The sequence below is a fragment of the Cynocephalus volans genome, chromosome 11 (genome assembly GCF_027409185.1).
Source record: "Cynocephalus volans isolate mCynVol1 chromosome 11, mCynVol1.pri, whole genome shotgun sequence".
Lineage (NCBI taxonomy): Eukaryota > Metazoa > Chordata > Mammalia > Dermoptera > Cynocephalidae > Cynocephalus > Cynocephalus volans.
Window position 1 is genome coordinate 57,032,887 of NC_084470.1, and position 72,089 is coordinate 57,104,975.

General features: G+C 42.2%; 2 protein-coding genes across 2 annotated transcripts; one reads left to right on the forward strand and one right to left on the reverse strand.

The window, feature by feature from the left end:
- Positions 1-2,157: 2,157 nt before the first annotated feature.
- Positions 2,158-47,996, reverse strand: LRRC2 (leucine rich repeat containing 2). Its single transcript, XM_063113710.1, has 9 exons — positions 47,837-47,996; positions 34,711-34,854; positions 28,835-29,042; positions 26,093-26,249; positions 20,323-20,459; positions 14,452-14,597; positions 12,916-13,071; positions 6,143-6,279; positions 2,158-2,515 (listed from the first exon to the last, which is right to left on the reverse strand). Exons 2-9 carry the CDS (start codon positions 34,833-34,835, stop codon positions 2,466-2,468), a joined length of 1,116 nt encoding a protein of 371 aa, XP_062969780.1. The 5' UTR covers positions 34,836-34,854; positions 47,837-47,996; the 3' UTR covers positions 2,158-2,465.
- A 14,477-nt stretch (positions 47,997-62,473) lies between these two features.
- CRIPTO (cripto, EGF-CFC family member) lies at positions 62,474-65,605 on the forward strand. The gene is made up of 6 exons (XM_063115397.1): positions 62,474-62,508; positions 63,309-63,361; positions 63,447-63,581; positions 64,008-64,122; positions 64,207-64,316; positions 65,490-65,605. Exons 1-6 carry the CDS (start codon positions 62,474-62,476, stop codon positions 65,603-65,605), a joined length of 564 nt encoding a protein of 187 aa, XP_062971467.1.
- Positions 65,606-72,089: the final 6,484 nt, after the last annotated feature.

The following is a 72,089-nucleotide window of genomic DNA, read 5'->3' on the forward strand; positions in this document are numbered from 1 at the left end:
ATGTATCAGTCCATGTACATCATGTAAAATTTTTAAATCTCTATGACATTTCCACTAAGATGCATATTCTAGTTTAGAAACTTTCTGCATTTTTACATTTATATCAATAAATTAAATACTATCTCTACAAATGTATTCAAATAGTACATTTGTTTTGGGGTGTTATATAACATGAAATAATTATCCACTTGACTATATATAACATATACCCTGGCATGAAATAAAATTCTAAAATCGTTCAAGTCGTACAACTAACAAATTTGAATTATATTTTTTAAATGTTAAAAAGAAAAATATAATTGTTTAAGTTTCAATTACAGTGATTTCTCATTTTCCTACTCTTTTTATCTCTCAACCTACTTCTCAGAGTTTGTTTTTAAGTTGAAGCCACCCTCTACTGAAGCATTCCCATGTGGTTTTAGAATGTTCTGCCTATTTTACATCTGTCAAGGATAAAATGTTTGGACTTATGATTAGGCCCATCAAGACAAAATATTGGGGTGTCAATAATAACCCTTTTTAAATGCATGCCTCTGAGAACAGACTGGTTCTTCAGATAAGAGAAAATACAAGTCATCCTTCATTTCTATCCCAGATTAACTTCCAAAAAACCCAACTGGCTAGACCTGTGCTCTCCAGTATAGTGACCACATGTGTGAGGGACCCCTGGTTTCCCCCACTTTTTTCTGTCCTGACGGAGAAACAGAGTGCCTTGACCACCGTGTGACTTGGCCAGCTTCATGTTTTCCCCAGCAGGCTTGAACCCATGAGGACTTGAACATTCCCAGGCACTGATAAGCTTGTTTAGATTGTTGCTCAAAATACTGAAACATCAACCACATTGCTAAACACATAGAAGCTAGCCAAATTCCTTAAACCCTCATTTAAACTCCATAACCCGACCCCCTTGCTGGGGACATACCTAAGTAGAACATCCCTGGTCTCGCTGTCTGCCATGAGGATAAGCTGCAGCTCCCTCTATAGGTAAGTTTTCCTAATAAATGTTTTGCACTGATCACCCTGCATTTACTGCTTCTTTCTTTGGAATCCCAACCAACCACCTCTTAGGACAGTTAGGGGCAATCCCTTGTGGGAATTCCCCTGCTGCCTCTTTTGGGGTGACTCAAGCCTTGGGTTTGGCTGGGATGGAACAATGTGGCTATTTAAATTAAATTTAAAATGTAGTTCTTCAGTCACACCAGTCACTTTCAAGTGCTCAGGAGCCACATGTGTCTGGTGGTTACTACATTGTACAACACAGATGGAGATTTACATCACTGCAGAAAGCTCTATTGGACAGCACTGGGTTGGACCAGAGAGGAGTCCATTCATATATAAATATGTGAATATATGCATATTTTCCTTCTGAATCACAAAGGCTACTAAACAAGTAGTCTTTGAAGCTTATCTTCAAGACAATCAGCCACAATCCTATGTCGCCCAAGACAGTGGTATAAAAATAGAGATTGTGTACAATTTCTCCAAATCATGTGACATCACAAAAGAGCCCAAAGCCCCATAATGAATCTCACCCTTGCCAAGGTCAAACACAGTCCCGTGGGCTCCCTCTGGAGAGCAGCATCTTGGCTATGGGCAAAGCTATCCTGTGGTACCCATAAGGAAATCTTGCTAGGGCTGCTTATCAGTGTGGCCTTATCATCTCCATTACTCTAGATGGCCACAGTGGAGGAAGGGGTCCTGAGGGCACTGCCTCCACTCTTTACCCTGAGGTGGGTCCTGGAACCCCCAAGGTGGCCACTCAGGACAGGATGGCCATCCATACAGGCCATTCAAGGCTTCCCATGACCAACCAGGCCCACACTTCCTCAACGAGGGCTACCTGCACATCTGAGCATCCTATGCCCAATGCATGGGCAGACATTCCAGCCCTTCTTCCTACCTTCAAGGCCCAGATTATACCTAAAGTCTCTCCTGAGACTTTAAATTAGTGAATTCAAAATATAATTTAAAACATATAGAAATAGCAGTCTGTATAAACCCAAGGAAAATTATTTGCCGTAAAAGAAATAATGCTATAAAACTCTTTCAAAATAATAAAATAAACTCTCATCCAACTAGTCCAATTTACATCTTCTCAACCCCTTTTCACAATCCCTTTATCCTTGATTCCTGAAAACAATGCACTCAACTTCAGGATTTGGTCTTTAAGTTATAATTTTTAAAATAATAAATTTTCTAAAATATTAAACATGCATTACTTGGAAACAAGTATATGCAAATGAAGCTGTAAATATCAAAATATAAACTAACATTACTTCTCTAGCCCATGGAGGGAGGTATTCATAGCTTTGAAATTTGAAAATCATTTTTCTTAACAACTGTGACAGTGGTTTCTAGACTGTGTCCTTAAGTACAAGCCATTAATCCTATATGACATGATCCATAGCACAAAGATTTAAAGCTCCACAAGATAATGAGATTTTGCAGTCTTCTGATGGATGACATCAAAGTTGAAGGCTAAATGATACCTTGGTGGTATAGCTGGGAACGGATTCTGTAACAAAAGGAAAAAATATACTCAACCATCCACAATTTTATTATCAAGTGTAACTACATGCCACGGCCTATGTCAACACACAAATTATCGCTAATTCATGTTTTAAATATAGAGAAAATGTATAGGTGTAAACAATCATTTATCACCATTAAGTCAGCCATCACAAATGTGTAGTGAAGCTTTGGAAATATTTAGATCTAAGATAGAATCATTAACTCTTATTTTTTTGCAATCTTTCCAACCAACTCACAGAGTTACCTCAAGATCTTGGAAACTGTAGGACCCTATAGCACTAAAAGTTCACAAAATAGAAATAGAAGGTCAAAGACTTGGGCTGTGGGTACCAGGTGGAAGGGAAGGCATTTTATAAGAAAAGTTTCGGCTGTTCCTAAACCAAGCACAATCTTACTAAATAAACCCCTCAACCTTGCCCTTCCCACTAGTTACTGCCCCACCCTTCTCCCTTCAGAGCCAAATTTTGTCAAAGGATGGTCTATACCAACGGTTCCCAAAGTGTGGTTCTGTCAAGCTAGGGCTAAAGCTCACAGAACCCTCGAGCCCGTTGTACAGACTGGGTCACAAACCCTTCACACACAGGTCCACGAGCTAGGTAATAGGAAAAGATCCTGGTAGCTGTGGGTAAAAATTAACAGGCTTTATTCAGAGCTAGGAGCAGCCACCCTAGTGGCCTCCCAGAGCATCCCAAGAAGCATCATTGTTGGGAAAACAGAATAATTTAATCAGGCCCTCTTGCCTTAGGTCCAGTTGGTGGTGGTGCTGCACATTCTTTGTAAACGAGTTGTGTGTGAGTGGACTTAGGGCACATGCGTGGTGCTGCTACCTTGGCTGGTGTTGACTGCCTTGGGCGTCTGCTCCACACTCTCGAACCTACAGCTCCAAGGACATTTTTGCTGGTTACCTAGCTCATAGACCTGCGTGTGAGGGGTCTGGGGACCCAGCCTGGCATGTGGCAGGTAAAAGAGTTCAACAGTCATGTATCAGAGCCGTTAGTTCTTTATACTTAGGTCCATAACCCAGGACACCTGTGTGCCCATATGCAACTACATTAGATAGTAACCAAGGACACCTGGGCACACGTGCATATTCACATCAAATGCTCAGCAAGATTCTGAACATTTGAGGGGCCCTGACCATTTTCCCACCTTTTCCCTATAGGTTCTCAGACCAACGGCATCAACATCACCTGGGAACTTGTTAGAAATGCACTCATCTTGATGAGTCAAAAACCCTAATGGTGAGGCCCCAGGTGATTCTTGTTTACTAAAGTCTGGGGACCAGTGAGGGCTTCTCCTCTTCGCCACTCTTGAATCACATGAGGTTGTAGGCCCACGTGGACTGACTAACTCTACCTTTCCTTCCTGATAGTCATGAACTCTATGATTGACTCAGACACTGGTCTGATGGGGAAGGAGAAAAAGAGGGAAGACACCCTGATAAAGAAAAGAAAACAGAGATTTTTAAAAAGTCAGAGCAAATGCCTGATCATATGTAGGTTGAACCAAACTAAATTGCCATTTTTGTAGGTCAAAACCAGCCGAATATTAGCAATATCATGTAGTTCAACCTAATATGAATATGTGAAAGATAAAATTATTACAATTATTTAGAAATAAATGAATGAATTCAAAATCTATCATCACTAAAGTTAATTTTTAAAAGCAAATTATTTTATAAACATTTAATAATTTAATAAGTTATTTAAATAAATTTATTTATAAATAATAATGAATGAATTTATTTTGTTTAGATTAATTCTAAAAGCAAATTATTCATGCTGGCCACATAGATCCAAAACTTAAAGCCTATTTTCTCCAATTCTTCCTTGTATGTTTACATAACAGCACTAAAATGTAATTATGAATAAATAAATGAGTAAAATAAAACAATAAAGTTTTTCACAAGAGGAAAATTATACAACCCAAAGATAAATTATGATTAAATGGTTCTGTTATTCCAGTTTCACATTTAACATAAATTTCTAATTTATTTCATAATAGTTCTTTTGGGAAAACATAGAAAAATGGTCAGGGCCCTTCAGATGTTCAGAATCTTGCCAAGCCTTTGATGTAAACAGGCACATGCACCCAGGTATTCCTTGGTTCTCGTCTGACATAATTGCACATGTGCACCCAGGCGTCCTGGCTTATGAACTTAAGTATAAAGGATGAGTGGCTCTGACCCACGGTGCCCTCCACCCCCGGGATGCCCCCGGGGGTGCCCTGGGGAGGCCACTACTGCTGCTGCTGCTAGTGCCCACCAGACCCTCTGCAAGGCCACTGCCACTGCCGGACCTGTAAGCTACTGGACCTGTGAGCTGCCGCCGCTGAGGAAGCTAAGGACTGAGCTCCTGTCATCTGCAAACAGATCCCAGAATCTTTCCCAATTACACAGCCTGACATGTGAGAGATCTGGTGACCCAGTCTGTTCAATGGGTTTGAAGGGTCTGAGCCCTAGCTCTGACAATATAAATGGAAACTTAGTATAACTAAAATAATGAAACATTTTGGCTTTAGTTATGATTTGCCTTACTTTACAGTTCAGCATTCGAGATTAGGGATAGCCAAGTAGATTAGAGGTAACGGTATAGAAATTTTCTTAATTTAGTCGAAACATTTTCTTAATTTGCCAAATAAATAGCATTTTTCATTAATGCCATCAAAATCTCTGAATATGTTAACGTGACTAATCATCGTCATACATCTACTACCGGGGGAGGAGTATGCTCATGCACCTGATATTTTCTGAGGGTGACTGAGGGAACCTGCCCACAGACACTCATTGTCAAAGGCACAGGGGCCAGTGCTACCTCCTCCCTAAATCCACAAAGACATCTCATTTTGTCAGGTCCGCACTTAGCTTACGAAAGAACTGAAAAATTAAGTGATAACTCTCAGGCATCCACAACCAGAGAGGAGGTGGTGGATAGAAGACCAAAGACCAATTTATGCCTTTTTCCTGTGTATGTCTGCTTATGATGGGCAGAAAGGGGCTCTAAGCCTTCCAGAACACCACTGGGATCTCTGACTCCTTTGTAAACAGCCACCAGAATCTGGCTCTGGGAAAAACCCTTCCCACCCTTTCCTGAGGAACTTGACCTCTCGTGTTCTCTGTATTATCTTCATCCTATGAAAAACCAAAACTAAATGCATCTATTCACTAATCTGCCCTCTTATGGTTTTTTTCTTTTGTGATTTTCATACAGGTGTTCCTTGATTTATATGATACAACTTTTTCAAAAGTTGAATTTAAATGGATTTCTGAAATGGAATCTTATTTTTCCATTAACTTAGAATACTATTTTATCAATATTAATTAGTTAAAAACTTGGGTGTGGTTAGTAACGCAACCCTAACATTTTAAGTGTATGTTTCCCAGCCTCTCTGTCAAATAGTTATTGATGTATCAAGCACTCAAGTACACTAGGAAAATCTGATATTTCAAGAAAATCATTTTGGTTTGTGGGGGTGGTAAATGGTGGTAAATAACCTGCCTCCTAACCAATTAACTTTTTTTTTCAATTTGACTTATGTCAATAAATGTGTTGCATGGGTTAGTGGCATTCTGTATATTCATTTTCAATAATTTTACATATGAGTAACCCACCTCTTTCTTTGAGATCTTCAATATAGGCTTTCATAACTTCTTTATCAAAATGTTGGCGATCCCGTTCATTTTCCATCATTTCGTCAGCATCTTGACATTGAGTATTATCAATAGGATTGTCCATAAGGTTTACAAATCTATTCAAGAAAGTATGGAAAATATCACAATTTCACCTGTGCATTTTTAACTGCAAAATTCCTCACATAAGAAGATAACCTCTGTGGCATTAAATCCCAAGTCCTCACTTATTCTTGAAAGTCACAGTTAACCAAATGATACTAGTGTCATGAGTGGAATTCCACTGTGGAATAATCCAACAAGACTATGGAGGCCATCTTAAGGCAGAGATGGTTCAGAGGTCGGATAGGGAAGTGAGAGTTACTTAGTCATAGGCAGAGGAGAGAGGGTATGAGGCCGTGAAGGGGCAATAACACTTTCTGTCAGTCAGATCCTTAAAACTATGTGTCATCTTGCAATGTGTCATATTACTCTCAATTAGTGATATCAAGCTTTAAAATGATGCACTCAGAGAAAATCCCCACAGAAGAGGTATTTAAAAGATGGACTCCTGCTACAAAAAAAGAAGCTAAAGAAGAGACACTAAAATGGCATTTGTTCTTCTATCTTCACAATTTTTAAGGATGATTTGATGTGAAAGATGATATAATTATTTCAATTCAAAATAGGAAATCTCTTGAAGAGCCTTCGGTGGTAATCATAGGCCCTGCTGTCAAGGGTGTTAGCGCGCTCTCATCGGTTTGTAGAGGACTGCTGTACATATGGAAGATATGAGCCACATATTTGTCGTATGTTAGTATAAATATTTCCAGTTCATTTTCCTTTCAAATTTATTTAATGTCTTCATATGAAGAAAGTAAAAAAGTTTTAATTTTTAATGTACATAGGACCACTCAACTTCTCCTTCATAATCTCTTTTACTGAATTCACTTTTATGATCCTTCTCTATCCAAAAATAGGAAAAACGCCTATATTTTATCATTCTTCAGATTTTTTATTGAAGCAATCGCTGTACATATCTAAAATTTTGCAGAGTGTAACGGTACTGTTTTTAGAAGCAGTAGTGTCTCACCCTCCTCTTTGTCACACTCGGATCCCAGGGGTGATCTCTTTTATGGTCAATCGCTATTTTCACTTAATCTATTTAAAATATCTTTTGCCTTAGGACAAATACTTTCATATCATTCAACCAAGTGAAGGTATGTCTCCCCTACTCTTTAGTTCCCCAACTTTCCCACCCCGCCACCCAGTTTTTGTTGTTTATGCTTTTACTTTTCAACATTTTATTGTGAAAATTTTCAAATATTCAGAAAAGTAGAGAAAAAAACTTATAGGGCTGGCTGGTTAGCTCAGTTAGTTAGAGCACAGTGTTTTAACGCCAAGGTCAAGGGTTTGGATCCCCCTACCAGCTGCCAGCCACAAAAATAAATAAATAAATAAATAAAATCTTAAAAAAAAAATTACAATGAACACTTCTGTACACACCCCGTAGATTCCACATTTAACATTTTACTGTACTTGCTTAACCACATATCCAACGTCTATCCATACAACCAGCCATACATCCAGCCATCTTATTTTTTGATGCATCTGAAAGCATATCACAGACATTGCATACTTTTACTTTTACATTTTTAAGGTCATGGTTACATTTTTACCATCTACAGGGCTTCTGGTCAAGATGGTGCTGTAGACGGTCACCAGTGTCACTCGCTCCCACAAATCAACCAATTTACAACTATAAAAAAGCAACAACAGTCAAGCTGGGGCCACTAGAGATCAGGGGAAGAGGAGAGACCTACAGAGGGCATGAAGGCAGGAGAAGCCATGGTGAGAGAAAGAAAGAACTGCTCCGACCATTTTGAGCCCCAGCTGCTTCAAGGCTGCAGCTGTTGAGCACATGGAGCAGGAGCTGGCAAAAGCTTCTGCTGTTCCCTTGGGATGAAGTTGCTTGGAGGCGGCAGGGGAGAAGAGGGCCTTGGTGGCCTCCCGGCCAGCAAGACCATTAATAGGGTTCCCATGGACCCACATAGGAGCGAGGAGCCAGAACAGCTGAAAAAAAGGAGCCATTCAGAGGCTGGTGAGTCATCGCAAGGGACTAGCACATGGCCCACACCATGGGAAGTGTTTGGAGTGCAGGCAGTGGGGGAGATGGGCCCACAGGGAGAACACTGGGGCACAGCAAGGACAGCTGATCTGCTCCCAATCAGCACAGGACCACTCAGTGGAGACTGGTCAGGAATATAGAACTGCAGGGGGTGCAGTTTGCTGAAAAGACTCAGGCCCAGATCAGAGTTTCTACACAACCCAGCTGTACTAGATCCCATTAGAGCCAGAAGTACCTATAAAGTCAACCATTAAAACCTGAGCTGCATAAAAAGCCTTCCCCAGGGAATCAGCAGCAAAGCAACAATTTAACTCAACCACAGAGCTCGAGTGCTGGTACCCACAGGAAATTCCCCCATTTTAGAAGTAAGCAAAGACAACAAAGTAGTTCCAGTGCAGAGTTTAAGTGGTAGGAACAGCAAATAATCCAACACAGAACTGGAAGAAAAAATACCCACAGACCAGAGACAAAGTTTAATATTAACTAGTAGAGGTCTCACATCACCATAAACACATAAAAATCCTAGGAGGATAGGAATTCTTCTAGGCTACCAAGCCAGGGAGGAGGGAGGGCTGGGGCCTTAGCCATACCCCCAGACACCCTGCAATGACCACCGAGCCACTGCAGACAGTGCCCAGGCTCCCCCAAGCCAGGGTGGTAGGGAGCTGAGGGCCTCAGCCACAACCCCGACACCCACAACCAGCCCAGTGACGACCACTGAGCTGCTGCAGGAAGTGCCCAGGCTCCCTCGAGCCAGAGCTGTGGGAGGCCAAGGGCCTTGGCCACACACCCTCGACACCCTCAACCACCCCAGCAATGACCACTGAGCCTCTGCAAAAAGCACCTGGGCTTTCCCAAGCCGGGGTGGTGGGATGCCTCAGCCACACCCTCTCCCGATATCCACAACCAGTGCATGAAGTGCCTGGGCTCTCCTGAGCTGGGGTGGTGGGGGACCGAGGGCCTCAGCCATGCGCCCCCCCCAATACCCATAACCAGCCCGGTGTTGACCACCGAGCCACCACAGGAAACGTCCCAGGTTCTCCCAAGCCTGGGCAGTGGGGGGCTAAGGGCCTCAGCCACACCCCCAACACCCACAACCAGCCCAGCAACAACAACCAAGTTGCTGCAAGAAGCACCCCAGGCTCCTGAGCTGAGGCGGTGGGGAAGCGAGGGCTTTAGCCACGCCTCCCTGATATCTACACCCAACCCAGCAATGACCAAGATACCACTGGAAGCCTGGTCTCCCCTGCAGGAATGAGGGGCATGCCACAGGCCTCAACCCTGCCCCTCCTCCTCCCTCCTTCTCCCGTTCTATTTCCTTCCCCCTTCCCCTCTCCTGTTCCCCCCAACTGCTCCACAACAATATCATAGAATGTAAAAAAATAATATTAATAAATAAACTTTAAAAAAATTACCATCTACATTCTGATCTTAACCATATCCAACTTTCCTATCTTGCCCACAGTTCAATTGTAAAATTGAAAATCAATAAGTAACATCTCCATTTTTGTGACAATTATCTGGTAAGGCTTGGTGATGCCTTCATGTTTGAAAATGAGACAACAAAACATTGGCTGGGCACCCTGTATAAGTGGCAGTGCTTGCCAAGGGACCGGCTTCACTGTGGGTGATCACTCAGGCAAGGAGCTGGCAGGTCCCTATGGAATCTCCAAACACAAAACTCTGCAGCCTTTTCTGCATGCCCACCCTAGAGGAAATCTCCAGCTTTTGGTCTAGGGGTGGGACTACTGGTGCCAAGTGGTCTGCCCACTGGAATCAAGGAAGAGATTGGGGGAGGAGGGTGCCTTGTTAATACGAAATATTTCCAGTTTTCCTTCTGTTTTTAGTACTGTGTTTCTGTTTGCACCTACTTGGAATTTCTGACCACCAAGCTTCAGAGTTCTTCAGGGCAGACTGGGTATCTCCTTGGCTGTTCAGTAGGTGCTATGGATTGATGTTCCCCCAAAACTTAGTCCCCACTGTGACAGTGTAATGAGGATGGGAAATCCTATTATGGTAATTGAAAGGTGGGGCCTTGAAGAGGTGACTAGATTGTAAGAGCATGCCACAGTGAATGGATTAATAATGGTAGTGAGGGGCGTGGTTCTGAGGGCTTAAAAAGGAGAGTGAATGAAGAACTATCTGTCTCTCTGCTCTGCCATTTTCTGCCATGTGAGACCCCTGAACTGCTGTAAAGCCACCACCAAAGAAGAACCTCACCAGATGGGTTCCCTGGACTTTGGATTTCCCAGCCTCTGAAACTATAAGCAGCAAATTTCATTTTCTTATAAATTATCTAGTTACAGGTATTTGTTACAAGCAATGGAAACAGACTCACACACTGGGTTTTGGCTTGTTTCGTCTTATTTCATCAGTCACCGCTGTTCTGTCTGCTTTATGTCTCCCATAAGTGTGGTGAGATCTCTCGTCCTTTTATTTTTTATACATATTTATGGGGTACAGAGTAGACTATCAGTATTTGTGTACAGAATGTGATGATCAAATCAATATTATTAGCATGTTCATCGTTACAAATCATAATGACTTTTTGTGCCCTTTACCCAATTACTCCATATTCGTCCTCCGAGATCTCTCACTCTGTGAAAGCCTTCTCCTGCTCCCTCCATCACTGTAGGTTTCCACACTTTTAACTTTTTTCCTCTCACTTTAATGGGCTCTCAAGAGGGAGAGGTGTTACACATGTGGTCAATCGACCATCGTAAACATGGCATTCCTAATTCCTTTTATACGTTCCTTTTTATATTTAACTGAGGCTTGATCTAGATTTCTTTCTATAAGCTATATTTGCCATATATTTATGACATTATCTATATATGGCACATATAGCTATGTGCTTACAAAGCTATCTTATGCTATAAAGTATACAACAGGCTTTACCTGTTTTTCTGACTAGCCAATTTCCTCAATACTGTATTAAATCATTCACACCTGCCCCACTGGCTTATGAAAATTCCTGGATCATGCATCAGGGTCAATTTCAGGACTACCTATCCTGCTCCAATAATTTATCTACAAATCACTTCCCAGCAACACATCGTTTTGATCATTACCCTTTTTAAACACATTATAATTCTCAGTAAATCAAGTTCTTTCACATTACTCTTGCTTTCCAAAATTATTACTGTCCTTAGCCTTTTTCCCTCCAGATATACTTTCAGATCTGTTTTTCAAATTCCAAAAGAGAAATTCCATTGGAATTACAATTGAAATTATATTACACTTAAGTATAATTTATAGAAGAAATTATATCTCTACCATCTTTTCATCCAGAAAAGATGCAGCATATCTTTTCCAAATATTCAAGAAATCTTTGAAATCCTTTGGGAAGACTTTTTAGTCCCTTCATATAACAGAACTATTTTCCTAGATATTTTGTATTTTTAATTATTACCATTAATGCCATCATTTATTATTTTTCTACAGGTTATTTCTAAGAAAGCAGTAAGCTGTTAAATTTTTTATGCAAACTTATATCTAGTCTTTTTACTGTACTTTCATTAATTCAAAGAGCTTTTATCTGAGTCTCTTCGATTTCTAAGTCCTACAATTACATCATTTGAAATTACTTTAATGAGGCGACAGTTTTGCTCTGATTGTTCCAAGTTGCCTGAATCTGGAAGGGGCTCTAGGGAGGGGTCCTGCTCTCCCTCTCACCAGTGGCTTCTTATCCAGACAACATTCCTAACAGCCAGGGACAATGAAAACCCATTCCGATGAAAGAAGTGGGGTGGGGTAGGGGGTAGATGTCTTACACCACTGTTAATCTTGTGCTTACAGAGGCATGAACTTGGTCTCTCTCTTTCCAATAGTTAACCTCTTTCTTTATTTGCCACACATTTTATTGCAAGTGCAGGAAGATAATGATTGAACTCTGTGCTTATAGAGAGCATTTACCACTCAGAGAACTTGAAGTTCCAGGAAAATATTCCCTCCAACAGTGGTTTTAACAAGCAACTGGTGTTCAAGGCAGATGGATCTCTGGACAACAGAGAGAAAGTGGCTCTTACTAGAGCAGCCTCGTGTGAAGATTCCAGGGAGGCTCCAAGCTGCTGGGGATGGGCCAAAATGACCTCAGGGTAGAGGTGATGTGCTACCAGGGAACCATGAGCTGCCTCAGAGTCATTTTAGTGGAGGGTGCAGCTGGGGCTTATCAATTCTACTTCCAAGGTAAGAAAGACTATTCAGTTTCTCGCCCAGATTGGAGTCTGTTTGTATCACATTTGCATGGATGATTTTTCTTAGTTCTGGGTGTTTTGTGGGTTCCTTTAAGGCAACTGAAAGAAGAGTGAGGCAACCAAGGATTCATTCAACAGCTGCTGACCCCTGCAGGCCAGCAGCAGAGTGAGCACTGAACGGCAGCTCAGGGGCCTGGGCATATGGCCTGCTGTGCCTTCAACCAGCAAGTAGTATTTGTCCAGAAGACCTCTGAGCTCCACCTCCTCGTGCCATTGGCCAACCACTTCAAAATCCTGTAAAAAGTCATCAGAATTTCTGCAATCTGGGAGCAGATTCTCAGAGCAAAAGAACCATCTAATCTGTTTCCTGAGACAGGTACATGGGCTCCGGCTGCTTCTCACTCCTTACCTGTGTCTGAACGTGTCTCTACTAGGACCTCTGGTCTACTCACTTTAAAGGTGTGGATGAGTCACAGAGGGCAGTTGGGAGCTCCACCAAATGGTCCCCACTGACGACTAACAAGGTGAGCTTCTTTAGGTTAAGCAAGGCGTAAGGAAGGTAGGTCAGCTTGTTTTTATACAAGAGAAAGCTCTGCAGTTCTTCTAGCCTAAGAAGTAAAAAGATTCAGAACATGAGGACTTTGTTCCACAGCTAAAAAAACTAACGTGAATTCAAATAAATTACTTAGTAGGAAATCCCTATTTAATTTATTAATATGTGTGACCTTTATGAGAAGAAACTTACTTTAAATTTTAAACAAATTTATGCCAGGTGACACAATTTTTTTTAGTTTTTATTCACTTAATCACCAGTTGAAGACACAGAGACAGCAGCAGGATAATACAATTGCACAGTACTCAGTAGGCGATGACGGGGCCTCAAAAATCAGTACAAACCTTCTTCTAAGTGTCTCCTGCATTTTTAAGGGTTAACAGAGCACAGGAAAGAAATCATACTAGAGTTGAAGTGAGAATAAACAGATTTTGGCAACATATTTCCTTGTGTAAATCTTTAAAGCACAGTTATTCTTCTCCCATCATGTTTTCTAACTTTAAAATATAAAGAAAACTGCAGTGTGAAAAGGAAATGAGCCGAATGCTTCAAAATATGTTTTACTCTGGTTTATAGTTTATTCTAACTCAGTGACCACCCTCCAGACTTTTCCTTTCATTCATTTGCAAAATCTTAAATAGTCCCACAAATATTTCACAAAGTTCCCCTTGTGTTTCAAACTAAAACAATTCCCTTAGTCTCATAAACCCAGAAAGCATCAATACACATCATATGTACCAGGAGTAGAGAAAGGTCATATGAGGCAGCATTCAGGCCTACGCCACTGTTGGCCTCTGTGTCATGATAGCTCACGTATGCTTCTTTATAAAGAAGATTGTAGATTCCAGGAGGCCAGAGACTGTGTTTCATTCACCACTTTAAACCCAGCCCACTCTCCAGGCCTGCCATACAGGAGCCTAAGAATAGTGGTGGAATGAATGAATCAATCAATCAATCTTACATTACTCTGTGTAATAATTATTTTTTAATCATGAAATATATACAAGGATATAATTTGAAAACCTTATTAAGTATACCACTTTTGTTTGAAAAATTATGTATAATAAACCAATAAATGAAACTAATAAAAATTGTCCTTACTGATATTCTAAACATAGAGTGATATATTTCTATTCTATACATAATAAATTTACTTTCCTATTTCTGCGGAGGAAAGTTAGGGTGCCATTCTACAGAAGACTGAAGCAAATCAAAGCTCGCCAAGACAATAAAGATGTATTCAACTGCACACACACATATACGTGTGTGATGCAGACTGTAACTTGTCTTACTCTATAACTTCCTGGAAACAATAAACTCTGGAAAATTAGTTGATTTTGAAGAACACTTGTGTTACGCACGTTTAAAATGTTAACAGTGTTTAAGGCGTTAGTAACTAATTCATATACCTCACCTTCAGAATGCAAGTAGCTACCTGTCTATATCTTGTGGCAGGTCATTCAGGTTATTGTTGCTGATATCCAACCACTGCAAATTAGACATCCGCAGGACACAGATCGGGACACTGGCAAACTTGTTTGCTGAGATATCTACGAATGTAACTTGCTTCAAATTACTTAACTAGAAAATAACAAAATATTCTAATTACTTTTATAAGAGTGAGAAATAAATTCAACTAATAACTTTTCAACTGATGTTTCTTCTCCAAAGGCATTTCTATGAATATATGCAAAACAGATAAATATAGTATTATTTTGCAGCATTTCGCTGTGCTATATACACTGAGGATGCTGAGATAAATACACTGTGGCTGCCCTCAAGGAGTTTATACTTTCATAAATAATCTATGCAATTTTATGAAATAAGAACTAAGATGAAGAAGTTTTCAACTTGCAATGTTTGGTAACAGAGAAATAAATGGCTAATCTGCCCAGCAGTGGGCTAAGGGTCAAAAATCAGAAAAGATTTCACAGAGAATGGAGTATTTGAACTGGGTCCTGAGGTTTCTGGACAGGTGGCAAGTTTGGGAAGAAAACTGAGGTGGGGGAACAGCATGTGAAAAGTTACAGAAGACAGAAAGTGCAAGTCTTAAAGAGTAGAATGACCTACGGGAGACCGCAATAACAAGTTTTGAAAATCTTAGGAAGACCCACATTTGGGTTGATGACACAACAATTGATCATAAATCTCTATTGTTTATGTTTTATATTCATGATTTTTGTTTTTAACATGGTGACTAAAATATGTGTAGAAATATGTTTTTATTTCAAATGCAAATCTATGACTATTGAATAAAGTAGAAAAAGTGTCCCATGTTTGGTAGTACTATGAAACATACAAGAAGCTCACTTTTATTGATTTATTTCAAAAATCCATGAATAAAATCTGGGTTGCCTTTCAAAACACATTTTCAAAATTATTATGCAATATGGAGCCAGTTGGAACACTAGGAAGTATAACTGAAATGTAAAGAAAAAAGAAGCAGTAGATTTATGCCTCTCTTTAGGTTAATATAAAACCCAATTCCATAGTCCCAAATTTGTGTTAGTGAGACACAGGCCAACTTCATCCTAGTGAGTGGGGACATTCTAATTTTGCTATTGTTTTGAATTTAGAAAATAAGTGTGAAGACAGTAAAGTAATGGTGAATAATCAGTCAACAAAGAAATTTTGGATGCCCATAATTCAGCCTAAAGTTCCTGACTGTGTTGCCAGTATTATCAGATCAGCAGAAAAATCGGGACTTCTTTTCATAATAAATGTAGAAAATGCGTTCTTAGGGTGTACAATATTTTATTGAGGATACTTAAAGGAAATAATTTAAGACTTTTATAAAAGCTAGAATAAGGAAATTCACAGTGGCATTAAACTAACAAAGAGAGAAATTACTTGGATATAAAAGTCATTTTCCCACTACCTACTTTCATCAAGGGCAAAGTGGAACATTCATAAACTCTTGAAACATAATTATGCTTGTCTGGAATTTTCAGTGTATACACATTAAAATCTGACATTCGGTCAGAGTAAACTTTCCCAAGAACGTTCATGTAGCTGGGAATTTTATTATCGTTACCTTTATCTCAGAATTCCTGATTGCTCCTCCATTTATCCTCCTACAGATCATTCATTCTTCTTGCTATTTATTTGAATTTTAAATTAGGATTGTGTCAATCATTTTACATATTTTTGTAAAAAAAAAAAACCTCATGAAGACAAGCAAATTTTAGCAAATGCAGAGTCACATGAAGATAGTGGAGTGTTGGGGAAGCCCTTATTTGCTGGGACAGTCTGACTAAATCAGAAGATTCATAATGAACAGAGGCTCTGAAGCTGGCAAGAAGAAAATTTGAGATCCATAAGTATAGTGCTAGATTTTAAAGGTTAGATTAGGGCTGGCTGGTTAGCTCAGTTGGTTAGAGTGCGGTGCCATAACACCACAGTCAAGGGTTCAGATCCCCTGTACCAGCCAGCCACCAAAAATAAATAAATAAATAATGGTTAATTAGAAATGCTAGGTAATAAGGAATCAAAGTGGACTTGTAAATGGGAAGAAGATGTGATACAAGTTGTTTGAATTTTTAAAAATCCATGTAATGTTTATCCATTCGTTCACTCATTTAACCAATATTTAATAAGTACCTACTATGTGCCAAGCACTGTCCTGAGCACTGGTGAGGAATAAGGCAAAGGCTTGTTCTCACATAGGACCACATACAAATTAACTCAGAACGGATCTACGTGTAAGAGCTAAAACTATAAAACTTCTAGAAGAAAACAAAGATTTTTCTAGAGAAAATCTTTGTGACCTTAAGTTGGGCAAAAAGTTCTTAGATATAACACCAAAAACAGGTACCATAAAAGAAAAAAAGTGATAAACTGGACTTCATCCAATTGCAAAACATTTGGGCTTCAAAGGACAATTGTCTGAGTCCATTCAGCTTCCACAGACTCCTGTGCTTTCTTCTTGGAGGGCTTCACAGTGCCTGTGATTACCATAGAGACCGGAACCCTGGTGGGCTATGAGGGGCCATCATGTTTACACGACGATTGTCCAGCAAACTTTCATCAGTCACTCAGTTTTACAAGTCAATGTCGTGGTTTAGCTGTGATGCGGGGTTTACTTTGCAGCTGAATGTTGTTGGTTTCCTAACATGCAAGTGAATTTTCTACACACTGTGCACCCCTGAGTTTTAAAACGCAATAAATGGCATTTGTACCCGAACCCAGGCACGCTGATTCAGCGTCTGCTGGGTCAGGAGCTGCAACAAGCCAGTGCTATAGTCCCCACCACTGTCCAGTGCCCTCTTGATGTACATCTGATAGCTGTATTGTGGCATATCTGTTCACTGAAGTGCTTTTGGGAGAAACAGATCCATGTAATCCAAACTTTAATTTTTTAAAGAGTGCTTTCAACCTTCAAAAACAAAAATCCTCTTGTTTCGTACATGAGAACTGTTTTTTAATATGAATAAATCAAGGGCTACCCATTGGGGACAAAAAATTAGTCATTAGGGAGATACAAAGTAAAATCACACACACACACACACACACACTCACACACACACAAAAGTAAAATCACAATGAAATGCCAGGACATATGCACTAGAGTGGTTATAATTTTTTTAAAAAACTGACAATACCAAGAGTTGCTAACAATGTAGAGAAAATGGAACTCTCATGCATTGCCATTGTGAAGGTAAAATCTTGCAGCTGCTTTGGAAAACTGATAATTCCTCAAAACGTTAAACCTAAAGTTATTGTATGACCCAGCTATTTTACTCCTGGGTATACATCAAAGAGAACTGAAAATATATGTTCACACCATAACTTGCACATGAATGTCCATAGCAGCATTATTCATAATAGCCAAAAAGTAGAAATAATCCAAATGTCTGTCGATGCATAAACAAAAAGTGGTATTTTTGTACAAGGAAATATTATTTAGCAAGTAAAAAAAATAAACTACTGATACATGCTATGACATCAATGAAGAACCTCAAAAACATTATGCCGAGTGAAAGAAGCCACTTTCAGAGGACTATCGTATGATTGCGTTTATATGAAATTCCCAGAAAAGGAAAACTTATAGAGACATAAAATAGGTTCATGGTTGCCTGGTGCTGAGAGTAGGAACAGGGATTAACAGCAAGCAGGCAAGAGAGAATTTCGAGGTGGGCGCATGGACAGAGGTGATGACAATAGTCTAAATTTTAATTATGGTGAATTTTATTATGGGTGAATTTTATGGTACATCAATAATACCTCAATAAACAGGGAAAGGGTAGAAAAGGGGACAGAGAACCCAGCCTAGGAGGCTGTTGCCCCAGTCCAAGTGACAGACAATATTGGCTTGACTAGGGTCTTTGTGGAAAGGTGAAGAACAGTGGTCAGATACAGAATATGTTCTGAAGGGCATGCTCAACAGGATTTGTTTGCAGATACTTATGGGGCGTGAGAGCAGGAGAGGTCGAGGATGACTTAACTTACTTCCAGCCTAAACATTTGAGTGAACACAGCAAAAGAAACAATAAACAGAGCAAAGAGACAACCTACAGAGTGAAAGTTCAGCATATTATTGAAGAAGAGAAAATATTTGCAAACTATGCATCCAACTATGGATTAATATCCAGAATATTCAAGGAACTCAATTTAACAGTAAAAAATCAAGTAACCCAATTTAAAAGTGGGCAAAGGAGATGAATAGGCATTTCACAAAAAAAAGATATGCAAATGGCCAACAGACACAGGAAAAAATGCTCAACATCAGCCTCAGGGAAATGCAAATCAAAACCACATTGAGATATTATCTTACCACAATTAGACTGGTGATTATCAAAAAGAGAGAGAAAAACAAATGCTGGAGAGGATGTGGAGAAAGGGGAACTCTTCTACACTGTTGGTGGGACTGTAAATTAGTGCAGCCTTTATGGAAAACAGTGTGGAGGTTCCTCAAACAACTGCAGATAGAACTGCCATACGATCCAGAATCCCACGGCTGGGTATATACTCAAAGGAATGGAAACTGTCATGTTGATGGGAAACCTGCATTCCCATGTTCATGCAGCTCTATTTACAATAGCCAAGATGTGGAACCAACCTAAAAGTCCATCGATGGATGACTGGATAAAGAAAATGTGGTATATACAGACAATGGAATACTACTCTGCCATAAAAAACAATGGTATTCCGCCATTCACAGCAACATGGATGAAATGAGAGAAACTTATGTTAAATGAAATAAGGCAGGTACAGAAAGAGATACCACTTGTTCTCACTCATAAGTGGGAGTGAAAAAAAAAAACCAAATATAGAAAGAAAGAAAGAAAGAAAGAGAAAAACAACAATCACAATAATATGTTGAACTTTCAAAAGCAGAGAACAGAACTGAGGCCACAGAGGTAGGAAAGGGGGAGGGCGAGGGGGTGCTTGTGAGAAACTAGTAAAGGGCCACAAAAATAATTGCATTGTATAATGTTGACTATACTAATTATCCTGATTTGAGCATGACATTTTGCACACAGGTATTGGGAAAGACTGGAAGCAGAGCAGACCTGTGCAGGGAACCACGACCCCGACTACATCCCCTCACCAGGACCGCTGCCAGCATCTCCTGGAGTGAGATAGGTGTCAACAGCAGAAGCCATGTTCAGGAAAGGAAAATGACACACTTCTAGGACTGTAATCAGTGGTCAGTGCCTTTTCAGAACCTCACCAGCAATAACCATTTCTAGACGATTTATTACCAGTAGAACTGTGAGATCCTTATCTCCCTTCAGCACAAGAAGCTTGTTGAGTTTTATTTGGCAATAAAAATTGTTCACTATCATCTGTTCCATTTTATCAGAAAATGATTTAAAATCATTTCTCCATGAATACAGACCAAAAGATACTAATGAATACTTTTAAATTCATGGATTTCTTAAATTCTATCTGTAGGGACTACTTTAATCATCTACAAGTTCTGCTATAAAGAAATTTTCCACCTTTATTTATTTATTTCCTACTTCACTATTTTGGATAAGTAAATCAGGATCTGCATTATAGACAACAGGCAGCATAAATTACAGGCATCAACAAGCGTTAAATAAAAATGTCTGTGTGAAAATAGGATGTTTTGCCTGGTTTTCCTTTGAGAGCATTTCTGAACTTAAAGTCAGGTCCTGGTCTTCTACAAGAACATTTTTAAAGACCTTATAATAGTTGGGATAAGATGGTTGAAAAGTCAGGAAAAGGTGATACAAGAAAGACAGATTTTATCTTTTAAAACTTTTCTCCATATCATAGACCATTCCATGTCATAAATCAAATAAAAATAAATCATAGCACAGAAACGTTTATTTCTTACTTCAAAGGGGAGCTCAGTTAATTCCAGATTTCCAGAACAATCCAGTCTCTCTAGATTTTCACAATCTCCAAGTTCTGGAGGAATGCTCTTCAGATGGTTGAAACTCACATTGAGTTCCTTCAGGTTCTTCAAACAACCTGTCATCAAAAAGAGGTAAAACATTTGTATAAATAATGATGGGGAAGGTACTAAACATAATTTTATATTTTTTAAGCACTATTTACTAAATATCTGTTCATCTTTTATACAAGATTATAGCTTTTCTCTTTTCTTACTCTTCAACTGTTTAATCCTTTGTGAAACTTTAGGCAAGGTGAGTGCAGGGGATCTGTCCTCCATGTAGCTTGGGTCAGGCCCTTGAAATTACATGATGAATTAAGCAGCGGGCAATGGCTTTGAAGAGTGATGCAGCTCCTAGGAAGTACAGTGACCAGCTGTGGTGTGGGGGTAGGCTCTGATGAGACGTGAGCCAGATACATGCACAAAACTCTACGTATGTGGTAAATGATTCAAACAAGTAGATTGTTTACAGGTTGCATAGAGATTGTTTACAGGTTGCATGGTAGATTGTTTACAGGTTGCATTTATCTTTGGTTTCAAATTTGCATTGATTTAATTATGACATATCATGCTTCCTAAAGAATATGCTATAAGTACCTTTCACAGGCTGGATATGAACACACTAAGAATAACAGGCAATAATGGGATTGATTGGGAAATATTGTATTCCCAATTCTGATTCTTGATTGAATAAATACATAACCAGTCCCAAACCAGAAACTAGTACAAGAACAAACGTATTTAATACTCCAAAAATCATGTCATGTATGTTCTAAGGCACTGAATACTTCACTATTCTTAAACTGATTTTAAATTAGAAAACCAAAATTACTGCTTACTTTTGCTGAATAGGTACTCAAAATATAAATTTCTTGCCATTTTATCAATGAGAAAATAAAACATACAAAGACAGTATGTTAGAGGCAGGGCCATTTCTGATCAATTTGGTTGGTTCTCAAAGTTTGTTAGAAGATAATATTAATGATGAGGAAATCAGTAGTCCCTCTAACTTACCCACCAGATATACACTGCAAGCCTTGTAGTCAGTTACTGTAGTCAAAGTAGCAGAGTAGATAAAGGGGATAATATAAAATAAGGAAAGACTGTTTCTCTTCTGCAGACTGGGGAGCACGTGATCAGACTAACCATTTCCACAGCTTCAGCTTGTATAAGTCCGTGTATTGTAGAATCTTTCTTTAGTTTAAATAAGGAAAGTAGAAGTATGGCCGTTAGGTAGAACAGAACACATACTGAAAAAAATCTGCCTTCGCAAAAATAATTGTCCTGATGAGAAAACGAAAACCCTGTCTGGCAATCACTGCTCCGCTCCATCATCTCTCAGTAGTTCTACAAGACAACACAGCAAGAGGTCATACACCACCTCCTTTACAAAATGCAGCCGCTCACCATAAAAAAGCTCAAAACCTTTTGTCCAATTCCACATTCCTCATTCTTGCTTGACTATCAGATCCCATAGCTGAATTTTTCTTCCATTTACCTCTAGTTTGTAAGAAGCTTTGCTTGCTCCTCCAGTTTCCTGAACATGCCCTGAATTAATATATTTTATTTTTATTTCTTTTCATTTTGCAGCGCATACAGAATGACTCATTCTAGATGTTTAGAATACTTATGTCTGGAAAGAAAGATGTACTCAAAATGAGATAGGAGATACTCAGTCCCCCTGGGATCGGGTTTCAGGCCACTTCTCTGAGTTTCAGGCCACTCCCCAGGGCTCAAACTCCTCCCCTAGGACTCAAGCCCCACCTCCAAGTCCTAAACTAAGGTGGCCTGTTTGACACCATCACTTAGAGATGGAGACTGCAGGGGGCAGACTTGTGTAATCTCAGTGACTGAGCATGCTCAGTAAAAAAGGAGTTCATTCTTTAAATGACCTTCCACCGGAGGTGCTAGAGAGCACCTAGAATATTCTAAGTGTATTTGGTGCATGTGATGGAATTTGACCAATGAACATGCTCCAAAGAGACCAACCGAGCATATGCAAGACTAGGTTACACAACTTGGAACCACCCCCTTAGTTGACTATTTATTAGATAGCATGAGTATGTATAGATAGCCAAACTATGCAAGTCAAATGCAGGAAGAAGGCAGGGCTGTTGCTCACTCTCCTGAAGCAAGCCCGCACTTCACCGGAGGTGAGTATTTTTTACTTTTTGTATCGAACTTGCCTTAGCAGGCTGTGCTCACTCTTGAGCCAGCCTGAACTTTGTCTGTGAAGCATGTACTTCTTACTGTTGTATTAAACTTGCGGCTGCCGCCCAGTCTGTGGAGCTAGGCTGCACTTTCCCTGTGAAGTCTGTATTTCTTATTCTCTGTATCAAACCTGTTTTCACTTTCTGCTGTGACTCTGCTCTTGAGTTATTTCCTGTGGCAGAGTCAAGAACCTGGTAGAGGATGGGGTGGGCTGAGGCAGGTTATAGGCCTCCCCAGACCCTCTCCTCCGGTATCAAAAATACTCCAAGTTAATAACTCAAAGTATCCAAGAAGTAAGCACTGAAAAAAATCACTCACTAGAAGAAAATAATGGTTACAACATCACACAAATGATTCTAAAAACATCTCTCTTCCTTATGAATGACTTATGTAATGATGAAAAATTTGATACTCATATGACATAGGAATCTCCAAACTGGGGATATGATCTATTTCTCAGCCACGTGAGAAGAGGAGAATGATCTGTCTTTGCCTAAGTTATGAATGTATTTGGATGAATTATATTCAGTTGACTTAAAATAGACTCAAAAGTTTAAGTTGGACAAAATATATATGTATGACTTAAATCCAATTTAGAGAGTGTTTAAAGCTTCTGAAATTTCTTATCCCCTCCCCTCCCCAAAGGTTGACATACAACAACAAAAAAAATTCTTCTGGAGAATTTTAGAGGTGGAAAATGTTCTAAAGATCATTCTGACTCCTTCTCCTACAAATGAGGACACTAAGGTCCAAAACAATTTTAAATTTGTCCAACTTACTCAAAGTTGGACTAGAATCTTTGTCTTCAAAATTTTAGAACAGTGTTTAATTCACTAGATTTAATTTTAAAATATTTGAAGAACAAGTTCAATCATGCCATAATCACCACCTGGCCATTAGGGAGAATGAGGAAGGTTTGGATATTCTGATATTGAAAAATAGCATTAACATAATAATGACAATGATAATAATAATGACTAGCAAATGTCAGGGGGTTACCTGTTCTAATGCTATCTTTGCATTATCAATTTAATCCTCACAACAAACCTATGAAGTAGGTATTATTACTATTCCCATTTTACAGATGAGGAAACTGAAAACCAGCAAGTGACCTGCTCAAGAAGATGACCCAGGTGGCCTGACACTAGAGTCCACCTCCATCGTCACTGTATGATCCAGGGAAATGGGCAAGGCACACACTGGAGAACACAGTGTAAGTCCATTTGTATAAATATATTTAATATGTTTGTTTATATACCTTCATAAATAGACATAGCTACAATTAGATCTACAGAAGTACTTGGGTATGTGTACAATTCTGACACCCAAGAAACTGTTAACAGTGCTTACTGAAAGGGACATGACTGTACGTCACATTCCTTCCTAGAATGTTTAATGTTTTGCACTGCACGTGAATGAGGTACGTGGGGATGATAGCATGTCTCCAAAATGACTTGAGTGTCTTCGGATAATGGTAACAACTACATGCCCAATACTTTGGTGCTTATAATCTCATCTAATCCTCAAAACTAAATAAATCAAGTACATTATTGTCCCCACCTTACAGATGAGGAAGCTAAAGCAGCAGAGAGATTAGGTACAGTGCCCCAAAGCACACGCTGGTCTCCCACGGATGCCCCTCACTCATCGCTCTCCTCTCCTGCCCCAGGTACTCAAGGACAACATCCTCACTCCCAGTGGGTCTCAGCCCTGGCTATCCGTAGAAATTATACAAGGAGTTTTTAAATTCTAATGCTTGAGGCCTGGGCCCAGAGATTCCAGTGGAATTGGTCTGCAGTGGGTCCTGGGCATTTAGATTTTTAAGGCTCTTCAGGGGATTTTAAGGTGTAGCCAAGGTGAGAACCATTGCCCAAATCAAACTGGCTCTCAAGAAAAGAATGGACCTTAATCCAGCTCACAATAATTTCAAGAAAGACATTTTAAGGACTAATAAAAACATAAGTGGAGCACCTGTGATGAGATTTCAGAGAGCTGTGAGCATGGTCTCACCTCCTGTGATGCCCTGACCCCCTCTTTGATGGCTCCATGCTGACCACCATGTGTGGCTGCTGACCACTGGATTTCCAAGCCTGGGTTGACAGGATGGCAAAGATCCCTGAGTCTAGTTCAATCACTGTGGCTTCTCAGATGTGTAAGGACAGAACCTTCTACCTAAAAAAGGTTTTTAAAAGTAATTCAGTCCTCAGAAACTCTATCCAGTTATTTATATTTACTGTGATCTTACCCCAGAATGATATGGAAATAGTGAAATCTGGCTTCTAGCCCAGGCTCTCCAGAAGTCCCTAAGTCTAACACCTGAATGATAATGGCTAAGTCAGCTAATGTCACTGAGACCTGGTCTCTCCAACCTGTAAAATGAAGGGGCGGGAGGTAAATGACCTCTAACATTGTCAAAAATGGTACTTTTCAGTAATAATAATTCTAAGATCCTTTCTACCTTCCTGGAAACTGAGCAAGGAAACGGAAGTACTTATCCTTGTCGATCTAGAATTTGATTTTACCCTACTTACAAGCAAATACATTTCCTGTTACTATTTCATGGATGCCGGCAGAGGATATGAGACTCCTGGTCAGGACAGCACATTTACATCAGTTCCCCACAACCAAGTCCACTAAGGTGACCCAGATGGCCCAGATAGTCACTGCCCACATAGTGCATCGCAGCTGAAGAACACTGAGCTCAGGAACCCGCCACTTCCACAGCAAGTGCAAAGCACATCTGCTCTTTGTCTGGGGGAGACATCATCTTATCCCTCAAGGTTAGCTGCATAAACAACCCTGAGATCGGACTGGGTAAAAGGGTGGTCAGGGCCCTGTGGTCTTGACACACTGGCAAGAAGTGTATTAATGCCAGAGGCCCAGCCAGCAGCCCTCCATCCCTCACTGTCTTTCTTGGCTTCTGGAAAATTTTCACATGAGTGTGCAACTCCACTGATCCTAGGGCTGAGAGTGAAGCTCTGCACAGCCCCCAGACCTCCACTCCTCACACCCCAAGAGAAAGAGCAGTAATAATCACTTCAGTCTCCACTATAAGATGAGGCAACTGAACGACAATGACTGAGAACTTGATCAATCAAAAAGACATAATAATATGCTAAACTAATCAATGGACTAATATTTAGGAATAATATATTTTATTTTGTTTACAATAATTATATTACTGTATGTTTTTATTTCTCAAATTAAAAGGAAATAAACAAAAAGTTCCTAAACAAAGTATTGCTCACTTGTCAGATTTCTAGTTTCTAAGCAATTGACAAATGTCTGAATGTGCTGAGTTATGCAGGTGAGATCATGGCGTTGCCACCCAAAGGGGACGCTGTGAACAAGCAGCTCTGGGAACACTCAAAATGGCCCTGCCCAGTGACCTTCTGGGGCAGATGGAGGAGTAAACAAGGTGTCTGCCCAGGGTCACCTGCCCACCAGCTGCCTGCTTACCACAGACAAGAGGCCTGAAGACTCCTGCTAAGGAACGTACCAATTTCAGCGGGAAGACTCAAGATTTGGTTTTTTGGCAGATCCAGAATTCTCATGGCTTGAAAGAGCTGAATATATGTAGGAATGATTTGAATCAGGGTGTTGCTTATGTGCCACTCTTTCAGGTGGGTCTGCTCCTTCAGCGTCTCTGGGAGCTCCTGAAACAATAAATGACATCAGTTAGAACTAGTTCCTCAGTGTGCACCAAGCCATGTAAAAACAAGTATTTATTTAAAAAACAAGTGAGAGGGCATACACGAGAGCATTAGGCTTTTAGAAATTTGCTGTACCAGATTTCCAGGTGTTTCTGTGAATCTGTAATGGAAAAGAGCACCAGAAAGACAGTCAGGAGGAGACCCGAGTTCCAGGCCAGGCATGCTACCTCCCTGGGCTTTTACCTCTGAAGTGATCCTGAGGACCTCAGAGGTATGCACGCCCTCCCAGCTCAAGAGTTCTGGGAATAAAATTGTAAAGGTGTTGAGAAGTGCTTAAAGACATCAGTTGAAGAAATCCAATTCACAAGTGTTTACTGAGCCCCCACTACAGGTGAGGTAAGCTCAGCACTGAAGGGGGCAAAGAGGAGGGTGGCATGCAGGTCCCCTGGCCTCACGAAGCTGACCACAGCGCATCATCAGCAAAGTGGCCACAGCGCAGAGGGGAGGGTGGGGAACTTCACGGCGGGTGGAGCAATCAGAAATTCACGGGGACACTTTTGTATCGTGTTCGGTACTTGTAACATGCTTCATGATGATTGCTATTGTGTGGGGGGTTAAGCTTTGAACTTACAATAGTAATTTCATTCTAGGACTGTTTCATACAACAGTACCATAAGATAGGCAAAGTGGGCATTATTAAGGCCCACTGAAAGAGGAAAACTGAAACCCACTTACAGTAAGGACCAGCTACACAGTTTGCAGGGCCTAATACAAAATAAAAATGCAAGCCCCTTGTTAAAAACTAGGAAGTTCAAGATGGTGACAGCTGAGTACTAAAGCAAGCACAGGCCCTGTGCGGCCGCCTCTTCAGCTGACTGCCTCTCCAGCTGACCACCTAGTTACTACCTGCCCCGTCACTCAGCCCTGACAAACCATCTCGGCCTTGCTGATCTGAGTGCAAGCTACATGGCTTGCTTCCTGGAGCAGTTCTCTCTCCACCCAGTCCCCAAGGCATCAGGAGCTCCACTGCCCCATCCACCCTCAGTGACCTCTTGCAGGGGTCAGGCATGCTGCCTGATGTGACCTTAGAGGCCAGAACTCCCCCACAGCTGTGGAGCACTTTAAGAGGTTGAAAATGCCTTAATAAAGCATTTCACTCCTTCATTGGAGGTAAGGCTGAAGCATAAGTCTCTCTGGGGAAGGAAAACAGTAACCAAAGTTCACACTAATGAATGCCTGGAGCTGCAGAGTAGATTCCAATCAGAACAGAGCACCAGCTTAGGGAACTGAGCATGGGGACAGAGGCTGCAAGTGATGAAGACATCCACGTAGTTCACAGTGGGGCGCCTGAGCCTGCTGAGTCAGTACCAATTGCTATCCCCTCCCATACTAAGCACTCATTAAATGCTCTTTAAAATGCTTTTCAAAAGGTAGTTTATGAGCCACAAGGGCTTTCTGCGGGTTCTCCAGTTGGGGCAGTGATCCCCTCCAGGGAAAGTGCGTAGCCCAGGACCATGTTTGATGCTGGTACACGAGAATGATTTATCAAGGCCACTTAACTAGAAATCCAGACATACCCAATAGGTAGTATCTGTGTACCTACTCATCTCAGGGACGGGGTGCAAGAGGAAGAATATCTAAGGTTTTACAGTAATAATCTGGAGGATCATAAACCTCACAGAATATTCACTCATCTAATCATCACAATAGCCTTCAAAGTGGTCAGGGCAAGCATTTGCATTGTTTTACTGATGAGGTTGATAAAACACAAAAGTAAACTGCCTCAGGTCACATGGTTCATAAAGAACAACCCCAGGACCATCCCAAATATTTAGTCTCCCCATCCAGTCCTTGCAGCTACAAAGCGGCAGTGTAAAACAGGATGAAGAGCAGGTCCTAGAGAGCCCTGTCCCACTGAAACCCTTGCCCGTGGCAGTCTCCCCAACATGCCGACTTATCCCACACACCCGGGTGCCGCTTCAACCAGAAAATGTCAGGTCATAGGCAGCCTCTGGAGATGCCTCCCCAAGCTAAGCTGCAAGTTGGGGAAGTGGGAACTGGGATGTCACCTGTAAACACCTGAGGAAAGAAAGAGGGGCATCACTGTGGTGGCCTCCGACTCTCAGGACAGGAAAATAGGATAAAGGTTCTGCTGAAATCCCTTTGCTGCTCCACAGCACTGTGACACTCAATAAGTCATTGCCCACTGAGAGACATTAGATAAACGAAAGGCTCAGACATTTAAATCAAGTGGGGTTTTTTTTGTTTTGTTTTGTTTTGTTTTTTTAAAGGCAGAGTCATTTTAAACATCTGGGGGAAAAACAGCAGAATTAAGCATCCTTAAAGACTGTGCCATCCTGGGGAGGGCCACAGGGCCCCTTGCTGCTCGACCTCGGACTGCTCTTTCCAGGACTACACTGCATTTCAGAGCAGATCATCAGCTCCTCCACACCCACTGGAAAGCTCCACAAAGGCAAGAGCATTCTTTCAGCCAAGGCCAGTGCCTTGGGCTCAGGTTAGCAGAGGACGTCAGCCACAGTGCTGCATTGACAACCACCTGCTGCAGATAAAGAAGCTCATCAGCTCACCTTCCAGTGTTCCCCCGAAAGTTCAAACACAAATGGACTGCTCCGTTTGTCTCTGTCCTTGGAAAGTGAAGTCTGCCTCGTGAGAGAGTTCCTTTCGATCTTTTCCAGAAGCCGCACACTGGTGTCTACGAAGCCATTCTTGCAGTACACGGCCTGGGGGATGCCTTTCCTTCTGCACTCAGCCACGAAGTTCCACTCTTCCTTTATCCTGAGATGGGCAGCAGAACCTACAGTTACCCTCCTGGCGAATGGCCATCACCTGCCTAGAGAAGCGAGCCGGGCCACCCGAGCACAGGCTCAGTCCTTCCCATTACTGGACCTGATTTCCCAACTGCAGGCCACTTAAGCCCTTCCCTCCACTCTCCTCCTTGCCCTGGGGGACACAGAGGAAGCTTTAAACCCTTTTGTGAATTGTTGGTAACTTTGACTAAAAAAATGGAGAGGGTGACTTAGATAGAATTTTTGTCTAAAATTTGTACCAAAACCACCTATGCACTTGTTTAATCATAATTTCCTTTGAAATTATATTGTGCCAGTCTCAGTTTTTAAAAAACACAGGGCCACAGAAATTTGCTGACGTTTCAAGGGCATCTGAATAAAAATACAGAGGCAGCCCCAGTGTATAAAACACCTGACTTTAGAATGTCGTCCATCAGCCACCTTGGGAAAGTTCCCTCCCGTAGATGAACCCGAGGTCCAGTCAGACACTGGAGCTGCTTCAGGACTCTCAGCCTCCTCACCACCCTTCAGTACCTGCTTGTTGGTAATTTTCTGGCCTATCATTTTATAGCTTTCCACATTTTCTCCCTTTCGATCAGACCTCCATCACCACCCACCCCAGTCTCACTCACGACCTTACTTCCTGAGTCACGGAGGAAAAAGAAAAAGAACCGAACTTCCACAAGCTCCCAGCACATCCACAGCACCTACTTGCATCTGTTCCTGTAGACTCTGCCTTCCCTTCTGTTCCTCTGGAAGAACACCCCAAGATCCTACCAAGGGCCAGCCCCTCCCCATGGTCGCTGGACCCAGCCTCTCACTGATTCAAGGACATTGCTACAGCAGTCCTCCCTCGCCAGTGCTCCCTCTAGTGGATCCCTCTCTGCCACGCACAGCAGGCACCTGTGTCTCCCATCTTAAAGAGATCCCACCTCAACCTCATGGCTCCCATCAGTCTGTTTCTCTGCTCTGCTTTACAGCAAAACTCCACAAGAGAGCTGTCCTCGCTCCTATCTATGACTCTCCTCCCCTCCACTCTCTGTTAAGCCCACTTTGGTCACCCTCACCTTTTGAAGCTGTTCTCATCAAGGTCATCCAGGACCTCCACTTCACCAAATCCCATGGTCAAGGCCCAGTCCTCATCTCATCTGACCCTCTGCAGCTTTGGCACAGCCCATCCCTTCCCCTCCCTGCAGCTTGAGGACACCTCCCTCGGCTGGTTACCCGCCTACCTCTCCAGACACTGTGCAGCCTCCTCCGCACCCTCTCAACCACTGAATTTCCAAGTGCCCCAATACCTGCCCTTGCCTTGGGCCACTCCTCTGTCTACATTCATTCTTTTGATGCCTTCCAGTCTCATGGCTTTAGATACATCTTTATGCTGATGATGCCCAAATTTATATCTCCTGCCAAGATTTCCTCATGGATCCAGCCTCCTATATCAAATTACCTCCCCAACTTCTCCACCTGGATGTCTACAACACAGTTCAAGTTGATATGTTCCAACACAAACTCCTGATAGGCAGCCCCAAAACTTGCTTCTTCCCCCATCTCAGTAAAAAGGCCTCCAGTTGCTCTGGCCAGATACCTCAGGGTCATCTTTGACTCCACGCTTTCTTTCATACCCTATATCAAATCCATCAACAAATGTGGTCAGTTCTACCGGAATCCAGCCACTCCTCATCACCTTCACGGCTTCTGTCCTGGTCCACACCACCATCGTCTACTTGCTGACACCAGCCTGCCTCCCTGTGGTCTAAACTCATCCAGCAGTTTGAGTGAGCTGTCACACTGATTGCATCACATGACACCTCTGCCCACACCTCTTTTGGCTTCTCATCTCACACACAGTCGACCTAACGGCCCTACAGATCTGTGCCCCTCCCCTGCCAGTGTGACCTCACCTGCCTACACACTCACTTGCTTTTCTGGCCCAGGCACTCTGACCTCTTTGCTCTTCCTTGAACATCCAGGAACACTTCTGCCTCATGGTATTTGCATTTGCTGTTGTGTCTGCCTGGAACCCCGGTTCCCAGACTTCTGCAGAGCTGGATCCCCAGGTCTATGTGTAAATGTCACCTTCTTAATCAGACTTTTTGCTCTTAAGAAACCACTTTGGATATTGCTGGAGTTTCATGCTGCCATTAAGCTGGGGAAGCAGGAACATTCGAAAAACAATATTTTGTTGATGGCACTGGCTGGCACAGCTACAGAGGTCTTCAATCACAGCAATGTGAGCTGGGAAAAGCACCCAGTGATCACTGGGTTAGGGCTTCAATCTACATGTGAGGTCTATAAGTAATGGTAAAAAAAGTACTAAATTTTAAAATAGCAGAACATGAGGGAATATGAATTTAATACCAGAAGAAAATACTAAAAGAGCTAGAAGTGGGCTCTTCAGGGAAATGTTGCAGGGCTTGGAATTGTTGCTTTTCTGTATGATTTAAATATTTTTATAACTATATGATAAAAATAAAATTTAAATATCCACCTTAGATTTAGATCTGACTGTAGCAGTCAAGGATAGGTGCAGACCCCAGGTCTGAGACATATTGCTTGAACTTATATTAGAGGCAATCTCTTCAAAATTTAACAACCAAGAGCACAGCCACCGCAAGTTCTTGTAGCAGTTCTGAGCACTCGTGCTGAACACTTTTCAGATTAATGCCTCTAACTTTTCTTTCCTCCTTTCTTAGACTGAACCTGAAGGTGGATCCTGGTGACGTAATGAAATGATATCAAGGGGTGGCTGGTTAGCTCAGTGGGCTTGAGCACGGTGTTATAACACCAAGGTCAAGGGTTCAGATCCCTGTACAGGCCAGCCACCAAAAAAAAAAAAAAAGAAAAGAAATAGAAAAGAAATGATTAATCCCTACAGAATACATATTTCCTATATCACAAATTACAAATTGGTATAAATATTTTACATATCTTGGTACAGCCAACATAAAATGGAGGAAAAAAGGAAATCAGACATATCCCATTAAAAATAATTATATGCCAAATCTATTCTGTATTTCTTTTTTAAATGTTCTGTGTCTTATTCTCTCTGAAACCTAATGCTAGAAAAGTCAAGATGAAAATATAATTGTTTTTTACAATTCATTCTCTTCCTTGAGAGCAATTGAGGTAACTAAAAGGTCATTGTCTTTGTGTTTTATCACCCATATAAGTGACTATAATATCTTCCCCTTGAATCAAAACAATGCCATTTGAATTCTATTAATAAAATTCCATAATGTGCAAATAAAATACCTTTTCCTTAGGAAATGAACCCACAACCCTAGCCCAGATAGCAAATAGGCTCATTGGATAAGAAATCCCTCACTTAGAGCTTAACAACAGCTCTTCTATTTCTCCCTCTAAATGATCATGTTTCATTCAGAGAGATATTCTGTATTTTATCTCTACTTATAACTTTTAAATGTTGGTATATGAGGGCACTTCAAAACATTCATGGAAAAATAGAATTAGAAGATAATACAAATTTTCCATGAACTTTTTGAAGACTCCTTGTATACTTCATGGAACAAATACAGCATTACAAGATGAAACACCACGAAGTGAGGTAACAAAACAAATGGGAGGGTTTTACTTGTTTTAGTAAATTTAAATTAACCAGATAATTGCCTTTAATGATGAGGCAGTCATCAGTTTTTCAGACAGTCCCCGACTTACAATGCTGATACTTAATATTTTTCGACTTTACGATGGGTTTATCGGGGTATTAAATGCATTTTCAACTTACGATATTTTTTACTTTATTGGGACGTAACCCCTCATAGGTAGAAGAGCATCTGTATTAATTTCTGCCCAGAAAACAGATCCTGAGAAACTAAAAGTTAACCTTCAAAGAGCACTGATAATCACAGTATGAATTATATTTTAGAACTTCAAAAACACCTGTGAAGAAGGCACATTTACTATCCTCATTTCTGAAGGTCCTGAGAAACTAAAAGTTTCTTTCTTAAACACCCACATTCTTCCTTACCTGCCCAGCCCAACTTGGTGGCTGTTTTTCTTACCTTGAGCTGGAAAAGCCTAACAAATTCCCAAGAAGTTTTCCAGCTTAGGGTAGGATGAGACACAGCACAAGCCCAATGGCACTGAGCCTAATTCAGGGTCATTCTCATATACGTGAGATGTGTGAAGCTGTTTAACACCACAATGAAAGACAGAGTTTAAGGGGCAGGTACCACTCCAAAGCAGGTGAGAGAACACACCTTGCAGACCCTGATTTCTTTAGGTTCCCCAGAACCCTCAGGAGGTTACCTCAGTGACAGACACTTTCCTAAAACCCCCAAGGCCTTGGGTCCGCGTGCAGCTAAGCTTGTTCTACCCTAGAGTAATCCCAGATGCTAGGAGTGGTGAGGAAGTTGGAGCAGAGCTGAGAGCCACTTTGGACTCACAAGGCCCTGGGACCTTGTGTGATTCGTGCTAGTGTAGATTACTCAGACCCATTGCCATGAAAGTTGCCCAGTTTGAGGGTTCTAATTCTTAAATTCAAAATTCACATCATATTGCATAATCTGATTAGTAGCAAGTGAAAAGATGTTCCAACTACCTGTGACCACAGCATTGTGTAGGAGAAAGGGCTTGGCCAAATCATCTACTTACCAGCTGTCTAAATTAGGCAAGTTATATATGTCCCAACTTGCTTGTCTGCAAATTTGGGAAGGAAGATAACAACCTAGGACTGCTCTGATGCGTGCAGCGACAGCTTAATCATCAAGTATGATCAGAATACGTATTCACTTAAGCCAAAAAGCTCATAAAAGTGGAGAACCAAGAATATAGAAACATTCACACCTTACACATTTTGTTTTTAACTTAAAGCATACAAATATACCACCATTTGCCAACTTGATGTAGGGTCAGGGACGTCCTTTGGAAATAGGTCTGCCAATCAGAATCCCAGTGTGCCTTTTTTTGTATAAATGACACCCATAATGCACCATCTAAGAGTTCCAGTTTTGGTTTCTTCACAAAAAATAAAAATCACAGCTATATTCAAGGCCACCTTAATGTACAACCTTTCTGCTTGTCATACTTTTATCAGTCTTATATGGTGCTCATCCAATTGTGTCATTTGTATTTCTCATAAAAGTAGTTTTTCCAGAGCACTCAACTTGGTTTTTGTATACCTTCTTTTACTGATAACCCTCTTTTACTCATATTTCATGAATTTATATGATAGACAAATTACATCATTTCAATCCAAATAAACACAATACCAACACAATGAATCTTATCTAAAATTCAGCTCCAGGGGTGAGGGCTGAAGTGTATGTCAGAAAGTGGCCCAGCCTGCCCTGGGAGCCTTCATGGCTGACACAGGTGTGGAGAGCATCCGGCAGCCAGTGAGTTAGTTCAGTGAGGCCGGCTAAGCGGTCTCCTACAGCATTGACTGCAGAGGGATTCAGCGTGTCACACCTAGCATGGTGCATGGATTGAAGGTCCTTATGACTGTGAGTGTTCCTGTTTTACAGATCATGTGTGATTGGGCAACAGTGTGAGGGCTCTGAAGTTCAATGAGGAAAATGTCACCAACAGTGAGAAATCCCAAAAGAAAATCCTCGTCCTCCACAACACAACTGTTACCTGTCCAAATCTCTATTATTAAGCAAGCTACAAGACTTTGTACAGAAGACACGTACTTTTCCAATGCGCTTTTCTCCAGCCTTTCTTCTTCCTGCTTCTGCCGAGTTTTGTGCTTCTTGACACGAGTTTCCCACAAGGCTCTGATGACAGAAACGTCAAATACGACTACTTTATGTCCCATTTTGGGAGCATGAAATTACCTATTTAAAAAAATATATATATGTCAGCTTCATATACACAGAGAAGAAAATTGTTTTAACATGAACTACGAAATGAAATATGAATGAACCGCCTATCTTGAGTAATGATGATGTGCAGTTTGCCAACGTTCCTAAGGTCTGACAGTGCCCTGTGTAAGTAAGTCACAGTTCCACACTCACCTTGGGGCCATCTTCTCTAGAACATCACCTTTGTCTCCCTACCCCTCAGCTGGACTCTGGGTTCCGAAAGCCCCCAGCATATCCCTCAAGCCTCCTGGTTCCACATTCTATCGAACTGACTAGTGTATGCGTCTCATCTTCCCAGTCAGTTATAACATACTCAAGGGCAAGTTGTATGAATTAATCACTGTCCACATGTAACCGTATGTTCTCTCTCCCTCTCTCATATAGAACAGTTCAGCAGTTCACATAGGCAATCTTATCATTACTTTTCTACGTAGTTGAGAATGATCCAGAAAAGCCCCCTTTTATTTGATAGAAATTTCTTCCAAACTTACTTAAGTGCTCTTTCCTTCCCTCAAGTACAGGACATGAGGAACATAACTATGTTTCCTTCAGGAAGTCATCAGCTCAAGACTTCCCCTCAGGGATGCATTTTCCATCCTCTTCCTGCCATCTCCTCTCAGTCAAGCCGACCCCATTCACTCCTCTGCTCCAGGGTAGTCTCTGCAACCTCCAGCCCCTCTCTCTCTCCCCCATCTTACCCACTCCCCATTATCTGAGGTTACACACCAGCCACAAAAGTAACAAGCCAAACATCGCACCGAGTGAGCCCCACTGAGCATCCTCCCACCAAGGACTGACCACAGTCTAGAGACGTGTCCCTGAGGTTTCCCTGCAGCATAAACCTTCACCAGCTGCTGGGCTCTGTTTAGTTGGTTTTCCCAGTGCAAGGTAAGTCACACTCAGGTACATCTTGCCCATCACATCTTAGTGGGACTTTAGAGAAGATTGAGTCCCTACTCTGTTTCACCAGATGAAACACGGCAGGCCCAGGAAAGTTTACGTCTCTATCCCTGGCACTTAGCACAGTCCCTGGCACATAGTAGGCCCTCCATAAATATTTGCTGAATGGATGAGTGAGTGAATGAATGAATAGTAAATGAAAGATTTGCATCCAGATGGCTTCACTCTCAGGCCACTCAGTAAGACTTCTCTGCGGTTTCTTTTTTTCCCCACTTCATGGTTACTGTTTAAGTGATTATTCACTCGTTGCAAAATATGTATATATATCGGGACACAAAAATGTATTTCAATGTTCATTTCACTAAGTTATACTTATGTCTTTTATCAAAGTAAAGTAATTTTCTAGATATTGTTTTGAATTTCCCCTGCCTGCAGCATCAAAATCTGACTAAATCCATTTCCTAATTTGCACAAACACAGAGTGTCTGTTGGTAAATAGTAGGGCTGGTGAATATTTTCGTCTCCAATTTCAGACACTTCTAAATAGCAGTCAGCAGGGATACAAAACCAAATACTTAACCTATTTAACCTTCTGACTCAAGTGTGTCCTCTCTATAAAGGGCTTTCCAGTATGCGTTGGAGAACTGGCCAAGGCTGTGCAGTGAGCAGTTGAAAACCATGATTGTGTTCTGAAGAGCTGACAATGCTGACTCCAATTTATTCCCCTCTCTCTAATTTCTGATGTCTGGGACTGTCTTTTGTCTCCCTTAAAAACTCTTTTACCTATAGGAAATTTTTTGACAAAGGTGGAAATGGTGCACAAGTCTTTGTGTGGACATTCGTTTTCAGCTCTCTTGGGTAAACACAGCGGAGTAGAACTTTGTGTTTAACATCTTCAGGAACCACCAGAGTGTTTTCCAAAGCAGCTGCATCATTTTACATTTCCACCAGCAGTGTATGAGGGTCCCAGTTCCTCCACATCCTCATCCACACTTATTATCTGTCTTTTTTATTATAGCTGTCCTAGTGGGTGTGAAGTGGTATCTCGTTGCTTTGGTTTGCATTTTCCTGATGGCTAATGATGTTGAGTATCTTTTCACATGCTTTTGGGGTATCCGTATATCTTCTTTGGAGAAACGTCTATTCAGATTCTTTGCCCATTTTTAATTGGGTTAATTTGTCTTCTTATTGTTGAGTTGTAATAGTACTTTATACATTTTAGATACAACTCCCTTATCAGATATATCATTTGCAAAAATTTTCTCCCATTTTGTGAGTTGTCTTTTCACTTTCTTGATTTTCCATTCTTTCACTTTTAACCTAAATATGTGGTTATATTTGAATGTGAGATTTTGTAAACAGAACATTGTTGGATCATTTATTTAACCCATTCTGACAGTCTCTGTCTTTTAACTGGTGTATGGGTAGGCCACTTGTATTTAATATAATTACTGATAGGTTTGGATTGAGGTCTGCCATTTTATTATTTGCTTTCTGTTTGATCCTTCTTTTGTTTTTCTTTTACACGTTTCTGCCTTCTTTTGTGTTATCTGAACATTTTTTGGTGTTCCATTTTATTTTCTCTAGTGCTTTTTTGACTATGTCTTTGTGTGGTTTTTTTCTTTATTTTTTTTTTCTTTATGGTAGCTCTAGGAATTAAAAGATATATACTTACCTTTTCACAGTCTACTTAGAAACAATATTTTACCACTTCAAGCAAGATGTAGAAAACTTACTACCATATAAATCCCCCTATGCCCCCTTTATGTGGTTGCTGTGGTTGTCTTGTATTATATCAGTCAATGTTATATTTTTGGCTTCCAATTATCAAGCTTATTTTAAAGAATTCACGAGGAGAAAACAAGCCCATTATATTTTCCCTGATATTTACCATATCTATTGCTCTTCCTTCCTTCTTGTTCAAGTTTCCTTTTGGTATCATTTCCTTTCTATCTATAAAACTTTCCTTAACAACTATTTTAAAGGAGGTGTGCTGACAAATTCTGTTCTCCTTCATCTGAGGTTGTCTTTTTCTTTCCTCCATTCCTGAAGATTATTTTTGCTGGATATAGAATTCTGAATTGACCATTATTTTCTTTCAGCACTTTAAAAATGTTGTGCCACTTTCTACTGGCATCCATGATTCGTGATGCGAAATCTGCAGTAATTTGAATCATAGTCTCCATATGTATTATTTTTTGCTACTTTCAAGATTTTTACTTTGTCTTCAGTTTTCTCAGGGTAATTATGATGTGCCTGGGCATGGATTTCTTTGGGTTTATCCTGTTTGGGGCTTGCTTAGCTTCTTTAATCAGTCGGTTTACATATTTTGCCAAATTTGGGAATTCTTCAGTAATTTCTTCAAGTATTTTTTTTCTGAACTACACTCTTTCTCCCCTTCATCTGGAACTCTGATGACACAAATATTAGACCTTTCAGTATTATGTCATAGATTCCTGAGGCCCTATTCATTTGGGGGTTTTTGTTTTGTTTTGTTTTGTTTTTGGCAGCTGGCTGGTATGGGGATCCAAACTCTTGACCTTGGTGTTATAACACTGCACTCTAACCAAATGAGCTAACCATCCAGCCCACTTTGTTGGTTTTTTGTGTTTTTGTTTTTGTTTTTTCATAGCTGGCCAACCTGTTCATTTTTTATAAATCTTTTCTTCTCTTTTTTTTTTTCATATTGTTAATATTCAGTAATCTATCTCCCAGTTTCCTAACTCTTCCCTATGTCATCTCCCTTAGGTTTATGAGTGTATTCAGTGACTATTTTATTTCCATGATTGTATGGTTTATTTATAAAATTTCCATTTGGTTCTTTATATCTTCTATTTCTTTGCTGATACTTTCTATCTTTCCATTTATACCCCAGGGTTGAGGTTAGAATACCCAGAGAAGGACAAACTTAGAAGGGACTTAGACTTCATTTTAGAAGTTGTGGTTCAACCCACTAGATAGTAGATAATTCCTTTGGTCAGGCTGGTCTGGAATTGCTGGGTGACCAGTAGGTCACCCCCCAGAGTGCAGGTGGGGGAACAGCTGATCAGCAACTGGTGGCATGGGCATGTAGTGGGAGTCCAGGTGCTAGAAGAGGCAGAAGGCCTTCAGAATATGTGGAACACACAGGGGCTTGCAGAAGGAGTGGCAGCTTTGTATGTAACAGGGCCACAGGCAGGTCACATGGAGGCTTGCAGAGATAGTCTGGATACAAGCATGGGCAGGAGGCCTTCAGAGAACATGGGCTGCAGAAGGGCTGTTTTCTGGGTCAAGAGAGCTGCAGAATGGTTATAGCCAGGCCAAGGCTGCAAGGTTGCAAAGGGACCATGTTCTGATTTTATCACTAGGGCACATTCCAATAGATGTTCTCCCATTCACACTGCTGACCTCCAGCACACATCAGAAAAGGCAGGAAGAAGCCTCTTAGTACATTGTCCCTCCAGTGCCCTCTACTGAGAAAGCTTAATATCATATTCACTTTAAAGAATGAGTAAAGGAATTTAAAGGAATTCCATTGTATATCACAGAGTATACATATATATATAACAGTGCATTCAGAGCTGAGAGGCAGTAAGTTGATAACTGACATAGTAGGTAATCAATGCGGTTGAGTTCAGACCTCAAATTCCAACCTGCCTTCTGGCAGGGGTTGTGATTCCCTGTCAGTTTTCAGTTGTTGCAGTACTATTCAGCGATGTTCCACGTGCACCCTCCAGTGGCCAGTCTGGGACGTGGATAGTGGTCTATCCCTGAGTTCGGTTCTCAGTCACTGGCATGCATACGGGCTGAGGTCATATCCATACACGCGTGGCTCATCCTGGGGGTGAGCCCAGGAGTTCATAAACGTTATGAAGTTACTTTCCCAAGCTCTTGCCTCTCATGATCTCCCTGGTGCTTTCCAGATTCCTGGGGCTACCTTTTCAATCCTCTGACCAGAAACGTGGGGCTGTAGTTACTCTGCTCTGCTGTGCACAACCTACAACTGCACCCACATTCCAGACCAAGCAGCAGCAGGACTATGAGAGGACAAAAGCAATGAGGGTTTGCTACACAGTCTTGGGACTACAGCTCCTCTAATCAGAAAGGAGGTTCCTCACGTGATCTCACTTGTATGTGGAATCTTAAAAAGTTGAACTCACAGAAGTAGAGAGTAGAAAGAGGGTTGGGGTGCAGAGGGAGGGAATGGGGAATTCTCTTTGTCAAAGGCTGCAAAGTTCCAGACAGACAGGAGGAATAAGTTTTAGATCTACTGCATAGCAGGGTGACTAAAGTCAATAATATTCTATATTTCAAAATAATTAAGAATAAATTTCAATGTCTCACCAGAAAAATGATAGGCAAAGGAAGTAATGGATATGTTAATTAGCTTGATTTAACTATTCCACATTGTACACATATATAAAAACATCACATTGTATCCCATAAATGTATACAATTATAATTTGTCAATTAAAAACTATATTAATTTTAAAAATAAAATATAGATAATTATTTTTATTTTTTATTTTTGGTGGCTGGCCAGTACAGGGATCTAAACCTGTGACCTTGGTGCTACCAGCACCACACTCTAACCAAGTGAGCTAGCCAACCAGCCTAAAAAACTTTTAAATAAAAATTTAAAAAGAAAGGAAGTTTCCCCTCCCTTGAAGTTTTAGATGCCTGATGTCCTGCCCCCCTCCATATCACTGCTACTACCACAGAGTTCTGTGAGACTAAAGCATGAGAAAATGGAGAAAAGAAAAAGAAAAAAGAAAGCCAAGAGTTGGAACCAGCCCAAATGTCCATCATCAGATGAGTGGATAAGGAAAATGTGGTATATTGACACAATGGAATACTACTCTGCTATAAAAAAGAATGAAATACTGCCATTCACAGCAACATGGATGGACTTAGAGAAAATGATATTAAGTGAAATAAGCTAGGCATAGAAAGAGAAATACCGCATGTTCTCACTTATTTGTGGGCGCTAATAAAAATAAATAAGTAAATATCCAAACAAATGCGGGGAGGAGGGAAAAAGACACACCAATCACAATTCCTTGATTTTGTTAAGACGAATGAACAGATATGATGTTAATGGGGGGAGGGGGGAGAGGGAGGGAGAAAAAGTAGGAATTGGTAAAGGGACACGAGAGTCAACTATATTGTATACTGAAAATTAAAATTTTTTTAAAAGCAGGCAAAAAAACAATAAAAATTTTAAAAAGGAAAAATTTAAACAAACAAACAAAAAGTTCATGGAAAGATTTCCATTATCTTTCAATTATATTTTTCCATAAACTTTTTGAAGTGCCCTTGTGTTTATATTCTGTTTTGATTTTTTTTATGTAATATATGTTGCTAAACATAGATATTTATTTTCTGTCCTTGATTTCTTTTTATTAAGTGGACTTGTTGATTGGCCTTTGAAAAGTTTATTCATCTTCCTCTGTTGAAATTAATTTGATATTTGCATGTTTGGGAAGACATCAGAGAGCTATTTCAAATAATTGTAGAGATTATAAAATACATAATTTTTAATAAGTTATACATCTCCAGTTTTTGTGAAAATTTGAAGCCCTACTTTCTACAGAGTATTTTGTTATTCATCTGTTATTCAGTTTATGTATTTGTTATTTGAAAAAATAAATGTGCATATCCTTGTTTAAAAAAAAAAAAGGAATGCCAAGCATCAGTCTGAAAACAAAAGATCAAAGTTCATAGTCAGTAGTCGAGAAAAACTAAAAAGAGAGAAAGAATCAGTCTAATTTCTTTGAGGAAGTCTCTGCACAGAACCCAAGTCTACACATAAAAGTAAATGAAAAAGACAAAGTAAAGTTAATTGCATTTGAGCAGTGTGGACAGCCCAGCCAGCCAGAGTAACTAAAGCTGAAGAATCGCTCACCACACACAGGGTATATGTGCTCTAGATCAACCAGGCATAGCTCAGATTCTGTTGTGGAGGTTCTTGAATTTCCTTAGGCCAGTTAACCCTTGAGAAATAACCAGATCTGTACATTAGCTACCCCTGAATTAAAAATATCATTGCTTATTAATTTCTACACATTCATTTGGAGAAATATAATTCAAGTTCCCATCCTAGGAGAATGGCCTTTTCTTGATGCCTTTATGTTCTAAATATTCGATCATGTCAACAAAAAGTGACTTAATCATCTTTGATAAATTCCAGAAGTACAATTTATGAAATTTAATTACCAAAAGCCCTTTATTGTTTTTTTGGTTGCTGCCTAGTGCAGGGATATGAAACCTTGAACTTGGTGTTATAATATTATGCCATATTTTTAAATAATTACAATCCATTATTACTCTCCATATTTTGGTGGGACAGAGTATACCCTGACTGTCATCTAACCATGTTCACCATTTTCCCTGTGTTTTGCAAAGCAGAAAAGGAGGTTCTGTTCTTCGATTAAGGAGGCTTTGAATATGCCAGGATTTAAATCAGGGTCTTGCCTGTAAGATGATGTTCTGTTTGCAAACATGTGTAACAAAAACTGGAGACTCTAAGAACAGTAGGCAATGACCACATTTGCTAGAGATGTACACGTATTGTCCAGAGGTGCTGGGAAGCTAAGTAATACAAGCTCCTAAGTGCCAGGTCCAGCCTAGTCCCTGACATCCTCCATAGCACAGAACTGAGTCCAGGCATCTCTAGACAACTGGACAAGTTTGACCTTAACCCAGGAGGTAGTAGCTCCATGGGTGGGTGCTGAGATTGGGAAAGTGGTTTTACAATGACAGCCTATGAGTCAGTCCAAGGCAGAGAGGAGACCCTCCATTCGGGGGTGAAGCCACATTGAGGAGCAGAGGAGGTAGATGTCAGGGACGAATGCAGGTGTCAGTCACTCACCAGCTTGGGAGAGAGAAAGTCTTGTGGAAAATTTACAAAGCTAATCTCTTCTTTGTAGATTGAACTCCAGTCAACACAATCTTTCAGGCAAATGCATAAAATGTAATTTCCTAAGCATTAACTTTCTCCAGGATCACAGAAATGTCACCATAATATACTACACAAAAGCAGAAAAGAGAAAAATTAACCTCCACAGGATCCAGTATAGGGGACCCTCAATACAAATAAAGCAATAGCCTCTTAGAGGAAACTTCACAACCAAGTGATTCTCCTGAGCAGCCTATGTGCAAAGCTTTAGGCTGAGCCCTCATTGAATTTGACAGCAAAGTCATGTTTCCATGGTGGCATCTGATTCAGTTCCCTGCTGTGGATCTTGTTTTGCATGGCTATACCAGCACTGTGACAACCAGCCTTCCTAGATTTGAACTATACATTCCACAGTCACAGAGCATCTTCCAGAGAAGAAAACACCTGGGACTATGAGACAGAAGAACAACAGTGTCACTCACTGCAAAGGAAAGGACAATTAAGCACAGGGTGTTGTCAGGCACATTCCTCTTCAGTCCAGGGACACGCAGGTGCTTACAGTACCAGCTCCTGAGTGAAAATGTTAGCCATTAGCAGACTCGCAAAGGCTGGATTCTCAGTGGAAAGGAAAATGCCTCCTGGAAAAACCTTTGCTTTAGTGCAGGGGTCAGCAAACTTTTTCAGTAAAAGGTAAGATAGTAAATATTTTACCCTTCACAGGCCAATAGGCAAAATCGAATACATTATGTATGCATTTACATAACAAAAGAAAAAACTCCTGGAAGCCTCTTGGAGACATTCTCAGGACAGCAGCAACTGGCCCAAGAGGGAGGGCTCAGCTGGGGTGGGGGCAGTGGGGATGCTGCTGCAGTCAGTTTCACTCTCTGACCCAGTGACACCCAGATAGATGCCTGTGTGTCCTTCTCTCCTCCAGTCATCTTAAGTTGGACAGCTAGCTAGAAGCAAGGTCACTTGCTAAGTCCTGGTGTGCTGATTCCTAAGCTGAGATTCCACTGCTTGGTGCCTGGCAGTTGACAACAATAGAGTCTCTGATGTGCAGATGGTAACCAGCAGGAGCCTTGGGCTGCAACAAGGTACAGCTGGCCAGGTAGACAGGTGCTGAGAGTAGAGGGAAATAGAAACAGAGGGGATACTCCAGCTTAGTCTCCAGCCTGCTCCAGCAGTGCCCACATGCCATGCAAAAAGCGGTGCCAGGCCTATGGGCTATAATTTGCTGATCCTAGTTTTAGTGGACAATAAAATACAAAATGTTTTGCTTTGGTAGATGTGATAATTTTAAACTATTCCTACAAATTCTTTTATATTTGTTCCTTTAGAAAGATAAAGTTTAATTCCTCTCCCTTTGATTGCGGGCTGGACTTTGTGACTCACTTGTAATGAATAGGAAGTGGTGAAAGTGACGGTGTATGACTTCTGAGGTCCTAAGTGGTACTGCTCACTCTCTCTCAGATCACTCACTATGGAGCAGTCACCGCCATGTCATGAGGATGCTCAAGCAGCCCTGTGGAGAAGCTTCATGAGGAGAGGAACTGAGGCCTCCTGCCAACAGTCATGTGAGTGAGCTGTTCTAAAAGCAGATCTCCAGCACCAGCCAAGCCTTCAGATGAGTGCAGCCCCACCCAATGTCTTGATTGCAACTTCGTGAGACACCGTGAGCCAGACCCACTCAGATAAGCCACCCCAAACTTCTGACTCTTAGTAACTGTGAGACAGTAAATGTTTGTTGTTTTAAGCTGTTATATTTGGGGGTAATTTGTTATGCAGCAATAAATAACTAAGTGGATAGTAAAATAAGAGGTACTTATAAAAATCAGTGTTAACTTATAGTGACATCTGGTGTCTATACCCAGCTGCTTCCTTAACATAACCACTTGGATGTCTCACACATATCTCAAAGAAACATGACAGCCTCTAAACTTATTCCTCTAGAATCTATCCATCCCCCAGGCTGCTTAATTGCCCACCTCAAGAACTCCATCATTATCTGGAGGTCACTCCTTTACGCCTTCTGTTTCCTCATTCTGCCCACCTGCCATGTGAACACACACGTGTGCACACACACACTCATTCACACATCTAGTTATCACCTCAGTCTTAGAGGGCATGCAATTCTCACCACTAACTAGTGTCACATCTTGACTCAGTTATACAAAATCTCCTAACTAGTCTCCTGGCTTCCCACTCATCCATGTCCAATCTGTTTTCACTCAATAGTGAGATTCATTTTCTAACGAGAACTAGATCACACCCCCTGGTTCACATCCTCCCGAGACTTCCCTGTGGAATGAGAGAGAGATCCCAGATCCTCACAGAGGCAACAAGACCCTGGCATGACCTGCCCTTCACCAGCCCCTCCTGCCTCACCCCGCCACCCTCGTCCTCAGTGCTGTCCACCCCACGCCCCCTCCCCACTCAGACCTCAGCGCACACTGCTCCCTCGGCCTATAACTCTCTTCCCCCATTCACAGGGCTTCCTCCCCATACCCCCGAACTCAGCTTCAATGCTTTCTCCTCAGCCTGGCCTTCCCAGCCTCCTCACCTCAAGTAGATCATCCTGTTATTTTCTCTCTCAGCCTATTGCTTATTTGCTTCACAGCACTTAATGCAAGTTAAATTATCCAATTGTTTGTTAAATTACATTTTATCTGTCCATGGACCGAGCCATAGAAGAGCCATGGTTTACGGACAGGAGCAGCCACCCAGAAGTCCCCAGACTTGGGCTCAAGGTCTGGCCCCTGTCTATTCAGCTGCCCCACACTGAGCAGGTCACACTACAGCAGGCAGTAAGAACTGAGGAGGACTCTCTATCACTTCATTCAAGCCCCCGCACAGAGAGGTGTGCTACAGCCATCAGATGAGAAGGCTCTGAGTCCTCAAGGGCTACAGCTGCCGGGCTCCTGCTTGTGACCTCAACACAGAAACCATGGTCACTAAGTCTGTTCACCCGGTGCATATTTCTGTTCTTCAATTCCTGGGAACTCTAGTATCTGACACTTATTAGATGCACTCTGCACTCATTAGATGCAGAAAGACAAGTGAGGTCCTGCCCATGCCTCCAAGTGCCCAGGCTACAGGGGAGAATGCATGCCTAAAGGGATATATTTAAGTGCAGCATGTTGATTAGACAACAGAGTCCAAACCAACTGCATAGGAGCAGGAAGAGGAGGAACGCCAAAGGGCCATCAGTGCAAGTTTGGTTGAATAACTTTCCATGACCCCCTCCCCAACCAGTTAAATCAGAATTACCTTAGAGAACCATCTGCTCTCCTGAGTCAGAGGGCATGAATGGAAAAACATATCTCCTGGCACCAGAGCACCAGTCTCCACTCAGAAGTCATATGCCAGGAGGAGGGGACTTTCTGGTCACTTAGTCCTTTCCCTTCTTGTCAAATGACAGACTGGGCTGGGGGGGGTGAATGGGTGCAGGGCTAACACCTCAGAACATCATAGGAAGGACGTGGGGGAGTCCACGAGGAGACCCAACAGAGTCCACCCTACAGGTGCCAAGCTGTTCTTGATGCTCCCTCTGTGAGGCTGGGAGAGGGACAGGAACAAGGGAAGGTGGTGGGGACAGAGGAGGGAAAGGGGGTGGGGCTGGTGCCAGGGGTCACCTGAACCAGCCATGGGGAGAGAGGCCTGGCTCCCCTCCTTCCCACCTGCCCTTCAGAGACCCCAGACCCTCCTTCCTTTGGGCTCCCAGCTCCAGGTCTTACACAGTATCCTTCCGGTACATCCTCAGTGTGAAGAAGACCCCTCTCATCAGCCTGGCTGGATCCAAAAGAATGACTATAACCAAAGGGAATTTCTGGGGACACCAAGGTACAGTGTGGGCAACAATACAGCAGCTAAGGAACTTTAGCGAATCACAAATTCCATTCTATCCTCACAGAAAGCCACTGCCTGGACCACAGAGCTGGAATACAGAGTGAGTTTTCTGATAGAAACACTGGAGTAAATAGGGGCTAAATATTCAAGTAAGGTCAGTACAGTCAAAATTCAGCCAAATTCTGGATTAAATTACATTTCATGCCACATGATCAGAATTTCCCTGGGGACACCTGATTATTTTTATGGTAATGTGTTAAGCTCGAAAATCCAGCCAGGGGAGGCAGAGGGTACAGACAGGATTAAGAGGACAGTGTCAGGGTCTGTCTGGCTGGAGTCCTGCCTTCCCGCTGACCGTCCACACGCCGGCGAGATCGTGGCCTAACCTCTCTGAGCCTCGGTGTTCTCCGGCGGGCACGATGCAACAACAACGCCCAGGTCACGGGGCTGGAGGGAAGGTCACCGTGATCATTTGTGTCAAGTGCTTGAGACAGTATCTGGCACCGAGTAAGGCTCAAAACAGGTCAGTTATTTAAAGAAAACTTAGAGAAATTAAGACAGACTCATTACCACCAATTAAACTTAAGATCAAAACGAAGGTACGTGAGTACCCGGGGTTTTGCTCCAGGGCGTGGTTACCAGCGGTTCTTAGAATGACTGGAGAGGAGACCGAGCTGCGCGAGGACCCGGGCGGGCAGGAGGCCCGCAGCCGGTGCGCGGCGCGCCACGCCAGACACCTCTCCTCGGTCCCCCGTCGTCGGTCCACGCTCGCCCCGCCCCTACCCCACCCCCACCCCCACGCCAGGGGGCGCGAGACTCTCTCCGGGAGGAAAGGTTCCCCCGCCCCCGGTCAGGTGTCAATCATTCCTTATTCAGAGCACCGAAGACGACACAAACAAAGTTGATTTATCTCTCCTGGCTAGCTGTTCAGACCAGAAAGTTCTGAGCTCAGCCTTGGGCACCAGGGCAGTGCGCTCGGAGTAACCCCCTAACCAGGAGCAGGATCCGTGGGGACCCTGCTACCGCCGCAGCCCGGCTGCGGGCCGCCTGCGCGTCCCGCGTTCTCTCCTTCCTCCCCATTCCATTCCAATTATCGGCCTAAAATACAGATCGGCGCCTGATCCTCAGCCCCTGTGCCCTTAGCGATGTTTAGCTCTGTGCGTCGGGCGGGGTCGAGGTCCCCAGGGCTCCGGGGGAGATCAGCCGCAGCGCACGGAGGCACGAACCACCGCCCGCACGCTCCTGGCAGGTGGCCCCCGCCCGCACCGCCCCCCTCGCCGCAGTCACCGCACACCCCTGCACGCCGGCCGCCTGAGACGACCCGCCGCTTACCTGCCCCGTGCGGGCGCTGGCAGTCCCGGGCCTGCGGCTGCGGCAGTAATCCGCGGAGAGGCTGTTTACACCGCAGAACAACACACAGAGCCGAGCCGGAAGGGCCCGCGCTGCCCGGAGCCTCCCGTGCCTGTGCGCTAACGGGCTATATTTGTAAGCGGATAATATGATCTGCGGGACATGTGCTGATAAACTATCTATTCAGTGTGACTCAGCCCGGCGTGAGACAAAACAGATTTCGGAGGGGAGGGCTTGGCACAGAGCGAACCACGAGCTGGCCAGCTCGAGCCCTAGAACCGGCATGATCTGACCGCGCGTCCTCTGCCCACGGCTGGACCTTGTTACCTTGGAAATCCTCAAGTGCACTAACTAAAACGGGGCCGAGAAGGGAACGGGCAAGGCCGTCCTCACACTCTGCGCTAGGAACCAAACTAGCAGCAGGATCAGGAACCGTGTGACCAATGGAATGTAAAAGTTTGTTCACTCTTTGAAGCAACGGGTGTCCAAGGTCTTGATTTCATCCTTATATATATTTTTCTTCTCAATGTCCTAAAACGTATGTGAGTTTAGGCTCTCTTTAGAGAGTTTACTAATTGGGTAAATGTTTTGCTGATAGCCAACACTGTGAAGATGTGACAGTTGATAATCAGTAATCCATACCCTTGCTGCGCCCAGGAGTCCCCGCACCCGCTTTATGCCCCTTAAGGGCAATGGCTCCTCATATACCTTCGCCCTAACGCTGACAAATGCCTTGTGTCTAGTATACACATCATAATTCTACTTTCAAAAATTATTTTCTTTTGAAAGGATTATTTTCCATGCGAAACTTTTTTTTTTTTTTTTTTTTTCTTTTTTTGGCCGCTGGTGGGTAAAGGAATCCAAACCATATGGAAAATTTTCTATTTGCTGACATTTATCATTGTTGACATTTATTAATTATCATATAATTAAATTATCATTTTAAATAGTATACTAGGTTGTATATTTCTGGCTATATTAAATCATACCGCTAGTGTTGGATGTGCTTTGTTATTACTTAGAATACAATTTTAAAATTATTTTCCTCTTTTGATAAATAATGTATCTACTTAGAAATTAGTGTTTAGTTTGGTTTTTGTTTTCTTTTGTTTTTTCCTGGTATTCTGGACCAAAGAATATAAATTGAAAAGGCAGTTTCAGTTCAGACACTACTTAAATACTATTTCAATTTATGAGAGAACTAAATATTCAAAATCTTAACCATATTTAAGTGAAAAGAAGGGCTTTTTCTTTTTCCCACAAATGCATTTAAAACACAATGGGATGCCTTTATGATGCTAGGGTTGGAGGGGCGGGCCATATGTATAGCCAGGCCCTCAGACTATACCATGCACCCAAATAGGGTTGAGAAATTTAGCAAATAAAAATACAGGACACCCAGTTAGATCTGGATTTCAGATAAACAACAAATACTTTTTTAATGTAAGTATGGCCCTTCAATATTTGAGAATTTTTTGTATAAGTATGTCAAATATTGCAAGGGACATATTTACATTTTAAAAATTATTTGTTGTTTATCTGAAATTTAAATCTAACTGGATGTCCTGTATTTTATCTGGCAACCCTGCACCCAAACCAGTCAGGATCTTACTAAAATGCAGTGTGGTACAGGAGGCAAGAGACGGGCTGAGAGTCTATCTCTAACAAGCTCCAGGCAAGGCTGTTGCTGCTGGCCCCTGACCATACAGTGAGTGGCAGGGGTCTGGAATTAGCACAGTCTGGTGTGTGGCACCCAGGACTGGCTCCTCACTGACATGGCTTCTGCCCCTACAAAGTTCTGACTCAGTAAGTCTGGGGTGGGGTCCAGGGGTCGATATTTTCACATGCTCCCCAGTTGCTTCTGATTCATAGCAAGGGAGATGAACCAGGAAGTACTTTAAAATACAAAATATGCTTACGCTCAGGAAAGGAATTGTTACTATTGTATTAAACTTGCTGTGTATATATGGCTACGTCACTGGGCTGAGTGTATCCAGAAAGACCTTTCTGAGCTCCTGGGGGGGGCGGCAGATAGGACTGTGCCCTGTGGTCTTCACGTCCCAGTGTCCCCTCACAGCTGGAAACAGCCCAACTCAGACACAGCCATATTATTACCAACTCCAGCTGGTGTTCAAGAGCTCAGCACTTTAAATGCAACTCAGCTCCAGCTGGGCTCACAGCCTTTCCTGAAATGCAGCCCGCAGACCATAGCACTGCTTCTCCATGGACATGCACCCACATCTACCTCTCATCCAAAGGGGTGCACACACAGGCTCACCTGGACATCGATGGGGGGACCAAAGGCTTTCCTCAAGCCATTCTGAACCTAGGGCTCCTGTGGGAACGTCAATCACATGCACTTGGAGCTTTCTCCCAAGAAATCCCTGGTCTCATCAGTCTGTCACCCCCTGTTTTATGACATAACTATGGAAGAATGAAAAAGTCAAGATTTTATGAATGTTGCATTTCACTTCAATGACCATTACCAAATGCCTCCCACATACGTGGGAGCAGGTGGCAAGGGCTCCTAGCTTGCCGTTTCACATTTGCAGGCTAAAAATCGGGAGCACAGCACCCTGGGCTGAGGACATTGCACTGGCCCTTACAGGTCACAGGCCACACTTCTGAGCACTAGAGCTACAGTGTCTAACGCAGCAGCCACAGCCACACAGAGCCACTGAGTTTGAAATGTGGCTAGTCCAAACTGAGATGAACTAGAAGTATAGAATACACATCTATTTCAAAGACTTACTATTTTTAAAAAGTAAAATATCTCATTATTAATTTTTTATATTAGTGACATGATTAAATGCTAATATTGGGGATTTATTGGGTTAAAAAATATATTATTAAAGTTAACTTCACCTGTTTCTCTGTATTTTGTTAATGTGGCTACTAGAAAATTTACACTTGCAATCTGGCATGCTGTTTCAATAGGGCTGCAGTGCCCTGAGTCAGAGAATCTAGACTTAGATGACACCTGTGAGAAATTCTCAGATAGCTTCCACCTTTCACCATAAAGACTGGCCACAAGAAGCATTAAAAGTCCAGGCTCAGAGCAGAATGCTGCGCCCTTTCTCTCCAAGATTCATATTTGTTTAGTTTCTCTCTGGCAGAAAGCCAAACCTCCTCACAAATGTAATCTTATTAGACTGGAAGAGTCCAGGACTCATCGGAGCCAGTTCCATCACTGTGAGCAATGTCATCTCTATCTTGAAAGCTGACCACACATCCATCTAGTACACAGCAGTCTTGACATCACACTGAACATCATCCCCTGGAGGATGACTTTGCCAATGGATTGAAGCTATTGGGAAATCCAGGGATACTTTGGTCATTACCATTCAGCCAAACTAATTATCAATAATGCCAATTCTAAAATTCCTTTTGGAGACCCTTCATGAGTACTAGTGGAATTGTGACTGGAAAGCTATTTTTGTTTTATTTTTTCTTTTCTTTTTTTTTTCCAAATTTTGCTATAACTATTCAAGGTTAAAATGAAACATACATATAAAGCTAAACACACACACACAAATCATAGCTAACATGTGACAGGCACAGTTCTGGGTACTTTATAACATTATATCTAAACTTGTAAAATATCAGAAACGAACAGGAGATAAAATGTACTACTGTCCTTGCATAGCAGAAACTATATTCAGCACTTTCTGTTATCCCATCTACTGCTGGCAGTAACACCGAAAGGGAAACATTATTCAATTCAGTTTACTGACTGGGAAATGAGGCCTAAGGGGTTAAGTTTTTGCCCAAGGATTCCCTGCTGTTAGGTGGACATTGTCACTGGACCCAGGCTTGTGAGGCACAAAGCCAGTGATCTTTCTGAGACACTATGCTATACCCAGAAGATTGTTTACCCTCATTTTAAACACATATCTCTAGTTTCTAAGCCTTTAGGGAACTAGAAACTTCAGATTTCCCTCCAAACCAACCACCGCCACCTCTCCTACACCACTGAATCATCATAGGCCCTGCAGAATCTGCCTTCTCACCATCAACCCCATCAGCCTGCCCCTCCATCCCCAGAATCAGTCAAGTCCTCTGCACTCTAACAGTAAGTAAATTCACTGACTTGCATGTCCATTTCCTCCTGACTGTGAGGCTTTAGGAATAGGAACCTTTGTTTAACTCTTTATAGTAACAGTACCTAGCCCACTACCTGGCACATGGTAGAAATAGTGAACGAATGAAGGAACAAGTGAGTGCTGCTTGACCCTGTCTCAGGCAAAAGAGGCATGCAGAAATACAGTAACATTCTCAAATACCTTAGGTCATCTCTGTGGGTTAGGTATTTATATTGCCATTTTACAGATAATGAAGCTGAGGTTAAGTAACCTACAGCAGGTTAAACATGCCTAGGGATATGTACTCTCCTGCCTCTCTGACATTAAATAAACTTGTTGAGAAAATCCAAGAAGCATGGCCTTAAGTGATGGCATCCATTTGGCACAGCAGTGACCCTGGAACACTGGCACAAAGAACACCTAAAAATAAAGTTTCATAAACAAAGACCAGGCCAATAGCAACTCTTAGATCAAACCACACATGGGCCTGAGTAGAACCCTGGGGAAATTTTTCTCTAAGAAACCCAAGCAACTTATCTAGAGACTAAATTATAAAATAAATTTCAGACCTGGTGATTTTTATGGGTGAATAAGAAGAAAGGAAAATAGGAAACATTTTCAGAAATCAAAACAGAAAAGAATGCCTTTTTTCCCCTTTATTAAAACCTTGAATTCACTGTGGACTTGCTCCAGCCAGAAGGATCCAGTTATAGACAAGCCAGCCTGTTTTGTGTCATGCACCGTCCTTCGATTAATTTCCCTCATGGCATTATGCTGGTACTTATGCTATCAGATGCATCATCAGTGTGTGACTCTTCACCTACTGAAGAGTACATTGAAGTAAGGAAAGTGCCAGGGTATCCCCAACAAGGCCAGGACAGACCAGGCAGTGGGCTGCTTTCAAGACCAAGAAAGCAGGGAGCAGAGAGATACTATCTGGGGACAAGTTCGGTCATAGGGGCCCTGGCCTCAGGGCTGTCAATGCAGCATCAAGATAGGAGAAGGGATGACATAGACCAGACCAGAAGCAAACCCAGGAGCAACAGGAAATGGTGGAGCCAAGGAGGTGAGCAGCAACATAGTCAAAAGAGGGTAGAAAACTCAACTTAACCAGGCTTAAGTAAACTAATTGCAATGACTATTGACTTACGTGGGCTGAACAGCCCAGGCATAGCCTGCTTGAATATCATTCTTCAGAGAATTGTTGGGCTTTGGTGTCATCACTGGGGCTCCACCAATAAAGAACAAGTTGACCTCTTCAGGTGTTATGCATCAGGAAATCGCTTCTGAACATCCCTGCAGTGTGGTCCAGTCAGACATGTTTCCTAGTCCTTGCAGTATCAGCACGGTTCCCCAGCCTTCCCAGAAATTTTATAACAAGAACTCTGACCAGTATAACAGATCATCACTGAGTTTCCTGTTATAGAATTCTATAGAATAGATTTAGCATAATTCTTAAGGGTCCTAGGATTTCCAGAATAGTAAATGAGCACTGGCTTCAAGTTATCGGTGGCATTAGCCCCTAACAAGAGAATCAGCCTGTCCTTTGAAGCTTTGAAGCCAAAGATTGACTTCTCCTCTCTAGCTATGAAAGTCCTAGGTGGCATCTTCTCCCAACACAGGCTGTTTCATCTGCACTGAGAATCTGTTGTTGAGTGTGGCCACCTTCATCAGTGATTTCAGCTCGCTCTTCTGGATAACCTGCTGCAGCTTCTGTATCAGCAGCACTCACTGCTTCGCCGTGCACTTCTATGCTATGGAGACGGCTCCTTTCCTTAAACCTCAGCCAACCTCTGCTTGCTTTGAACTTTCCCTCTGCAGCTTTCTCAGGCTTTGTAGAATTGAAGAGAGTTAGGACCTTGCTCTGGATTAGGCTTTGGCTTAAGGAAATGTTGGGAATGGTATGATCTTCTATCTAGACCACTAGAACTTTTTCCACATCAGCAATAAGGCTGTTTTACTTTCTTATCATGTGTTCACTGATGTAACACTTTAATTTCCTTCAAGAATTTTTCCTTTACGTTCACAACTTGGCTAACTGTTTAGTACAGGAAGCCTAGCTTTTGCCCTGTCTTGGCTTTTGACACGCCTCCCTCATGATTAAGCTTAAATGATTAAGCTGCCTCACTAAGCTTAATCATTTCTAGCTTTTGATTTAAAGTGAGAGATGTGTGACTCTTCCTTTCATTTGTACACTTAGAGGCTACTGCAGGGTTATTAATTGGCCTAATTTCAATGTTGCTGTGTCTCGGAGAATAGAGAGGCCCAAGGAGATGGGGACAGATGGGGGAATGACCGGTCATTGGCGCAGTCAAAACACCACACATTTATCAATTAAGTTCACTGTCCTATATGAGCATGGTTTGTGGCTCCCCAAAACGATTACAATAGTAACATCAAAGATCACTGGTCACAAATCACCATAACAGATATAAAATTAATGAAAATGTTTGAAATATTCTGAGAATTACCAAAATGTGACACAAAGACAAGAAATGAGCATATGCTGTTGAAAAAATAGCACCAATAGACTTGCTCAATACAGGGTTGCCACAAATCTTCAATTTGTAAAAAATGCAATATCTGTGAAGCACAATAAAGCAAAGTGCAATAAAACAAGGTATGCCTGTAACCAAAGTGCTGGAAGTAAGACTGTCAATGAAGAAGTCTATATCCAGAAAAAGTATTCTCCAAAAATGAAAGAGAAACTAAGACATTCCCAGATTTAAAAACAAAAAACAAAACTGATAGGATTTGCTGGGAGCAGACTTGCCCTACAAAAAACACTAAAGAGAGTCTTCCAGGCAAAAATGAAAGGTCAGTAGACAGTAATTCAAATGCATGCAAAGAAATAAAGAGCATAAGTAAAGGTAACTACATAGGCAAATATAAAATACACTATAAATGTATTTTTGTTTATAACACTTCGACTACCTGATTTAAGAGACAACTGCATAAACCAGTAATTATAAAACTGTGATAATGAGCTTATAATGTCTAAAGATGGATTTTATAATACCACAAAGTAGCAAAGGAATGACAGTATATTGGAACAAAGTTTTCGTACACTATTGAAATTAACTTGGCATTAATCTGAACTAAATTGTTTCATGTTAAGGTGTTGAACCAAGGTCCAGGGTTCAATCTCTGTACCAGCCAGCCACCGAAAAGAAAAGAAACAACATGTAATTAAAATGATACATTGGAAAATACAGATTTAACAAGAAGAAGGCAGTAGAAAAAGAAACACAAAATATATAACATATATATAACACATATTTTGCAAATAGCAAAACAGAAGACATAAATCCTATCTTATCGGTGATTACAATTAGTGTAAATGGACTAAACACTCCAATCAACAGAGAGAGATTGGCAGATATATTTTTTATCAGCACCGCACTCTCCCGAGTGAGCCACGGGCCGGCCCGGCAGATATATTTTTTAAATGAGTCAGCTATGCTGTCTGCAAGAGGCACACTTTAGGTTCAAAGACAAAAATGGTTTGAAAGTAAAAGAATAGAAAAAATATATAAATAGTAACTGAAAGAGAGTTGGAGGTGCCGTAAGTACATCAGACAAAAAGAGGCTTTAAGATAAAAATTATTATATATATTTATCATATATAAAGAGTATAATTATTCACCAATAATGATTTTATATGTAAATAATCCAAATTATGGTACTTGATAAGTATTAGGGGCTGAATTGTGGTCCCACCAACATTCATATTCAATTTCAAATTCCTAATTTCCAGTTCCTCAGAAACAACTGTATTTGGAGACAGAGTTTTTAAAATTGTAATGAAAATACGAAATGAGGTCATATAGGTGGGCCCAAATCCAATATGACTGGTATCTTTATAAAAGGAGATTAAGACAGAGACATATGCATACACAGAGGAAAGTCCACATGAGGACACAGTGAGAAGGCAGCCGTCTGCAAGCCAAGGAGAGAGGCCTCAGAAGAAACAAAACCTGCTGATACCTTGATCTTAGACTTCTAACCTCCAGAATTGTGAGAAAACAAACTTCTGTGGTTTAAGCCACTCAGTCTGTGGTATTTGTTACGGCAGCCCTAGCAAACTAATATATTATAATAAGTAAACTCCATAAGTGTACCAAATACAAGGCTAACATAAAAATCAGCCACCACAGAAATGGAAGTAAAAGATATCATATACTTTAGCACTAAAAAACCAAATAATCTAACAAAACTTCACCATACCTCTGTATAGAAAACTATACTAATTATTGAATGAAATTAAAAAATACCTAAACAAATCTTCACGGACCGGAATACTCAGTATTATATAGATGTTAATTTCAAGTTCCTCTCTAAAGAGTCAATGTGCCCTAATCAAAATTCCAGCAGAACTTCTTTAAAAATTAAAAATTATGTAAATAAAAATGTAAAAGGCTCAGAAAAGTCAAGACAATTTTGAATATGAAGAACAAAGGGAAAGGACTTACTCTGCCAAATATCAAGAACTATTAAAAAGCTACAGTAATGAAGACAGAATGGTACTGGTACAAGAGACAAACAGACCAACTGAACATACTAAGGCACAGAGAAACAAACTCATAAATACATGAACAACTGCTGACTGGTTAGCTCAGTTGGTTAGAGCATGGTGTTACCCAAGGTCAAGGGTACCCCATACCGGGTAGCCTTATGGATACCCATATGCTGGGCCCCCATACCAGCCAGCCACCAAAAAAAAAAAGAAGAAGAAGAAGAAAAAGAAATGAACAATGGATTCCTGAAGAAAATGGCATTACAAAGCAGTAATACAAGAATGATCCTTTCAATAAATGATGCTAAATCTTTATATAGTATGCAGTGGAATACTATAAAATAATAAAAATGAGCAAACTTCTACAAACAACACGAATGACTCTCACCGCCATAATATTTAGCAAAAAGCAGACACATATGCATTTGTGACTATATAAAATTCAAAACCATGGAAAAACCAATCTATGGTGTTAGAAATCAGAAAAGCAGTTAGCTTTGGGGAAGAGGCATACGGTGGACTTCTGGGGTTCTCGTGGTTACATGACACTCACTTTGGAATAATTCATTAACATTTAACTATTATCACTTGCACACTTTTATGAATGCATGATATACTTCAATTAAGAAGTTTTAAAGTGTTTGTATTTATTTTATATTGCTGTGTAGCAAATTCTCACAAACTTGGTGGCTTAATATAATACCCATTCATTATCTCATAGTTAGAAGTAGTTAGAAGTCCAGTCTGGTTCAATGGAGTTCCACAGAGGAGGGCACACTTCAAAGTGCCTGGGGTCATTTGCACATGGGACACCTTCTCACTAGAGACCTTTAATCTATTTCTGTTAGCATTTTGGGCATTGTACCCCAATCTCCCTCCCTCCACTTGCATTTAATCCATTTCAAAACCATTGAGAGTTGTGAAGAATGTAATCAAATACAAAATCCACTTGAGGAGCACTTTTAAATGAAGATTCTCCAAGTCTTGTGAAAACCAGGCAGGACCCCTGCTTGCCTTCCCAAGTGTAACTCCTAGGGATCTGTCTGCTCATCGATCTGTCCGCTGGGGCCCAATTGGCCTCAGTCTGGTCAGCGGGGAATCAGGAAGTGACTGCTCCTCCTCCATAGCAGTTTTTTGATCATACTAAAATGGTACTTGGTTTAGATTACTGGGCTTGTCTTATCTTCGGTGAGGGGAGCAAGAACCCAACCTCGGAAATCTCTTGTCTATCCCACCATGCTAAACACAGATTAACTGGTCAGTAAATATTTGTTAAATCAACTACATTGTATATCGACAAAATAAAATAAAATAAAATAAGTAAATATTTGTTGAATTTGATTGCAAAGATAAAGATTTGGTGTCAAAGAATTCTAAATCATATAATGTCTAAAGGTCTAAATCAGACTTTCCCCACACTAACATGGTTATCAGTAAGGGCATCAAAATTATCTTGTCTTCTATATGGTGAGCTTTTTTGAATAAGTTGCCTGGAATTTGGCATATCAGTGATGGCTTGAAGCACTTAGGACCTTCCTTCTTTGCTGGGGGAAGAGGGTATTCTTTGTTGTATTTCCAGGCCCAGAATTGGGGAGACAAGTTGTTTTCTCATAGTGGTTCTCAAACACCTTGCCCTTGCCCAACCCCCATTTTAGAAAACAGGTCCAACCAAGACTTAACGTTTCTGTCTGCCACAGATGTGGCTGTTGGAATAAGATTAAGCCGAAAGGGAATCTGCACAGGCAGGCACTGCACTAGAGGCTGGGGAAGCCGAGATTTCTGGAAGACCAGGTTTCTGGACCTCTTCATCTGGGGGGATAAGGGAAGAGCTGCTGAAAGACAAGAAAACAAGCAGCTTACAACACAGTGTTGACCAAATAAGGTAAACTCTGGGGCAGCAGATTCCAGGACGGGGCTCCCAGCACAGCTGGGGCAGGGAAGACGCACTCAGCCAGGGCTTCTCAGAGCAAATGACATCTGGGCTGAGTCTCAAAGAAGCCAGTTCAAGTGCCATGGAAAATGCAATACAGGGGCTGTCCGGTTGGTTCAGTTGGTTAGAGTGTCACCCTGTATCACCAAGGTCGAGGGCTCAGATCCCTGTACTAACCAGCCACCAAAAAAAAAAAAGAAAAGAAAAGAAAATGCAATTCAAACATCCAACAAACACAGGAAACAATGCAAATCTACACAACAAAATACTATTTTTCACATATGGAATTGCCAAAAATGAAGATGCTTGTTGCAGCCAGGGCTGATAAGTATGTGGGAGATGAGCTGTCAACAAGGTGTTGGGAGAGGGAGGAGGAGGAGAGGAGACTGGTGCAGCCGTCTCGGAAAATAATTTGGAAATGTCCATGCTTTAACCAAGCAATTCCCATGCTAGAAATTTACCAGATGGATATTCTCTTAAGCATTCACCTACCTAAGGACTAACTCAAATTTTAAGATATATGTACAGGAAGTTCCTCAGAAAACATAGAAATACATCATGTCCACTAATGAAATAACTTAGGATACGTCTACATGAGAAGAAATATGATTGTAGCCCCCCCACACACACACACACACAGGAAAAAACAGAGTCCTCTCCTAAGCCCTTCTCTGTACCTCTTACACCATCTATTAACAATATAGATGAGTTGTTTGAGCACATCTTCCCTACTAAGATTGGAGATTTTTGTTTGTTTTTTGGCGGCTGGCCAGTGTTTTCAGTAGATTGCAGATTTTTGAATGTAGAACTCTATCCTTTTAAACCCCACACAGAGACCTGTGGCAAATACAGAGGTTTCAAGTTGTTATTTGTTGAGTTCGCCAGTGGAAACAGAAAGCCATTGACTTGCTAATGAGAGGGCCAGGGCACACTGGGTGGACAACAGACTTCAGCAAGTGTTACTCAGGTATTATCAGAAGGTGTGGGAGCTGAGCTTGATGGGATTAGAAGCCCCACCGTTCCTCAGCAGGAGGGTACATCTGTATACGGAATTCCCAGTACTGTCTTCCGCTGTCTCCTGGCCTGCCTGAATGTTTGGGGGACAATGACAGAGGTAAGACGCAAGGTCTCCCTAGCAGCCCTAAGTAGGCTTACCTTGAAACCTGGTCATTGTACTGCAGAAATGGCTGCTCTTTTGATTATCTCTTTAGTTAGGATTTAATTCTATGTATTCTCAACAATTGAAACAAGTTTGAATTGGCTTTTTAAAGCTAAAATTGATCCCATTCTCCAAATTTTTATTCCTTGAATTTTAGACAGATGCTGGAAGTCTGTCCTTTGATTATGATGTTTTTGGTTCCACTATTCTTGGTTGGTTGGATGGTTTTAAGTCAAACGCTTTTTTGCGTGATTTTTAAATACAATCTATCTCTTGCCCCAGTTTTTAATACACAACAGCTCAAGGGCAATACTGGAACATCCAAGACCAAGAGCATCTGTTTTCACTTTTAGTTATCAGGGCCCTTCAAAAAGAGAGAGTCCAGACTGCCTTCGATTGGGGAACCCCCATTCCACAGCACTTCTCAACCCTAGGCCTGATCCTCTGACACACTGGGCTGGACAGCCTCTGTCGGTTTCAGCAGTGAGGAAACAGAGGTGTCAGGTGGCCATCCTAGGGTAGCCCTTCAATTCCCCCACCTGGAGGCAACAGCAACTTTGTGCAGTTAGAACAATTACAATCCTTAATTACTGTTCTTTCTCCCACACTTCACAGTGGGGTCACTTCCCACCACTGCTTGCCCAGAGCCCAGCCCCAGTCTATAGGTGACCTAGTAGTAGACTCATTAAATACCTGCTAAATGAACCGCCCTTGCATCCAGCCCAGTGGCAAATATCTGACCACTCTTATGCACAGCCTTTCCCTTCCTCTTCTCTCCCTATCCCAGGTCCTTGCCCAGACTATGTCTACCCTGGATACACTCAGCTTCCTCTGCCCTCTGTACTTGTGGAGAATGGAGATCCTTACAGTGGGTTCTGGTCCTCGGATGAGAAGGCATTTTCTGCGGCAGAAAGGCTGGCATCTTCAGGTTCTGTGCTGAACGTAGCCCAGCCATGCTAACATCACCAGACTTGGGCCTCATTTCCTTCCTCTGAAAACGAGGTGATTTCTAGGGGTCCTAGTTCAGCTCCGAAAGTTCCACAACAGCCCCTCTAAACAAGGAAGTAGCAATGCAGGGGTGTGTGTTCTGCTACCAGTCCTGCCACACACCTGCCCAGCCTCCAAGGCAAAGACACTGAAGTCCCAAATGGGATCAGTTGTCTCGTCCATAAATTGAGGCTGTTAATGTCCACGCTACTTGTCTACTTAGCACGTGCAGCTGTTGAGGACTGATGCACAAAGTGCCCTACACATGTGCTCTGTCTCTAGCTGGTTAGCCTTCTGCCTGCTGTGCCCTCCCCTACCTGCCACCTCCCTGAGCTTCAGGCCAAGTTCCCCTATGGATCTCAGCAGGCCTCTTGAGGCAGTTAAGCTGCAAAGGCCACACAGGGAGAGTTGAAGCAATTTAGCCAACTGCCTGTTGAGTTGGAAAGGTTGCTGCCTCCCACCATGGCTCGAATGGGACCACTCCCCCAATAAAAACTTCTAAGTTTAATTCTTCCAAGATCAGGTGTAGAAGTAAAGAACAGCTCTTCTCAGCACCTGTGGACCCGAGGCGTTCACACAGGGAGACACTGAAACTCAGATGGCCTCAGAAGCTGCCAATTCGTTCTGCCACCACCTGAATCCAGTGAACTGACATGGGTGAAAACAGGACTACTTAAAAGCTTCATATTTGTGTGCCTGGCATTATTAGGTTAATGCCAAGGTTTCCTTTAGAAATTATAATTAAGTGAGATTTTAAAACTACACGTGACTCTGGACGTATTTAGTAACAAATCAAATGACCCGGAGGACTGAGAGGTCAGGTGGGAAGGCTCCCGCTCGTGGACGCGCCTGTCCACGTGGGGCGCCTGGGGCTCCACGGAGCCACCAACTACACGTTTTCACGGCTGCACGTGGCTTCTGAATCGGGGTTAACTCCCGGTGTCGGGGAGGCGGGCGGGGGACGGAGAGGCCGCACTGGGGGCGCTGGGCGGCAGATAAAATCCAAGGGAAACTCGGTGGCAAGTGTGAAACGACCTCCGTTGCCGTCCTGCGTGTTTCCAGAATAACGCCTGCCCGGCCCGGTCCCCTTCCAGCCTCCGCTTGCAATTCTGTCCGTCTGGAACTGCCACGATGCACCGCGTCAGGAGCCCCTCACGACCCCTACGGACCCTGAACTTCCACCGCGACTGTGAGCCTCCAAGCCTTTACCCCAGCACACCTTTCTTGGCCCCCGAGCATCCTCCGGGCGGAGCACCGGGCTCAACACACCTTTCCTGGCAAAACAAAGATGGAAGCAAATGTCAAGAGATCAATATCAAACGCCTTGAGAGACCCAAACCTGGGGTTTAGGTTTTCCTAATTAAAGCAATTACTTTCTACCATTCCTCCAACCTGTAATCACCAACTTGACAGAGTCATTGATTTGCCTTTTTCTTTTTTTTTTTTTTTTTTTTTTTTTTGAGTAAATCGGGTGTTTTTAACCTGAAGCTAATGATAGAGATATTAGGACTAATTAACCACAGTTTGACAAGACTCCACCTTTTCCATTCTCTGTAACTGTTTAAGCTGCTTTACCGCCTCTCGCCTCCCATCCCCGCAGTGCTCAGGTATTGTAATGGGCGTGGGCCTCCCGCCTCCCCGCCCACCTGAGGGTCCTCCCCGCCAGGCCAGGGGTTTGTTGTTGAGGAAGGAGTCGCCCGGGAAGGCTGGGAACCTGGCTCAAGGTCAAAACAGTCGTTGGGGCCGAGAGACCCCCAGTCTCCCAGGACATCTTGGCTTTTGCTTTTCCGAAGACCTTCTGGGGAAAGCATATTTCTCATCTGTGATATTTTTCTTAAATTGCCTTTTTCGCTTCAGGAAATTAATGTTTTCCTCCGGATGTTTTGGCAATGACTGTGTGAATTAAAGGCATGCTAACATTTCCCTCCCTAAATTCTTAAAACCTATGGACGGCAGGAAGATGGAGCGCTTCTCTTCCAGGTATGAGTTAATCTTGAATGTGAAGTTTTGATTGCTAGAGATTGCCAGCTTAGGAAATAATGTTCTACATCTGTGATGTTTTTAATCTTGCTCAAACCTTGAAAGAGCTACCAATAACTCTGCTGTTTATCCTGAAAGACCTGGAACTTCACACTTTTGTTTACATCCACCTTTGCCATTGCTTTTTAACATTTTCAATTATGTTATTGGCTCTGCCTATGAAAGGGTTAAGTGTTTTCCTACTTGTGTGTAAATAAAGGTCAGTATTACAACCAACTTTAAAATCTTCTGAATGGGTGAAAGGTATAGACAGGTTCAATACTTGCAAGACCATTAAGAATAACAGCAAAAAAAAATTTTAACCTGAAAACATTTCAAATGACTGGTTTAAGTGAAAGAGTTTGTAAAATGTGATTCGTCAATAACATGGAATGTCAGGCAGCCATTTTTAAATTCTTATATGAAAACTATGTGCAGAAGAAAAGATATGTGTTACATGAAATAGAAGATAGGACGTTTACACCTACTTAAAATAATGTGCATATGAGAATGGGGCCTAAGAAATAATGATACATATTGAAAAGAGTTGGATATTGGTGACTTTTATTTTCAACATTTTTCCTTATGATCAATTAGTCATCTATTAAGAAAAGAAAGGAAAAACAAAAAGAAAGACGATGCTCTACAACTTCTCCTTAGAGGTCTGTGGTCTTGTCCTTTTGATAAGAGGGCCCAGGTGTTAACTCATAGGGTTTTATTTGCTTTGTTTTGCTAACAGAAGTCTGATTTCCTCTTCCTAGTGTGATTTTGATCATGGCCATTTCCAAAGCATTTGAACTGGGATTAGTTGCTGGTGAGAGACTTTTTGTTCTTTTAATCACTGACGATTTTTATGTGGCCTGAAATACAGGTTCCATGAGTTGATTTTTGTTGTTAAGGGTTGGGACACCATGAACTTGCACGTCCATCTGAGAAAGACCTGGCCGCCAGAGATGATGACATTCGGTCCCATGAGGAGCCTGCAATTCATCCTCGGTCTTCCCAGTTTGTGCCATCCGTGGGAATACAGGACAGTAAGACCTCCCTGCCTTAGGTCATCTCTGTGCTGGTCCTTTTTAACACTTTCACCTGTAGCGGTGGGCACCTGATTCAACTGGGCGGGTGGTGGGACTGGTTTTTGGTTTTGGTTCTGGAGGTGAGACAGGCTTTGTGGGTTGTTGTACCTCCTGGAACAGTTTCCCTCAGCTGATTCCACTTCATGCCAGGGACTCCAGAACCACTGCTGGCCTGTGCGTGAAAACAATCTCCCTGCTCAGAGGCACGGGAAGCAAAAGGAACACTCACAAGCAGTCTTGTTCTGTGAGGTTTACAATTCTTAGACATCTACAAATGCTTTGGGGAGATTAAGTCTTTGGCGCTGTATTAACCTTTGCCTGCAGGACCTGCCCTCAGGCTTTGCACCACCTCCACCCTCTCAGCCACCTCTTCTTACCTTTCAGGTAAGGAGCTAAACAAAACCTGCTGTCTGAATGGGGGAACCTGCATGCTGGGGTCCTTTTGTGCCTGCCCCCCCTCCTTCTATGGACGAAACTGTGAGCACGATGTGCGCAAAGAGTAAGCCATTGAAAGGGGCGGGGACGGGGTGGAGAGACGTGGAATGTCAAATGCACAGGTGTCGCCTCGTCTGCTCCTTCTCAGGAACTGTGGGTCTGTGCCCCATGACACCTGGCTGCCCAAGAAGTGTTCCATGTGTAAATGCTGGCGCGGCCGGTTCCGCTGCCTTCCTCAGACATTTCTACCTGGCTGTGGTAAGCAGATGTCCCCTTCTTTCTTTTGCCCTTTTGGTGACTTAGTTGCCTGTGGGGGTGCTTAGTTTACAGGGTCTCTCCTCCTACCTCATGGCTTGACAGAGCCTGGAAGCCACAGTACTGTTTGTAAAAGCACCGAGGACTCCAGATGAGATAGTCACCGTGACATCCTTGGTATAAACTCCCTCGGAGACATGGCCAGCCCTGCTGTTCCATGTGGAGAGTTATTTCAAGTCTATTTGACATTTTTAGAGTCTGTGAACTTCTACTGAGGAAAAACAAGAAAGGAGTTCGTCTCTAAACACCAAGAGATGCTCTCTAGCATTTTCCTTTGGGCAGGGAGATCCAAACAGTCTCCAGGGAGGGAGAGTAGGTCAGAACCCATGGCAACAGCAAATTCCACCAGAGGCGTGACCCTCTGGGGACTTCTTGCTGGATCCTGAAAGGCCCCTGCATGGCCCCCCTGGTGACTGGTCTCAGAACCCTTTCACCTTACTGATTTTTACTGATTTGAGGGAAACGGTGAAAAGAAGGGCAGGACCTAGAGGAGAACAGGAGGAGGGTGTTCTCCCCACCCCTACCTGAGCCAGGTTTCTAGGACCACCCTCGTTCACAGGCCCCTCGTAGTTCTGCCCCTCGGAGATGTTAGAAATTGAAAATGTTCAAGTCCAGAAAGTGAATGAAAGCAAATGCTTCACTGAGTACAGGATGAGACCCCTGGCCCAGACAGGGATTGTGTCATTGCCATTTGCATCCCGGGTGTCAGGCACAGAATAAGTGTTTGGTAAGTGCAAGTTGGATGATTGCATGGGTGGGGACCGTAATTTCTTCCTGGAACCTGAGGCCCAAAACGTGCCATCTCCTTATTATCAGAGCCCAAGTTCTCTGCCCATCCCTGCAATTGAATCTGTTCACAGCTAGTGTAGGTTACCAGGTGTGAGAGTGCCCTGGGTAGAGCAAGCTGACAGGCCTGTGGCAACTTACGTTAAAAGACTTCTTTCAAGAGAGTCTGAATTTCATGTCAGTGGTACTGTTGATCCCATAAGCACGCTGTCCTCATCAAATGTTGGGCCCCAGATGATCTTTGGCTCGTGTGGATAGGCCATGTGTGTGGGCAGCAGGATAAACTGCCGGAGGAATTTCCTTTAATGACCAAGTGCCCCTACCTTCCAGATGGCCATGTAATGGATGAGCACCTCACGGCTTCCAGGACACCAGCATCACCACCGGCTGCATGCACCACTCTTATGCTCGCTGGCATCTGCCTTTCTATACAAAGTTACTATTAATCGTCATTTGCCTTTTTCCGGAAATACAATTTTAGATGTCACGCAAATTCCATAACCAGGAAAGGCTGCCACTCCAATGTCCTAAGTGAAAGATGATTATTTCTTATTGCCTTAAAATAATGAATACATTTCCTTTAATGATCCTTAGCAATTCTTTAAATTACCAACTATTTTTTTCTTCTGCCCCACCCCCTAAAAAAACTACTTTTTTTCCCCCAAAATATTAGTCATTTCTACATTTTTCCCAACCGTACTTCTTGATACATGTAACTCTACCGAGGGCTTCTTATTAATATTTTAAACAATTGAAGTCTGCCTTCAGATTATTAAAGGCTAATTTTAACATGGAACTGAGGATAAAGTTTTGAATAGTTATTCAAAATCAATTAAGACTATTTTTAAAAGGAAAGAGAGCCTGTTTAAGAGAAGGAAGTGGAGGAGGGGAGACAGGAATTCTGGAGTAATGGAAGTCTGTGTATGTACCAGGGAGACCAGGTAGACAAAAAGGGATACTTGATTGATGATTAGGTGAGTGTAGAGAAGCAAGCTAAATTGAAGAGCAAATTTCCATATCTATAAAAAGCTATACAAGATAAGGACTCCCCTTCTGTCTCAAGGCATTGTAAAAAGAATGAAGTCTCCTTGGAAAAAAAAAATCTAAATTTCCCCAACAAGATTGCTTAATACATTCTTTTTTCCAACTATGCGATTACTTTAACTGTTGTAGAAGAGAAAATGTTCACAACATATTTGATTGAAAACCAGGTGATAAAACTACATATTGTAAAGCTTGTTTTTAAAATACGTTGTGTACAAGAATGTGTACACACAGTAAAAATACATTGACCAAAATGTGCACCATGGTTATTCATAGGCGGTGAAATAACTGATACTTCGTGGTGGTGGCTTTTTCCTCTTGCACTTTTGTATATTCCAAATTTTCCATGGTGAAGACGTGTTTTATCTGTTTTCATACGGAATCTGACAGCTACATCTGGCTTGAAACTGAGGAAACCAGAAGAGCCACCAGCTCCAGGCAGATGCCCAGCTTGGTTTGTGGCCTTGGTAGGTGTGCTCTGCTCTGAGGGACAAATTTGCTTCCATTACTTAGGTACTACGTGATGCTTGATCTACAATTTGTGTTTTTCAAATAAATTCCCTGCATATGCAAAATTCCAGGTGTGTGGAATTTTTTGCAGTGCCCACTGGAAAGAAAGTGAGATGGAACAGGCAGCAAGCAGTAAGGTACACAGCAGAAAAAGCACAGACATGGAGGTGGACGGCACAGTGTGGAGTGCTGGTCTGGCCACTTGCTGACAGACCCGGTTTCCCAATCTGAATCTGGATTAATGCCTTCCTCACAGTGTTGTTAGAACTAAGCGAAATAAAATAGATAAAACACTTGTACAAAAGAGGTTCTCAACAAATGTCACATTTTCTTCTCTTCCTGCCAACTTAAGAGTATTGAAAGCAGGCTTCTCATTTGCATGAAAATAATCCATAGCCACACTGGGTGAGGCTGGGACAGTGTTTTCCATCTTGGGCATTCCCATACAACCTGAGTAAGTTGGGCCACATCATCTGTACTTAATTTTTTTCTTTACGACACCTCCTTTTTTTGTGGTAAAATATACATATAAAATTTACCACTTTAATCATTTTTAAGTGTACAGTTCAATAGCATTAAGTACATTGACATCGTTGTGCAACTATCATCACTATGTATTTCCACGACTTTATCATCCCAAACTGAAACCCTGTACCCCTTAAACACTATTCATCTTCCCCTCAGCTCATGGTAACCACTCTTCTACCTTCTGTTTCTGACTTTGACTATTCCAGGCACCATAAATAAGTGGAGTCATACAATTTTGTCCCTTTGTGTCTGGTTTATTTCACTCAGCACAATGTCTTCAGCGTTCGTCTGTGTTGTCGCATGTGTTAGACTTCATTTTTTTTTAAGGATGAGTGTCTTCCATTGAATGTGTATACTACATTTTGTTCGTCCATTGATGGACATTTGGGTTGTTTCTGGTTTTTGACTATTGTGAATCATGCTGCTGTGAACATTGATGTACAAATATCTATTTGAGTCTCTGCTTTCAATTCTTTTGTGTATATACTCTGAGATGGAATTGCTGGGTCATATGGTAATACTGTTTTAATTTTGTGAGGAACCACCACACTATTTTCCACAGCTGCTTCACTATTTTACGTTCCCACCAGCAATGCACAAGGGTTCCAATTTCTCCACATCTTCACCAACACTTGTTTTCTGTTTTTTTGATATCAGCCATCCTAATGCGTGTGAAGTGTTATCTCATTATGGTTTGGATTTGTATTTCCCTAGTGATTAGTGATGAGACTTTTTTCATTTGCCTAGTGGCTGTCAATTCATTTTTTAAAAAGCATTTACTTGCCTGAAGCGATATCATTTGTGAAGTACTGGGTAATTTGCACAAGTCTTGAAATTTTAAAATTATAATGATGTTCACCTGTGTGCCATCTAAAATCATGACCCAGGGGTACCTTTTGGGAAATGGTGCTTTAGGGGATGCATAAGACTCTAGATCATACCCCCAAAAGACTTACAGGCTTCTGAAAACATTGCTTCTCATGTGGGACCAATAAAGACACCTGGGCCCACATTCTGGGGGTGAAAGCATTTTGCCCTTTGACCTCATCACCCTATGTAGGTGGTCCTGCCCAGGTTCACTGAAAACGCTGTTGCTAACTTAAATGCCTCACATCAGGGAATAGTTTACTGAATTAGGGCTCATCCTTAACCTTGAAATATTATACCACCTTTTAAAATCATCTTTAGAAAGAGGTTTCAATGATATGGGTGAATGTTTAAGCTACAATGTCAGGTGTTAAAGGCAGAATACAGTGTGGTCTCAACTAGAATTCTTAAAAGGTAAGAAACACAGAAATATTAAAAGTGATCATTTCTGAGTAGGGGAATTATGGGTAATTTGGGGGGGTCGCTGGCCCATTAGGGGATCTGAACTCTTGAGCTTGGTGTTATCAGTACCACACTCTATCAGCACCACACTCTAACCAAGTGGGCTAACTGGCCAGCCCTCAAATTATGCATAGTTTTAAATCTTACTTTCTAAGCTATCTACAATCACATATAGAGTAATTAACTTTTTAGTTGGGAAATTAAGATTTTGAAAATAAAGGCAAGATTTACTTATTTGGGAGGTTACACATAATTCTGGAGAAGTTCATGGAAGCTTTCATGGGAAAAGGCGGAGTTAGCCTGGGAAAACTATGACAGTACAAGGAAAATGCAAAACTTCAAGATGAGTGGCTAGATGTAGAATAGATGTTTCTACTTCAGTGACATTCGTGACGGGTATACATTGATAACGTCAACGAAGAAAAGAACTAGGGAAAACACAACACCATAGCAAACACAGTTGCTTTGGAATGTGTCTTAGATGAGGTTCCCCTGAAGCTGACTGGAGACCTGTGTACAGGGGGTTTCTTGAGTGCTCTGGGGAACAACGTTTGCAGGCAAGGGATAAGTTAAGCCTAGATGCTGCAATGCTGGGGAGCGACAGTGGCCCCAGCTGATGCCACAGGCAGCTCTGGAGGTAAGGTGGCCCTTCAGAGTTGTCTCAGTTGAGGCAAGGGGCCAGGCCTTTGTATTCCCACATCAACCAGTCACTGAGACAGGCAGCCCCTGGGAAGGGGCGTGACCTTGAGTGAGTGGGCTCCTTTGAGATGGGGGCAGTTCACAGCCAACACCCCCCACCTCTGGGGGAATAAGTGCTTTGGTCCTGGAGGGGGAACCTGAGTGCCTGTCATGGTCCACACTTGTGCTGTTAATTCCACTTCCTCTGGATTCTGATTGGTCAATTTTCCTGGGTAAATTTTATAAGAAAAGGATTAGTGGGACAGTCCCCTCCACTGCAGCCAATCTCAGAACACAACTAAGAACTGACATCCATCCCTCTCCTCCTCTGCCCATTCTAATTCCCTCCCCCTGAGCTAACACCTCTGCTGTTTCATGTGACTTACCTGATGGGAGTGAGCAGACCCTCCTCTCTGGGGGGTCCAAGCCCCTGACCACCATGCCCTTCTCAGGCTGTGGCTGCAATATTTTCCATTGGCCATAAATTGCGCAGGGAGTACCAAGATATGCCCCCAGGGATCACCTGGGCTGAACCTTTGCACCCCTTGGCAACCAGTCATTAGGGGCCTGTCCCTGGGGAGGAAGCAGCCTAGGCAGTTTCCTTCAGCCAATGGCAATTCCCCAGAGACACCTCTGAATCATTCCCAGGGAGTCACCCTTGCCCGTAGCCCCAAGCCCCCAGCCTTCTCCCACATACTCAGCCTAGCTCTTGCCGCTTCAGTAACCGTGATCAGCTAGCTTCCCTACGCACAACTCCTGTAGTCCGTAGTCACTCATCCTTCCACCTTATGCTATTTTATGGAACCATTTGTTCATATCTCAGGTCACCTCAGGACTCAGCTAGCAGTGTTCAGCAAACCATCGTGCAACAATTGATTAATTGCTTCATTCTTTTAACAGCTTAGACATTAATCAGAGACCATGATTCCCCATTTATTTTCCCGTTTATGCATCAATATTCTCCTTCAGAGATTCCTCTCTTCTCTCAGCCAAGTCCTAAAATGACCAAAAACAAAATGAGAAAAAAAAGGGGTGGGGGGAGAACTCAGGGAATCTGCCTACCCCACACTTTCCCTACAAGAACACCTCCCAGCCGTAGTGCCTCCCCTCCCCAGTGTGGGTGATAGTGTCTGTCCTCTTCCCTCTGTGAATGGGGCAGCAGTGACACAGTCACTCCTGGCCACTCTGAACTCTACCAGCCAGAGGGGGCTGATCGGGGCTTTGCGGGTGTCCTGTGTGAGCAAGCAGGGAGAATGCAGGTGCATGTGAGCTCACTGTTTTGGCTTAGAGCTTCTTTTTTGTAAAAGCCTCACTTTAAAAAATTTCCAAAGCCAACAAAGTCATTTGGCTCTACATTGACTGTACTGATTTTGTAAACTCTGTACTCATGTATGTGCTCGTTAGTTTAAAAAATAAACGGAATAAAAGAAGATGAACACTGCTCACCGAGGAAGCCCTGGGAGGGCAGCACCGGTCAAGCCAGCCAGTGATGCCACTAGGCCCTGCATGAACTCTTCGCTAAGGAAAGGAGAGGGCCAGCCCTGAAGAGCACCTGAGGACCAGGTGGAGGAAGATGGAACACCTGTGAGAAGACTTGAAGGTGGAGGAAGCTTTTGGAGGGTGCCAACCACAGTTAGTGTGGCTGAGAGGGAACTGGTTTGAACCCCAATTTGATCGGAGGTGGCCCACGATACACAGTGGGAAAGCAGCCTGGGCCCCACTGGCCCCACACTGGCCACCCAAGGACTAATGACCTCACAGGCCAGTCAAGGAGCATCACAAGGACACATTTTAAAAGCCAATATAGATGTCGGTATATAAAAAGTGGTTACCAACTTCAAAAATGTAACGCCCACCTCGGCACAGGTACAGCTGGCCCTGCACGATACAAGCATCTTGCACCTGGGAGGGTGAGACGCAGGCTGGGGCTCCCCTCGTGTCCCTCCCACTTCTCCTACCTCCCCCACCCCAGTCCCCAAAAGGACAAGGGCCCCTCACAGAATTAGTCTCTCAAAGGCGCCATAACACTGATCTGTTTTCTTGTCGGTCTCCACCAGGTCTGCAGGCCTCCTCAGCACCTGTGTGCAGACTACCTGGGCCCCAAGAGCTGCCCACAAGCTTGGTAAATGGAGGAAGGAAGGAGAAGAGGGAGGGATGGAGGGAGGAAGGAAGGAAGCGGGTGGGGGGAGATCCGTTCCCTTATCTTCTCCATTCTCATTAAAGTCGATGTGACCCTCTTCTAAGATCATTAGCACTCATGGAGCATCTCCAGCATCCCCACACATAGGGCATGAGAAGAAAGAACAAGGCAGAGTGGGACTTGGTGCTCTCCAGAGAAGAGGCTCTGGCCACCCCCAGGGGTCTCTGCACTCCCTGCAGACTTGGCCACCGCCTGCCCCAGGGTCAACCCTGATCTGAAAGGGAAACAAAAAGATATGAAAGCAGAAGAGTGAGCTCATATTCTTCTCCTAGGTGATACAGCACTTCTGAGCTACACAAATATCTCTGATGCTGACTATATGATGTAACTAGTGCTTTGCAGATCAGCCCCAGCTCCATATAGTGAGCCCTCCATGGCAGACACCAAACCATGAATCCATTGACATTAGTGGGACATTAAACAGTCCCAAATCACTCAGGTTTATTTTTAATTAGAAAAAAAGAGACAAAGACTACAGATTAGATTTATCAGCACATAATCAACATCAACCAGAAAAATTGGAATAGCTTATTGTAGGATCTCATCTTCAAAAAATCAAATCTGACTTTTCGGATTTACCAGACGAGCCCATCAAATCAAAAAACATGTGCTAAGGAAAGAACACAAAATCTCATTTGTAC

Coding starts and splice junctions, on each gene's coding strand:
- LRRC2 (XM_063113710.1), bottom strand. CDS start 34,835: ATGGGACATAAAGTAGTCGTATTTGACGTTTCTGTCATCAGAGCCTTG. Junction 26,250..28,834: donor TTTCGGGGGAACACTGGAAG/GTGAGCTGATGA, acceptor TTATTGTTTCAG/GAGCTCCCAGAGACGCTGAA. Junction 13,072..14,451: donor CTGCCACAAGATATAGACAG/GTAGCTACTTGC, acceptor TTTACTTCTTAG/GCTAGAAGAACTGCAGAGCT.
- CRIPTO (XM_063115397.1), top strand. CDS start 62,474: ATGGACGGCAGGAAGATGGAGCGCTTCTCTTCCAG. Junction 63,582..64,007: donor ATCCGTGGGAATACAGGACA/GTAAGACCTCCC, acceptor CTTACCTTTCAG/GTAAGGAGCTAAACAAAACC. Junction 64,123..64,206: donor GAGCACGATGTGCGCAAAGA/GTAAGCCATTGA, acceptor GCTCCTTCTCAG/GAACTGTGGGTCTGTGCCCC.